Below are 51,874 nucleotides of genomic sequence, written 5' to 3' on the forward strand. Positions count from 1 at the left end.
TGGTGGCGTGTTAGTGTGTGTTGTGCTGGTATGAGTGGATAAGACACAGCAGCGCTGCTGGAGCTTTTAAACATCTCACTGTCACTGCTGGACTGATAATAGTCCACCAACCAAAAATATACCCAGCCAACAGCACCCCGTGGGCAGCGTCCTGTGACCACTGATGAAGATCTCAAAGATGACCAACTCAAACAGCAGCAATAGATGAGTGATCGTCTCTGACTTTACATCTACAAGGTGGACCAACTAGGTAGGAGTGTCTAATAGAGTGGACAGTGAGTGGACACAGTATTTTAAAACTCCAGCAGCGCTGCTGTGTCTGATCCACTCATACCAGCACCACACACTAACACACCACCACCATGTCATTGTAACTGCAGTGCTGAGAATGATCCACCACCCAAATAATACCTGCTCTGTGGTGGTCCTGGGAGAGTCCTGACCATTGAAGAACATCATGAAAGGGGGCTAACAAAGCATGCAGAGAAACAGATGGACTACAGTCAGTAATTGTAGAACAACAAAATGCTTCTTTATGGTAAGTGGAGCTGATAAAATGGACAGTAAGTGTAGAAACAAGGAGGTGGTTTTAATGTTATGGCTGATCTGTGTATGTTGTATGTATGTATTAGTTCATGAGCCAAAACATTCAGACCACCTACCTAATATACTGTCCAAACTGCTCTTGAGCTGCCCAAAAATGGACTCCACAAAACATTTGAAGGAGTCTTGTGGTATATGTACATTGTATGGTGAATCATCCTGCAGTGCATTCTGGTTCATTCTCTTCTGCTGGTAAACGTGTTTGGCCATCTTCATGATCCTGGAGAAAACAGGATTTAACAGACCAGTTGATTTTATTAGTTGCATTTGAAAATGGACAGAAGTTAGCATGGGCACTTTGACTGGCCTGCGAATGTGTAGCCCCATACACGGAATTGTTTGATGTACTGTGTGTGGTGAAGCATTCAATTTATCACCAAGAATAAAATAATCTGTAGTTTGAGTCACAGCAGGTTTTCTGTTGGGTTATACCATGCTAAGCCTGGTACCCACTGTTGGTCAGTACCCACCACGGCTGCATGTAAGCACCCCGTGCTGATTTGGAGACACAACTCTGGTTGTAATGATTTGGTCCTTATTACAGTCTCAGATTTGCTGCATTTAACATGTGAACTACAAGGACATACCATCAGCCCAACAATTAATATATCCATTACTCTCACATGCACCAGTGCTATTAAATAAGCATTGGCATGTATAGTTTTGAGGTGGTCCTACTGTTTTGGCTGATCGATGTCCATATTCTATGTAATATTGGATCCTACTCTAAATCTATGTGCATTAATATGGAGTTGTATATGTGTAGTATTTAAACTGTTGACTTTTATTTGTCATATAAAGCTAATTTAATGTTATAGAGTAAAACAATATCAGAGGTGGTGCAGAGGGAAGCTACATCAGAAGTTATTTTGAAAGAACAGTGTTCAATCTCTCCTGTTCAAGTTCAGGGATTTAACTTAACCAAACCTATTTTTTTAAGTGCACCAAAAATTCTGGAGCTAACCATAAAAGCAAAAACGATTTGTTCTTTTTAGTGCTAATTTAATTTAATTACAACCACTGTTGGAACTGTCCATCTTTACAATTAAGGGGTTTTGATTCATTCCCTTAATGACTCATATCAGGTTTTTTTTAAATCATTTGGCTCATTGCAGTGATGTGTGTCAGAGTGACTGAACTCAATGTATGATTTGGTCACTTATTCCTACCAGACTCTGGATGGTAAAACTTGGTATTAGTATTACAGAAGCAGTGAAGGAATTTCACTTAAACACAAGTTTTCCTTTCATGTCAAAAGCCATTTTTGAAAACCTGAGCTATGTGATTACTGTGACACTGCGGTTTCTGGAGAGCCGGAAAGTCGGCTAGGTCATCTTACTTACACACCAGTGTGTAGAGCTTTTACAGCTTCCCATAATGTTATGTGTAATCAGTAGATGGGATCAGAAATAACACTAGTTCCATAAGGCCACATTAAAAAACATTTTGTATGTTCAACTGGATTAAAAAAAATGTGAATAGACAAACCATCCAAATCTCAAATGGTGCAAATTTTCAAAGCCAAAGAAACATGGCTGTCACTCTAGATTTTTGGACATTTTGTTTAATGAACAGGTTATAGACCAGACTGCCACAGTCCCTGTACTGTGGTTCAGCTGCTAAAGAGGTTCGACAATGAGCCACATTGAGAGTCGTGTCCTTCTGCATTGCCATTTTTAGCCGGCAGAAGGGGCATGGAGGCTCAGATGATTGATGTGTGAGTTTCTCCTTTTTGCCAGCTCCTCTGTCTGGCAAATGTACTTTCTCTGGAATTATAGTACAGTGGACCCTTGACTTATGAATTTAATTGGTTCCGAAGGGCTGTTGTTAAGTCAAAATGTTCCTATTTTTCCCATAAGAAATCATGTAAATAGAATTAATCTGTGCCAGACCTCCCAAACCACACCCTTACCTAACCTTTCTAATGTCTTAAATTATCTTTTTTGTTATAAATAAAAGTATATTTTCCCTTAATCTTAAATTATAGAATAGACATTCCTGTAATAAACAATAATAAACAACAATACACAGTAGTACTGTACTGTACATAAACACACATCACATTTCAGTACAGTACGTGTGCTGTACCATACACATAATACATTGTATCTACCAGAAACAACAACAATCTCATATTTCTCTATTATTTCCTTCTTTATTTCAATAGCGTTGTATTTTGTAGGTGTAATTTCATGAAAGAATAACTTCCTTCTTCTCACTTACTCAATGTCCCCTCTGTCTTATACACAGTGACAGCTGTGGCAGGAGTAATTATACAACATCAAAAAACTGTGCTTTCTCTGCACCTTCTCTGGGGACATTTTAATATAGAATTTTACAAAATACAAAGAAAACACCGGAAAAACACCGTCCGCTGTCCGAATGTTCGCTCACGGTATATATATACAGTGTATCACAAAAGTGAGTACACCCCTCACATTTCTGCAAATATTTTATTATATCTTTTCATGGGACAACACTATAGAAATAAAACTTGGATATAACTTAGAGTAGTCAGTGTACAACTTGTATAGTAGTGTAGATTTACTGTCTTCTGAAAATAACTCAACACACAGCCATTAATGTCTAAATGGCTGGCAACATAAGTGAGTACACCCCACAGTGAACATGTCCAAATTGTGCCCAAAGTGTCAATATTTTGTGTGACCACCATTATTATCCAGCACTGCCTTAACCCTCCTGGGCATGGAATTCACCAGAGCTGCACAGGTTGCTACTGGAATCCTCTTCCACTCCTCCATGATGACATCACGGAGCTGGTGGATGTTAGACACCTTGAACTCCTCCACCTTCCACTTGAGGATGCGCCACAGGTGCTCAATTGGGTTTAGTCCATCACTTTTACCTTCAGCTTCCTCAGCAAGGCAGTTGTCATCTTGGAGGTTGTGTTTGGGGTCGTTATCCTGTTGGAAAACTGCCATGAGGCCCAGTTTTCGAAGGGAGGGGATCATGCTCTGTTTCAGAATGTCACAGTACATGTTGGAATTCATGTTTCCCTCAATGAACTGCAGCTCCCCAGTGCCAGCAACACTCATGCAGCCCAAGACCATGATGCTACCACCACCATGCTTGACTGTAGGCAAGATACAGTTGTCTTGGTACTTCTCACCAGGGCGCCGCCACACATGCTGGACACCATCTGAGCCAAACAAGTTTATCTTGGTCTCGTCAGACCACAGGGCATTCCAGTAATCCATGTTCTTGGACTGCTTGTCTTCAGCAAACTGTTTGCGGGCTTTCTTGTGCGTCAGCTTCCTTCTGGGATGACGACCATGCAGACCGAGTTGATGCAGTGTGCGGCATATGGTCTGAGCACTGACAGGCTGACCTCCCACGTCTTCAACCTCTGCAGCAATGCTGGCAGCACTCATGTGTCTATTTTTTAAAGCCAACCTCTGGATATGACGCCGAACACGTGGACTCAACTTCTTTGGTCGACCCTGGCGAAGCCTGTTCCGAGTGGAACCTGTCCTGGAAAACCGCTGTATGACCTTGGCCACCATGCTGTAGCTCAGTTTCAGGGTGTTAGCAATCTTCTTATAGCCAAGGCCATCTTTGTGGTGAGCAACAATTCTATTTCTCACATCCTCAGAGAGTTCTTTGCCATGAGGTGTCATGTTAAATATCCAGTGGCCAGTATGAGAGAATTGTACCCAAAACACCAAATTTAACAGCCCTGCTCCCCATTTACACCTGGGAACTTGACACATGACACCAGGGAGGGACAACGACACATTTGGGCACAATTTGGACATGTTCACTGTGGGGTGTACTCACTTATGTTGCCAGCTATTTAGACATTAATGGCTGTGTGTTGAGTTATTTTCAGAAGACAGTAAATCTACACTGCTATACAAGCTGTACACTGACTACTCTAAGTTATATCCAAGTTTCATGTCTATAGTGTTGTCCCATGAAAAGATATAATGAAATATTTGCAGAAATGTGAGGGGTGTACTCACTTTTGTGATACACTGTATATATATATAGGGAGAGAGAGAGAGAGAGAGAGAGAGAGAGAGAGAGGAGTCAACTTGTTTGTGACGTCACGTGTTTCGCGAATTTCGGTTCGTAATCTGAAATTTGTTCGTACGTTAAGTTGAAAAAGATTGTTCGTAACCCAAAATGTTCGTATGCTAAACCGTTCGTAACTCAAGGGTCTACTGTACCTGGCTTGCTCCAGTTCGTTTTTCTGCTGGCGTGTGATGCCAGCACACTTTTTGAAACTCACCCAGTGTCAGAGCACTTTCGGGCCTCACTCTTTCCCCTAAGGTGGCGTGGTGTCCGTTTTTCTGGAGCAGATCCCACCCATAAGTCCACGTCATGCCCAGGCTGCGCTAGTTGATGTGGTTGGGGTGCCACTCGTGCATTGTCGTACCCGGCTTGTTTCGAGGGTTTCCTCTTCTTTCCTTTTTTCCGAGAACTTGGTTGTCGCAGACAGCCGGAGTGTCCCATCATATTGTACCAACAAGTTTTAACTTCTGCACTGTCCCTGTTCTATCCACATTCTCCTTTGAGGCTGTGGATGTTTTTGTCTTTAATTTGTTACTTCGTTTCTATTATTTTGGCCATCATATTTTTCTACCTTAGAAGAGCAGGGCTTCACGTCACGCTTTACTCATGAGGCAACCCAGTTACAATATTCACAATATAGTATTTCTAAGGATAAATAGCACATATTATTTAAATAAATTTAAGTTGAGTCACAAAAAACCCTTAAAGCTAGCTATTATTTAAATAATGTGCCATTTTATTATCTGTTGTTTGACAATGACCCTTTTCAATCAGATGCCCAAATAGATACCGATTTCGTAGTAGAATGGCATCACACTGGGTCGACACCAATTATGTGGCTCATTAAGACTTTAGTAGTATAAAAGTTTGCAAACTACAGATAAGTCGTGTTACCTCGGACAGTCACACCAGTGGACATTTGCCATCACAGGGTGACCCAGATTAAGGTCTCAGCGGTACCACTGGCCTGGTCAGGTGCTCAACATGCACAGTTGGGCATTTTTGAAAGAAGAAAGAGACACACTTTTATGCCTCACATGTTCCTCACTGCATGGCAAAGGTCTTTCTAACAACCCACCACTGTCTGTTAGGATGAAGCAGTCGGTGGCTATACCATGCAGGAAGGCATGTGGGCACTGCCATGCTGCGACCCTTTTTGAGCAGTGTGGGTGTCGTGCGTGGGACCAGGCTCATGAGTGCACTGGGGAATTGGACAAGATTAAACTCAGAGAAAATGGAAATACTTTATATTACCCATTACAGTCCAACCAGTTATTTGACAGAATTTTGACCTTTGGTGGCACATTGATGCAAGTGGAATGAGTGAATGCCGCACAGTGATGTGGGTTCTGGAAACCTGGGTTTGATCCTTACCTCTGGCCAGTGTCTGAAAGAAGTTTGGCATGCAGAAGGTGGATTTTCTGCTCTAAGGTGTTTAATAAGACTTAGACGGGGTACCAAAGATAAGCATGAGGCAGAACTTGTGCACTGCATGATGGGAGTTGTAGTTTCAATCAAATGCCTAAACAGGAATAAATGTATGACATTTTGTGGTTTGTTGGTCCGAATTATTCTTAAATGATTTATTTTGATGGAGCCTAAATTTCCTGTTTCTTTAATAATTCTTATGAATTGTCATGGTCAGCAGATGTTCATCCTGTTTGTCCTGGCTGTGGTTAAATCGAACCTGGCCTATTGAGGTTCACATCCAGCAACAAATAAATCAATTTATCAGGAAACTGGCAACCAGACAAATCATAGAGATTCACTAAACAAGGTAAGCTGGCACACCCACCCACACACACACACACACACACACACACACATACACATACACATACACATACACATACACATACACATACACATACACATACACATACAGATACACACTGGCTAGAGCAGAGAGAAAGAGAAGGCGGCATAATGGAAGGCTTCACCAGATTCCTTTGAAATCCAGTAAATTTGACCTTTTATTTCAGATCGGGTTTCGTTAGTCTAATTAACTGCACATGCTGTTCACCTCGCACTGCGCCCGTCCACCATTCTTTTATTATAGAGACTAACGGATCTGATTACATCCAGTGAAACTCTTCATCCGCTTTCAAACTAACTATTCTAATATTACTTTTCCATTTAACAAACCTAGCAGAGCTCCTCTGGGAAAGAAAACCTCGAGAACATGAACACACTCTTGTATCCAAGGCTTATCAGTGAGGTACGGATCTGAGCAGGGGATGGTTAAAGGTCTTGCTCAACAAGCCCCGCAGTGGATCTTTGGACCCCATTCCACCATGGAGCCAGTATCTGATCTGGATCTGTTCTACATTAGTCTGCACAGTGCCTAGTCAGCAACTGAACTTGTGATGTCAGAAGCTGACATTAAGCCACATCTGCACCACAATTGTTTTGTGCCCCAATTATTAATGTATGCTGGTGGCCTATTTGGGACTAGTGATTTTACTGAGGTGACAAACTTTTCCAACAAATATTTAGTCATGGGTTAAAATATATACAGCAACTTTCTATAATGGGGAGAAGTTCTGTAATAGGCACTTAAGTGGCACGGTGGCACCGCCTCACAGCAAGAAAATCCTGGGTTCGATTCCCAGGTGGAGTGGTCCGGGTTCTTTTTGTCTGGAGTTTGCATCTTCTCCCTGTGTCTCTGTGGGTTTCCTCTGGGAGCTCCGGTTTCCTCCCACAGTCCAAAGACTGTGAATTGGAGATACAAGGTGAGGTGAATTGGAGATACAAAATTGTCCATGTTCTGTCATGACTGTAACCAAAGTGTGTAAAACATGACGTTAAAATCCTAATAAATAAATAATGGGCATTCGGATGATGTGCCATTCTTATGCGCTAAAGCTTAAGCACTGCCACCAGCCTGGTCGTGCTCTCAACAGAAACTGCTGGCCATGACTGAGCAAGTGCAACATTAACTCCTAATGTCAGGTTGAGGCATTTGCATGAGTGACGCAAGTTCTTTTATCCTCAGCAAGCAAGGGTGTTGTCACACTTTCAGATATTTTCAGTTCCCCTCTGCAGCTTTCACAAGTGCAAAGCTCATTTAACATGGTGGCATTTTCTTTGTCTATACAAATTGAACTGGTTTAAATGCACCAGTTAAAATGTACACAGAATAGTGTTGTTTTGCCAAGGCTACAAAGAAAACCCAAACTGCCATAAATTAGAAACTGCTGTAACACGGATTTGAGTTTTCAAGTCAAGCAGACAGGGTGTAGGGGCTTCCGTGTGAGAAAGAAGCTCCTGCTCCTGCTTCTTCTTCATCCATGTGATCAGAAACAGACCTTATTGAAGAAGGTTTTTGGGCACGCTTAAAGGGGAATCCTGCTTAAAGGGGAGCATTTAATTTTGGGTATTGTTTAATAAAAGAAAAGGCTGTATGCAATTATTTTGTAAAACCACTGGAAAATATTTAACCACTGGAGTGACTTTGTCTTTATCATGCAATAAAGGAACTGGACTCCCAGGAATCAGTGTCTAAAAAAATAAATGCTAAACATTACTGGACCTTCTTTTATTAATTAAGGAGGCCAAACAATGTAATCATACTTACAATACAATTGATCCATTTATCATTTAAATTCTCTTACTTTACAAAGAGCATTCCAACAATATTTGTTTAGGGTTCCAAAAGACTAAGGATTTCCCTTCTGTGGCAGTTTCACATTAAAGTGTCTACTTCACATCGACCTATCAAAAAGCTGTTTTATTTCATTCATCCTTTTTCCTCGCAGCACCTCTTTCCCTCCCCACGAGACGTGCGTTCCACCCCGTAATCATATTTGTCCATGCATTATTAGGGCCCGAGTCGTGTTTACCATCCTGTACTGATTTGCACTTGATCCACATTAGAGTGAGGCGAGCTGGAGGAATCAGGATGGGGTGAGAATGAAAGCCAATCCTGAGAGGAAAAACACACAGCTTGCTCCCATCAGGCGGAGAAACCGAATCCGAGCTGGTGTGTGTAAGTGTTTACTGCGGGATACAGTTCTCCAGCACTGCACCACCAAACAATGCACCCATTCAGAACCTTCTCACCGGCGTCTGCTCCTCATCCCAACGACAGGAGAGACTCTACTTAATGTAGCTCAGAAGATCAAAAAGTACACTATCAAAAACTGCAATGTGTAATATAATTAACACCTGATTGAATATTAAACTGGTATACAATCATCTCTACATCTTCACCAATGTCATCCTCAATACCAGGATTTGGAGATGTTTCATTCATTACAGTTTTAAGATATTAATAATTTCTACAACTGTTCTTTTACTGTGACTAAATAATTGGAACACTCTTCTTTTATAGGTTCATCATGAGTTTTTTCAAAAATGTAACTTCTGGCTCCAAAATACACAAGCCTGAACTCCAGGGAAGTTAGAGGACAGAATGTTCCAGAAGCTCATCAGGCACTGATGTTTAACAAAAAGGCCTGGCTAGCAATTGACGTTCCAATTCATCTTAGAGATGTTCAATAGGGTTAATGTCAGTTTTGTGCAGGCCACTGGAGTTCCTTCACATCAAACTCATCAAATCATGGTTTGTGGACCTTCTCCAAACTGTTTCTGCAATTTTGGAAGCATCTTGTGTATAACTATGTGTGTAAATATTTTGACCCAGTTTTCTGTCCCAGAAAAAAGAACAGTTGTAGGAATCATAAAAATCAAAAGAGAAAAAGCCCCATTAATAACATTCTGCAGCAGTTTAGCACAGCTAAACAGGAACTGATCAGGAACTGTCTTATTTTAAGTGTTTTGTCTTCATTTACGTTATCTTTGTATAAAGTCATGTTTTAGTTGATGATGTGAAATCATTCAGTGTAATGCATGTAATGTACGAGGGATCTTCAAAAAGTTTTCGCACTTTTATATTTTCGTTGGACTGGAGGAGTAGTAATCGATCGTGTCTGAGAGACTGAGAGAGCTTATAGTTCGGATTTAGCGCCCACTGATTTGCAACTTTTTGGACGCTAAAAGAAGCTTTAAGGGGAAGAAGATTTTCATGTGATGATGATGTGAAAGCAGCGGTGCATCAGTGGCTACGTGCCCAACCAAAAGTCATTTTTTTGCTGATGGCATTGGAAAGTTGGTACGACACTGAGAAAAATGCATCGGAAGGCGACGATGTAGAAAAGTGACGTAATTTGCTTTTGAAATTCTTAATAAATAAAGTTTTAAAAAGTGCGGAAACTTTTTGAAGAACCCTCGCATATAATATAGGCAATCTGAAAGGGGGCAAATACTTTTTAACAGCACTGTATGTAATTATAAAATTATAACACTATTCTTACGAGCTCAGATGAATCAGTCATGAGGCTCTTGGGGGTCCTGACATCCAGGATAAGAATTCTGGTTCCAGATAGCTGTGTGATTTTAACAGTTTGTAAAAGGTACAGCATGGCAGTGCCCATGGGCACAAAGTGAGATCTGAGAATGAAAGGATTGGTGAATTTGTTGTGAAAGAACTGCTTTTAGGAGCAGTGCCTGGTCCTACAAAGATCTAAATATAAGTAAATCCCTGCAGTCATGTTCCAAAACCGATTGGAATGCCTTTCCAAATCATTAGAGGCTCGTGTAGCAGCAAAGGGGCATCAGTGACATATAATAATAGAGCCACAAGTGTGGACCGCACATTTCACACACACACACACACACACACACACACACACACACACACACACACACACACACACACACACACACACACATTTGAGTTTTATAATAACAATGTGAAACTCCATCCACCAGCAGCGCCCGGTAACCAGATCCATGGAAAACGGGGAGGAAACAGGCTCGCGCGTACGGTTACCGAACAAGCCACTCCTACTTTTCCCTCCGTTCGTTCGTGTGTGTGTGTGTGTGTGTGTGTGTGTCCCTCAGTCAGTCGGAGACACGCGCACACACAAACGCGCGCAGACAGAAGATGGCAGAGCGCAGTGGGCAGTGTGCGCCCTGCACGGCGGCACCGGACTCCTCACCGCGCGCTTTACCGGGATTCCTCTCACTCCTGCGGACCTAAACCCCTCCGGACCATCCTCTATACCGACCATACCGTACTCTCCCCCCACTGCGGGGCCCCGCTTGAGGATATTTTGGATTTTTGGGCTGGTTTTCTTGTTGAAGCGCAGCATGGCGGAGACGGAAAAAGAGAGCAGCAGAGCTCCGGAAAACAAGCGGAGCAGGAAACCCGCTCACCCCGTCAAGCGCGAGATCAACACCGACATGAAGGTGGGTTCGGTACCGGGGAGGAGAGCGGGGTTTGGATTGGGCAGGGGGGCGTGCATGGTCCTGATCGTGCTCGTTCTCGTGCATATGCTCGTGCACGCGATGCATGCGCGTGTGTGGTCCCGATGTACACATTGCTTTGGTTGGGGGTGCTCAGTTTTCTAGCTTTGTTCTGTTTTGTAGCGTTATGCTGCACACACACACACACACACACACGTGGGCAGGTTTTGGGGAGCCCATGATAATAGAAATACTGCATGGCACATCTGAGATGGCAATTTATTGGTGTCCATTATTATTATTATTTAAAATTTTTAAGATTAATATAGGGTTTTGCTCCACAATAGTCCTTTATAAGACCTTAATAGGATCAATTTGCATGACTAATCAATCAATCTATCTAATGATTCTACTAAATGATTCAAATGATTCTAGCCTGGTGCAGTTTGTAGCTTTAAAAGCACCATCTGGAATCTTTTTTGTTTTTGTGTTCTATATAAAACGTACTAGCTGGAACTTTTTTTTATTTTGACATAGTGAAAGTGATAAACCATTAAAATCCAAATCCCAATCCAAATCCCAATACCGATCTTTTTAGCTTCAAATGTAAATCACCCTGATTCAGGGTTCCAGCTGTGTAGAACCTCATATCCAAGCAAAGGACTTAGAACCCTCCAGAGAACCTGGATCGGTTCTTTATAGTGGCTAACCAAATGTGTCATATATACAGTATTCTGTTCCTGAAACTGAAACCTGTCCACATGTGTATTTAAGGGTTCCTGCAGGCTCTCAGGGGATTTCTGTCTGTCTGTCTGTCTGTCTGTCTGTCTGTCTGTCTGTATGTATGTATATATAGAGAGATATATCTAGATATAGGTTTATACATATAATCCTCTTATATATATATACTGTATATATGCGGCACCAAATTATTTTTCTGCAACCTTTAACAAAATTCTACCTTGGAGGTTCTTCAAAAGGACAAACCAACGACAAATACAAACGTAGTAACTACAAATGTAAGCTTAACATTCAGTATTTAGTAATGCTATTAGTCTCTGAGAAGCGCAGCACAAGGACAACACACACATGCTTTCACATTTGGTTCACCGGGTGCTCCGGTGAATGCTCCACAACACAAGGATTAGATTAAATCAGATGTTGTGGTGTGTACACATTTAAAGGAAGGGTGTGTTTGTGTGGGATATTGGTCTGGTGCCTTCTGCTTTAGCTCACTGTGTGAAATGGAAAATCCAGCGACCTTACTTCTACCACCACCGACAGGGCCACTTCAGGGCACGGTCCTTCCGAAACACACACCCTCACTCATTCCAGCATATACATGCTGGTCAGACCTTTTCGAAAGCAGTCATGCATCCAGTTGCAGGAATTTAACAGGTCACTCTCTGTGCACTTTTCATTCAGATGAGTTGACCCAGGGCCATTTAAATGTCCCCACTACACCCTCCCCATTACAGCACCCTGCTTACATTTAGGCACCTTTCATTTAGGCACGTGCACCAACGCTTTTGTAAGGCAAAGAACATTAGTTATGCTCTGTTCCAGCTCCAGCTGGAGGCATTAGCCCTCACCATGATAGTACGGATTCCAGGGGTCCCTCTTGTCAATGCGGGACCCTTAGAACCGTCCATACTTTACCTCTTTACACCACACCTGTCTCTACCCATGCACCTTTTGCACAAAACCTCACATGAGTCACAGCCAACTGTTCTGCTGTTTTGTCCCCTTGACCAGTAATTTTCTGGGGTGGGCATCCCCCCACTAGATATTCTCTTTGCCCCATGTACAAAGAAAGCAGAGGCTAATTTTTACTGAAAACACATCATACCCCCTCTATTACCTGCTTGTCAGACAGTGAAGCACTTCCAGTATATCCAGCTATCACTGTAACAGGGAACGGTACAGGAGATCGTCTGTACCAACAGTGATCACACTGTAGCACCTCTTCACTGTGTCTGGGCATCATAGCACACTGAGCCTCTATCCCCCCACTAGATATTCTCTTTGCCCCATGTACAAAGAAAGCAGAGGCTAATTTTTACTGAAAACACATCATACCCCCTCTATTACCTGCTTGTCAGACAGTGAAGCACTTCCAGTATATCCAGCTATCACTGTAACAGGGAACGGTACAGGAGATCGTCTGTACCAACAGTGATCACACTGTAGCACCTCTTCACTGTGTCTGGGCATCATAGCACACTGAGCCTCTATCCGGGAGCCTACATTGTACATTGCATATCTATTAATATTTATAGCACATGACACTTTCATAAGCAGTTTATTACAGTCGTACCTTGTAACTCGATGTACCTTAAACTCGTAAGTAATATACATACTTACCTTAAATACTTTGTTTAACTTTAACATACCTTAAGCTGCTGTAATACTTGACTTTCCCTTTGGAATAAATAAAGTAATCGATCAGTGACTCAATCAATGAATCAATCAATTCATCTATTTATCCATCCATCCATCCATCCATCCTTCTATCTACAAAAGTTATTTCTTTGCTTATTTCTGATTGGCTCTTTGAGTCATATAAAACTGACAGACTGGATCATGCATCTTAGCAGAGCAGACAGGATGCATGCTCCATACTGCATACAGCGGTATCTATTTATTAGAGCAATTTAAACACTTGTATGTGTTTAACTCACATCCACTTAATTTTGGTGATTTATTGCATAATATTTCTTACTTTCACTTTTTGTTGCTAACCTTATAAAGTTTTTTTATTAGCCGTTAGCTAGTGACAGGTGATGTCAGTCAGTCTGCCCTTTAAATATAATTAAAACTCTTTCTGCATTTTTTTTATTTAATAAACTTACATCAGTAAAAAACTGAAAATGCAGCATTTTCTGATGTAAAAAAAAATCAACTGAAATGGCCAGAGCCACATCCGCTAGCTGTTAGCTTTCACATGATTCTGAGGATACACCTATCACAAGTGCAGTCATCTGCTAGCTCTTTCTCTACACTGTCACAGGTTCTTACTCCCTTTAATCACAGAATAAATAGTTATTCTGGCCCATGAGAAGTCAATATTCAGAAGCCTTGAATTGAAGGAGATTGTGAAGATATTTGCCAAAAAAAACAGAAGACTGCCCTTGTAAAATCTTTGATATGAGTTCTTGTTAGTATACAGGCAGTTTTTGGCCACCTGGAAGTTTACTGCCCCCTCAGCGAATGCAGTCTAGAACCAGGGCTGCTTAATATACTGAAATAGTGATCAGAACGTTGCTGGTTCATGTCCCCATTGTTGGCCCTTAACCCTTAGTGGCTTGCATTGTATTTAGTCACAACTGTAAGTCACTTTGGATACAAGTGTCTGCTAAATGCCATAAATGTAAATATAAATATATACTTGAGCCAGAGTTCAAGTTTCACAAGTTCTCTCCATGTCTGTGTGAGGGTCAGCCAGACACTGTGGTTTTCTCCCACCTTCCAAAATGGGCAGAATGTGGGCTGGCTGTTCTTGATTGCCTTGATTGGTTTGAATGAGTGACTGAATTCAATAAGTAAGTGAGACTGGACTAGTGTCCTGTACCCACAGTTAAAATTCCACTGTTTTGGGTCAATGAAACTAATTCGATATCTCTTATGGAGATCATATGGTTCTTATGGAGATCAGTATAGCGCACAGAGAGTCACGCTCTGACCTCCGTTATTCACTGTTCTTATGCAGATGCCATCGATCAGACAGCAGAGGTTGTTATTGCAGCAGTTTTGAACATCCTTCGACATTCCCATCCTCGGACAAGCCAGTCATATCCCCATAGGTGCCCAGCCTGTCGAAAACAGAGTTGGGATGTTAGCTCTGGTGTGCTTGCATGTTTTTTCCACTGTGCCCTTCAATTGCCTCTTGTCAACTTCAAAATTGCAACCACAAGTGTTGCTAGAAATGTTGAGTTCTATGGGCATAAATCTAACTAATGGAATATTACAAAGGAGTAATAAGCGTAATCTAAAAATGTAGCATAGCATAAGTATACTAAACTAATATGTGAGTGTATATATGGCTTACACAGTATTAAAATATGAACTATGTAAGTGTCCATTTGCAGTTTTTCTGGTTATATGGTGCTGGACCATTTTCCGGTCTTGAAGCTCATGTGTACAAAGTCTGCGCCTGTGTACATTAGTGTCTACACAAATTTGTCCAAACGCTTAGTAAAACCCATGTAAATTTTTTCTCCGTTTGTTATGAACACTAAATTCAATGTGACCCTTCATCCAATTTTTGGACAATATGTACAATAGACATTTACATTTCTTAACAGTCGTTCATTAGAAGAACAAGCACATGGGGTGGGAGGAGGGGTGTGTTGCGGGGTTGCAGAAATTTTAAGGGCTTAAAATGGGGTCACTAACAATAAAATTTAGAACCCGACACCTTGTCATCATTAGATCAGTGCTGTGTGGCCTGACTTGCTTGCTTAGATTTAGTTTCTGCAAGAGTTAACATCTGATGAACATTGATGTTGTCAAAATAAGGTGAAGTAACGGTCACGTTTTCTCTTTCTTTATATTCACTTCCTTGCACACGCACCTGCTTCCAGGAGAATTCCTGAACATGTTTCTTCTTTCTGTTGTTTATATATTGATGTTGTTTTGCACCAGCATAAACCCCAAACAAGCTCCAAAATATTTTTTATGAAAGTTAATAGAATAGAACTCTTCAGCCCTAGATTGTTGTCACTAAACATTTCACCTGCTTTTATCACTTTCCTTAAACATCTTGCTTATTTTCTTGCTGTATTCTTCAGTAAGTGCTTTATTCTGGTTCAGGTTATGTTAGGTTAAAGGTTGTTTGGTAATTGCAAGGTATAAGGTGAAAATACACCCTGAATGGGGTGCCAGTCCATCAAAGAACAGAATGCAAACACACTTACTACCTTATTCACACCCAGGGTTTTTGGAACATGGTCTTGTCTTGGCTTCAGGTAGTATGGGACCTGGCAATGTCTTGGCTTTGGTAAGTCTGGGTCTTAGTGTTGTCCCGTTCTTGGTTGGTAAGGATTCTGGAATTGTCTTGGTCAGTGTGGATCTTGATGTTATGGTTGAAGTAATATACTTCTTAATCTAGTCTTGATCTTGGGTGGTATGGATCTTGGCTCTGTCTTGGTGTCAGTTTGTCTTGGTCTTGATGTATTTATCTTTGTTGGGTCGGGGTCTTGAGTTTGTTGATTTTTTTGTCTATCTTTTTTTTGTTGTCTTTTCTTAGTTTTTCTAGGTCTTATTGATTTCTTAGTCTTGTTTGATGTAGATAACAATGATGTAGATAATCAACATTTTGATTGAGGATCTTGATGTTGTCTTGTTCTTAGTTCTTAGTTCTGGGTTTTGGTCTTAGTTTTATTTTTCTTATCTTGGTCTCAGCTGATTAGGGTCCTGGGTGGTTTCAGTATTGTCTCAGTTTATGATGGATCGGGTCTTGATGTAACAGTCTAGGTTGGTCTTGAGCGATTTGGGTCTTGGTGTTGTATTGATTATTGTAAATCTGGGTTTTTATGTGACTTGGACTTGTCTATAGACAAAGATGGTCCTCAGTGGAACTGATGTCCCTACTGGATTTTGATTTATTGATCAGAGAGAGTGGCTGAACACCCTTAATAATAAAAAAAGCACAATTTGTGTGTAGAAAGTTTAGGTATTATTAATAACTGAGCCTAATCAGCAGATGGTCTTTACTTAGTTTGTTTAATTCACCGGCATCTGACTAAAACTTCAGCGTTTTAAAACAAGGTTGTTTCAGCAGGATGGAAACTTATGTGGAATTACTGCTCTGTGTAAACTTCCAGTCTGAGCTACTGTGTAAACACACACATGAAATTAGATGCAGTTTTGCCTTCCAGTTCATGTTGCAAAATGAAAAAGACCCCTTTGAAAAGTTTCACAGTGTCTACATAAATAGAACATGAGTTTAAAGACACTTCTAAATAAATAAACCTGTAAATGAAGCTGTCATATCTTTGACTTTTGTAATTACATAGAAAATAATAGCATTCTTCTGTACGATGACTGGGTAGTCAATTTGGGATAGAAAAGTCTTTGAGTCACTTGACTTTTTGCAAGGTGTTTTGTTTCGGAAGTGATGTTTTGCACTCCATTTCATTTCAGTGTCACCTTGCACACTTTCTGGTTGACCGGTGACCATTCATTCATGCCAGCCAGCTTTAAGTAATTTAAGAGAGACAGGAAAAGTGTTAAAGTTACCCATAATGCCTTTAATGAGCCTGATACCCAGCATAGTCTATTGGAGCATTTAAATGGAAAGGTAAGGCCACTCTGGTTTTAAATAAGCGGTAAATAGAACCACGAATGTATGCAGGAACTTATGCAGTCAGGTACTTAAGGCTGCTGGTACACATGTATAATGCATTTACAACACTGTTATAACACATTCATAACACGCTTCTAAATTAAATATTTTTATTATGAAGTATTACATGACAGGACTGCTAACCTTGTTGAAAAACTTTCTGTTGAAACTCGACACTTTGCTTGCCAGGTTCATTTCCAACTGAAATACTATAAAATATTTATGGATTTTAAATCTCGGCTCTGCCATCCAGCTGAGCTGGGCAGCTGCATGAACAACAATTGGCTGTTGTTCACAGGGTGGAAAAAGCCGGACCGGGTTCCTCATAACTGGTGCAATTACGACCTCTGCTGGCTGATTGATGGCGCCTGCTCAGAGTTGAGGAATAATGCTGATCAGGGTGTGGCTCTTTGTGCACAAAGCTGGTCCGCATGTAAACTCGCCTCGTGCAGGTAAAAAGAGGCAGTCGGTTCTGCACACGTGTCGGAGGGGGCATGTGTCAGTTGCGAAGCTCTTTAGTCAGCAGTAGAGGATTGTATCGGTAGAGGTGAAGCGTAATGCAATCAGGGTAATTGGATACGACTAGATTAGAGTTTGGTTTAGAACAATGATTAGAACACAGACTTCTTAGTCAAATGAAAAATGGTCTGGCCTTTTTTACCTGGATCACTTTGAAAGCCATCATGAATCTTCTGGTAAAACTGGATGGATCTTTAATACTCTACCTGGCAGAATTGATAAAGCTTTGCCAAATTTCTTGGTTTCCTGGCACAGTTTTTACTTCTCAGTACATTGCACATACTCTCAAGATGGTTGAGGTCAGGATTTTGGCAGGACCATTCCAGGAACAAGTTTTATTGCAGCCTGATTAAACCATTCCAAAACCGATATTGACTACCCTGCTGGAACACCCAACTGCTGTCCAAAATTTGCTGGCCCCTGTTATCATGGGCATAAAATGTTAACCAAGCTAACTGAGCTACTGTCAAATCACTTTCACATTACTTCATTCCATGCAGCCCCAGTAAAACATTGTTGTGCCTTACTAAATCACACAGTAAAAGTCAATAAAACGGCCATAATGCTTTCCGATTTATCCTGGACTGCTGATCAGAACTGTAGGTCATGCCAAGGATGTAAATATAATAAAAAATGTAATGACACTCATAGCTATATGTTTAGACTAGCCACTTATGACAGACAATGTCTTATTAAATTAGAAACTGCAAAAGGAAACTAGTTACACAACTCTCACACATTTGTTACCACAATGAACCTCATGTGTATGCCAGAGGGAAACATTTGGATTTGGTTTCAGCAAACGGTGGTGCAAGACTGAATAGATACAGACAGTTTAAAGCACAAATAAAAAAAATGAATATCATTAATAAAACATTCTCATCCATGGCAGAGTAACGACACCCACTGTATTGTTAACAGACTTTTTACCAGATGCACAGTTGTGCCCTTATGACTGACTGGCAAGCAGTGAGGTTCAGAGGTGCCCCTCTCATTTCTGTGTGTGCCTTAGAACAACCAGTAATATAGAAACACCGCTGTAGTGTATCAATATAATAATTCTTAATGTATAAATGAATACATTTTCCAGATCAGCAGATCTACACTGAGCAGTGTTATGGCTTGTCGGTGGTTCAGTAAAGGATCACTCAAGCATATTGAATTACTGACCACACATTTATTATTCCCTGACTGCCTGGGATTCGGATGGGAAAAAACACACAGGAAAGTAGCGAAGCCATGGTAACAAAACAGAACTTTTCTCTCAAAACATCCACGCCATGCAGATCGGATTATTTTGGTGCTCAGCTGAATGTGATCTGAGGGATCAGGTTACCGGAGCAGTGTTTAACAAGGCTCATGTTCACACGATGAAGAGAAACATGGACAAGCAGGTGGCACTGAATGTCCCCCAAAACATTTTGTTTCTTAAATAAAATGATTTAGCAAAGATGGTTTTAGATTATAACCGAACAGTCATAGTTGTTATCCAGTGCGATCTTTACATGACCAGTTACCATGGTGTAGCATGATCTGAAGAGGGTTGTTCATTCTGCAAGTGTGATCAGACCCCGGAGGGGAGGCCGAGATGTCTAACAAACTCTATAAATGGTCAGATGACAACATACTTTTGGCCATATAGTGTACTCATTGTAAAGAAAATAATGTATTCTTATGTTATAGCATAGTTTATAAAGATCAGATGATTCACCCTTAAAGTCCTAAAGATTTTTTCATTAACACTTTCTGTTTTCATTTTAGAGTAAATGTAGATCTGATTAGGGTTAGTAATAAGTTTGTACTGCTGAACCGAGCTCTGCCGTGACAGACCGGAGATAAACACACTCAAAGCAGCCACATTTATATGCAGCCCAATAATCTGTTAATAATCTAACAGCTCAATCAGAATAAAATACGCCCATGTATACACCTCAACAAGAATAAAGAAGTCTGATTGAGGCTCTTTTGAACTATTTTGATTCCATTGAACGAGGTGGGTAATCCTTTAAATAATCTGTTAAATAGAAGAATAATAGCAATGTAAAACAACTGTATCTGATTACATTCCCAGTTGGTAAGTTTAAGTACATTCAAAGAAATGTACTTAAGTGTGCAAAGAAAATGAGAGATGGAGAAAAAGAGGAAGGGAGAAGGATTTACAGAAAAGAGGTATAGCGAAAGAGAGGAATAAGTAATTCAAAGCTACAGATGGATGATCTTGAATAGTAAAAGTATAGTGGACGTTTACAAAATTCAACATGGCAGAGCAAAAAACTCCTGTAGAAGAAACAACGTTTATGCTGTAAACTTTAAAAGACTTAATAAGTCTTAATAATAATAATAATAAGTGAATGTAAAGTTATATTTCATAACTTTAAAACTATTAAAAAGCACACACCAACTGAAAACTCAGGCACTCAGACTGGACTCACATGATGCTGGTTGTCATGGTAACATGCTCACTAAGTGGTACTCTATGCACGTGTGTCATTTTGGATCAGGTTACTTGCAGCATGCATGTAAACAGATTTTTATCATATTGTTGAGTAGTGTACAAATATAGACCCCGGTTTTAATCTAGAATCTGAATGAAATATGGAAATATGTGGAAATAGCCACTGAGTGTAGAAGAACATGTACAGTTACTATAGCTCCCCCTTGCAGCTACACTAAGAATGCAGCTTGTGCTTGTATTGTGGTGTTCAGAATTGCATCCTGACACATTCTGAAATGCGACGACAAGAAAATTGAATGATTTTGTGCATCAACAACAGTTTGTTTACTCGCATTTAGTTTGTTTCTGGTATTTTTGTCATATACGTATGTACAGTATATGCAGACAGTGTGTGTGTGTGTGTGTGTGTGTGTGTGTGCGTGCTTTGGCAATCAGTGCGGTGCTTTTTTCTGTTCCCCTTCTTAGTGCCGGCGTGAATTTGAGACCTGAGCATTATGACTTTCTCCCTTTCATGGATCTGATTTCTCTCTCTCTCTCTCTCTCTCACACACACACACTCAGATGGACAGACATAGATACAGACGTGCACATGCGGATGACAACTTATGCTGGCACTTATGTGAATGTTGCCTTCATTTGGATCTGCTTTTAAGGATGTCTGAATGAAGGAAACACACAGATACCCATTAGGGGAGAGAAAGAGAGCAAGAGAGAAGGAATAGAAAGAAGGATAAATAAAGTGTGTAAGAACAGAATCAGAACAGGAACACAAAAAAACAGAATCAGAGAGAGAGAGTAGGAATAGAGAGAATGACAGAAAGAATGAGATGAAGATGATTGATGTACTTATGAGGTTAGAAAAAAGAGATGAAGAGAACCTGAAATAATTAATATATAAAATAAAAAAAGAAAATGAGGGATATTTACAGGAAAAAAGCTATAGGAAGAGAGAGGAATAAGTAATACAGAGCTATAGATAGATGCTCTTGCATCTCATTAAGCATTTAAAAATGTGGTTGCACTACATTTTTTCCTTTTAATTCATGTTTTTTACATGTTTACCAAGGGTGCCAATAATTCTGGAGCTTTCTTAAAATATACAAAGGTCCGTAGTTGGGCTACCAGCAGCCACCGATACTGCCTTACTGTTCCCTGGAATTCATTTAACAGCCTGTAGAACTTTGTTGCCATTGATGGAACACCAAAGCACTAACTGAGCAAAGATCTTGAAAGAATGAAGGAGGTGGTGGAGACTGTACTCCAAACATGTAACTCCTGAAATTTCAACCCAGATGAACAGCAAGGGTAGATTTTGAAGCCTGGCATCCTAATTAAACCATAAACTGTGGACTGTTTCATCCTAGAGGAGACCATTACCACCAGAATGTGAATGTTCCATCTTATTGATCAGTTGAACAGTTTGAAACATTTTGTATTCATTTTCATTATACTCAGACCATGCTAGCAAAATGCTTTTTAGTGTAGTTGTTAAGTATTTAGTCCTGTACTGTTCTCTTGGTGTATGTCACACATGCAGTTCTGCATATTTTCTCTTGTAATTCTTATATGAGATGTCTTTTTTTGTACTGATTTTCTTCTTCTCTTGACCATGAGCTTTTCGGACATTTTATTCCAAAACCAATTCCATTAGTATTAAGTTGATTCTGCCGTTTTGTGGCTATAAAAGCCTCCACTTTTCTGGAAGAAGCTTTTTGTGAGATTGAAGAGCCAGTCTGTGGAAATTTGTACACATTCAGCCACAATTAACATGCTAATTCATCTCAAAGGTGTTTGACAGTGTTGGGATTAGGGCTCTGTGCAAGCCACTGGAATTCTTCCACACCACCATTGACCTTACTTTAGACACAAATACACAGTCTTACTGGATAAGGAAAGGGCAAAAAGTATGGCTGAAACACTTAAATTCAATAGTTATAGGAGTGTTTATATACTTTTGCTTATGCAGTGTATTTAGAATGTGAAAGAGGTGGAGGAGAAGTGGATTATGGGTTGTGAGGGAAACTTGGCGTTGCTGGTAGGAAATTCTATCATGGTGTACAGTGACCTACTCCAGTTACTGCCCACACTGAGTCCTGTTCTTCCTCCATGCCGCCTCACTCTGAGTTTTGGAACTATAGTTAATACCTCATTAATAAATCTTGTCTAGGTTTTGTTTAAAGTTTATGTGAGGAATTAAACAAACGAATGAAATCTTTCACATTGTTACATTCATCCTTTATTTACATGCTAAATCATTCTCTTTCTGTCTCTCTGTCTAAGAGTTAAATGAACTGCTAGAATGAGACGATATCAAACACATTATGGCTTATATGGTCAAAAGTATGTAGACACCTAAACACGAGGTTGTTGGACACCTCATTCCTAAAGCATTTCAATTAATATAGACTTGCCCCCTCCCCTAGACATTTACACAGGATTTTGGAGTGTGTAGGTAGGAATTTGTGCCAAATTTGGTCAAAATAGCATTTGTAAGGTCCGACACTGATGTTAGATGGGAAGGCCTGGCATGATGGGGAAGGATGGGGAGATGGGTTTGAGGACTCGTGATGGATTGGCGTCCTGTTTGTGGATGTTACTGCATTGTGACTAGTGATTTCAGGGAATTCGGACCCACCACAACAAAGCGGTGATAAAACATGAAAATGAAATTAAATATAGTTTTTGTCATTTTCCACCCTAGCAGATTCGAGGCCAATTTGTCTGCTGCAGTCGACTGGTAGAAGAGCCGAGACTCGAACCTGGCAGTTCAGAATCCTGGCGACTTATCACTCTGTGCCACCTGAGTGCCAGTTTTTGCCATCCTATATATATATATATATTTTTTTTTATTATTATTATTATTTTTTTTTTTATCATTATATTTATTTTTTATGTGATATTATTTTTTTGGGAGGGGGTGTTTTTTTAAATTATTTTATTGCATGTTAATTATTTCTCTTACATCTTCTTGGTTTTGTAGCATGTTATTTAAATTTTATCTGTATTTTGCTTTTTCTACTAGTATTTTACTAGGTGTTTTATTTTATTTAGTTTTTATATAAGTGTTTATTTTTGATTAAATCATAATCTTTTTTATAAAATAATGTTTTTATTTTTGCCTTTAACATCTTTAATATCATAAAATAAATATTAAAATATAGAAATATAAAAATTATGAAAAAAATAAATAAAATATTTTTAGTTTATGCATTTTAAGCTTTTTATTTTAGTTATTTTAAGTTTGTATGTTGGATTTTTTTGTTGCAGTTATACAGAATTTTTTTTATTAACTGTAAAATAAAAACATTGTGGTTCTTTTTCTTCTTACAGTTTTTCATTAGAGAATCAATGACTCTCTACTAGAAGCAACACTTTTTCAGTGTGTCATGATTTTATTTATTTAGTATCAGATTTTCTCCATTAGTTCAGTTTGATCAGATGTTAGAACTCAGTTAGATCAGATGCTAGATTTTCACCTTTTTTAGCCAAAGCTGCAGAAACTCACATTTTTACAGTATGAGCGAAACAGATTTACTGTTCATGAGGTTAAAGAAACATTACTGTCTAGCTCAGGATTCAGAAATGTGGTAAACATGCGGGGATGAAAATCAGCTGTTCCGTTTTAAACAGATTTTATTTTAACATGTTTTATTCTGTATAATGTCACAGACATGTTAAACGTTAAAGGGATTGATAAAAGATAAAAGAATGTAGATAGTGAAAATGATTTATATGCTTTATATGAAGTGTTGTAAATTGAATCTGTATGCATGTCATGATTAGTGACCTGAGGTCCTTATTAATGCGACTTCGCTTCGTTTCAGCCGTAGAGCCCCCTGGTGGAGAGAGACCAATAACATACAAATCCTCCTAGTCTTTTTTTCAATTGTTCTTTGAGTGGAACACTCAAAATTGGATAAATATAATTGCTTTATCTTCTATAATGACAAACACAGTTATACAATTGAAGAAGTATGGGCACCCCTGGCCAAGTTCTATATTTTGTTGATTTTTTTATGTATTTGATTTGTTGTCCCTTGGTTTGTATGCAGCAATATTTATTTATGTATTTATTTATTATGATTTTAAGGTCACGTTTTACACTTAGTTTCCATTCATGACAAGACAGGTAATTACAGGTTACACATGATTCATCAGTTCAAGTTTAATGTCAAACACCAGAGTGTGCAGGTGTTGCACAAACACCATACAGAACAACAAAACAAGCCTGTGGACAGATGGCCAACAAAGCCGGTATTTAAAGATCTCGTCCAGCGGCAGTGAATTAACGCTGATGAGTTATAGTGACTGCCTGATTAAAGGAACTGACATTGTCAGTCATCTGCACCTCTGTGCCCCCTGCCAGCCATAATGGCACTGACATGATCCTGTAACCCATGGCCCCTGTCAATCTCCACAGCAAGTGGTCCAGATATGATACAAAATCAGGAAAATTCAGTTAAGAAATGCAGTGATTTGGACCAATGAACCACAACATCAGAGACTCTCTGGTTGTCAGATACCCGTAGTAATGCCAATGGATTTGAAATGGGATGTCAAACAAGCTTATACACAGAAAATATTCAATATGTTATTTGTAAGGTATTAGTTTATGTATGATTTTCAATGTATTAAAAACAAGGGCTTGTCATGTAGACAGTGAATATTGGATGCTAGGAGCAGATGATTCAGGGACCATATGAAAACTATGTTTATTGCTCTATAACAAAAATAGGTAATAAAACATATTGTTTTAATATTTAGAAAATAATATTACTGCTGCTTTTTGTTTTGCAGAGTTTTGCTGAGAACACCATGAACGAGCTGCTCGGCTGGTACGGTTACGACAAAGTGGAGTTACGAGACTCGGACGATCTGGAGATACGCAATTATCCGGATGGAGAAATCCGCCAACACATCTCTGTACTGAAAGGTGAGACCCATGTGTAACACTCTTCGATCTCGTGAGTCCAGATTATTTACTGTTTATACACACTTCATGACTGGGTTCATAGGTGTGTGATGGAGCAAGAACATCCCTTAACTGTGCCATGATGGCTTTGTGATGCTGGAAGACAGCCTGAATAGGGTAGCAATTTTTTACAAGGCATTACACACAGACAGAGGCATTCACTTACTCACGGCATGCTTCGGTGGAGTCCTAGAGACTCTGAACAGCTTTGTAACCCTTTCCAGACAGTTTCCTTGTGCAATCTGGTGACCTCTGCACCCTCCATCACATGTCCAGCCTACGCCTGCATCTTAACACGATCATCCACTGTAGCGGATTCTTTCAGGGAGTCTCAGCACATACGGAGGACCACACTACTCTCTCTGTATGCCTCCACCACTAACACTGGTGTTTCATTTAAACAGTAGGAGCTGTTGTTGCGGGGACAAGGAGGCGAAAAGCTGTTCATGTTGGTTAGGCACCCGGCCAATGGCCTTGCCGCAACACAAACTCGAGTGGTGGGCTAGAAAATTTGTGCCAGTAAATCTGGTACATTTTCCCCATAGTTGTGTATTAATAAGTAAATAAAATCAATGACTATAATTAAACGTGTATAAAATAATCAATAATTCTGAATGAACCTTGTTTTGGCTCCCCTTAGTCATTTTGCTAAGTTTGGTCCCCTTTGAAGTTTGCACACCCCTGACCAAAGGCAACAGAGCAAAACAATAGTCTTGATCAGTAAGTCTGGTAGTAAGTGCAACAATAAAGAAGCTCAAACAACTTGGCATTGCTTCTGTGTTGTCTCTGTTATATTCCAGCAGTCTGCCATGTTCTTCCAGTTGACGCAGCTTTAGCACATGTTAACGTGTGAACTAGGGGTTGGCGATATGGCCTTTAAATAATATCACGATATTTTGGGATATTTTTGCAATAACGATATTCACTAGCGATATATAAGAACACTTTTTTAAAAAGTTTATTTTAAAAACACTTTTGTTTTGCAGACAGTCAGGAAATCTAAGTAGGGCTAGGCGATATGGCAAAAAAAACCTCATATCTCGATATGCTTTTGAGAAGTGGCTATATACGATACGATACGATATAATGTAAACTTAAAGTACAATGGCAGGCCACTACCCGTATTTTACCTTATAATGTTTATAAGTTATCTTAAAAACACAAAGCACTGTAGTTCTGATACATTCTGACTAATTACAGTGTTTTTTGTATTATTACAGGCTGTATTTGTATTCATATTGACAACATTTATATTAAACAAACCAGCAGAATCTCAATCACATTTATACTGTCCGTTTTACTTCAAATTAATGAGCATCAAAAATATCCCGATTAATATTTGATCATGCTTTGCTATCATTGCAAAATGAATATCTGTCAATTATACCGCAACCAATGAAGAGAGAGCTTGAAATTCCACCCAGAATCTGAATTCGAAGCTCTGATTGGTTTATACATCCCAATGTGAATCTCTTGAACCGGAGTTGTTTTGCCCACAGAGTGAGCAAAACGAATGAATCTCTACCATAGATAAGAGCACAGTTTTCTAATTCGATTCCAATGAATAATTTGTCTGAAAAGAGTCGTTTCTGACTCATTGACTCAGTGATTCAGTTTCCATGCTCATACACGAAGGAAAGCGTTCCGCTTAGCGCTTTTGTGTTTTAAACGTTCTCAGATGGTAACCTGTGTATTCTATGTTCGTTCACTGACAGTTTTTGGCCTCACATCATTCTCGGACTCACGCAGTGACCGACACTCCTCGTACTCACGCGGGTGCTTTCGCTTTAGGTGCTGAAATAAAGTTGATGTGTTGCCACCTTTTGTCGTTACAGTATTTTTGCACGTTTTGTCCGACCTTCTGTATCCGAAAAACTTCCACACTAGTGATGTAGCTCGGCTTTTAGGGACTAGTTCGTCCTCAGTGCTAACTCCGGTACTACTCTCTGTCCATTATTTCACTGTTACGCGCTTGAGAGCGAGTGACGAGCGTTTACTAACAATATCGCGATATGGCAAAAATCATATCGAATTTACAACTATACCGGTATTATCATGAACAATATTATATCGCCCACCCCTAGTGTGAACCCTCTCTAACAGTTTAAACAAATCAGACATAATAAATAAGGAAGTTAATCTGCCCCACATACTCCCCTCCAGATTGACAAAAAGAAAAGATTTAGCTGTTAAACTGTGCCTTGCCATGAGGCTCCTAGCAACATCTCGCTAATGCTAATCGCTTGCCCAGAGGCTGCCATTGTTAGCCAATGAGGCTGGAAGTGGCGAGATTAGCGGAGACACAATCAGTTTAATTAGCTCGTTTATTTAGACTTAAACCTCATCAGATGTAATACACAGTTAGCATGGCTAATGAGCTTCTGGAAACCTGCCATGTGTTTAGGCTGTTTTTTTTGCTAGTTTTGTAGGTCGTTTGGTGTGAAACGTGAATGTGGGTGTTATTCTGGAGGATTTGGGAGCAGCATCCTGGTGAGAGAGCCGTAATTAGCAAACATTGTGTCTGTTTATTTAATGCTTTGTATTTTATTTAAAAGGCAGTGAATGCTCCTTAGTATAAAGAATTTAACAGTTTAGTTTTAATAGTGAATCATTCACATACGTAATATACTTGCTAATGGAGACAAGGGCTCTGTGTGCAACCACCAATAACAAATTGTAGTAATTCATTTTACTTAACCAGCTACTATTAAACTAATTAGTGGAGTATATAATGATGTAGTTTAAATTCTGAAATCTTTTTTTTACCTGTGACAAATGCAAGCTAGTTTATTAGCAGCTATAAGCAGTTATTAGCTAGCTGGAATGTTTGCTGTGTGTTCACATTACCTACAGTACATAAAACGTACATGATCAGCCTTAAATTTAAAACCACCGCCTAACAAGCTGTCAAAACAACTCTGACCTTCCGAGACCTGGATTCCACAAGACATCTGAAGGAGTCCTGTGGTACCTGGTACCAGGACATTACCAGCAGGTCCTTCAACTTCTGTATGTTGAGGGAAAATTGTCCTACGGTGCGTCCTGGTACCATGTCTTCATATTGTCCAACTGCCTAACAAGAGCTTAGCAAGAAACAGTGAAGGAGGCGTGGCCTTTGTATCTGTCAGTCTTAGTGAAGGAGGCATGACCTTTGTGCCTGTCAGTTCTAGAGAAGTGGGTGTGGCCTTTGTGCCTGTCACTCCCAGAGAAGGAGGCGTGGCCTTTGTGCCTGTCAACCCAGTGAAGGAGGCGTGACCTTTGTGCCTGTCAGTTCTAGTGAAGGAGGTGTGACCTTTGTACCCATCAGTCCCAGTAAAGGAGGCGTGGCCTTTGTGCCTGTCAGCCCAGTGAAGGAGGCGTGACCTTTGTGCCTGTCAGTTCTAGTGAAGGAGGTGTGACCTTTGTACCCATCAGTCCCAGTAAAGGAGGCGTGGCCTTTGTGCCTGTCAGTTCCAGTGAAGGAGGCGTGGCCTTTGTGCCTGTCAGTTCCAGTGAAGGAGGCGTGGCCATTGTACCTGTCAGTTCTAGTGAAGGAGGCATGGCCTGACCTGTCAGTTCCAGTGAAGGAGGCGTTGTCTTTGTACCTGTCAGTCCCAGTGAAGGAGGCATGGCCTGACCTGTCAGTTTCAGTAAAGGAGGCGTGGCCTTTGTACCTGTCAGTTCTAGTGAAGGAGGCATGGCCTGACCTGTCAGTTCCAGTGAAGGAGGCGTTGTCTTTGTACCCGTCAGTGCCAGTGAAGTAGGTATGCCCCCGGTAAACCATGTTTTTCCCTCTTTTGTAGAAAATTCTTTGCCAAAAGCCTCGTTGCCCGAGAGCAGTGCTTCTCCACCTCACGCTAACAGCTCTGCTTCAACCCCAACATCACGCAACAGCGTTGCCACGGAGACACCTGCGCACCACAACTCCTCCTCTTCCTCCACAACAGTTGCCAAGGAGCAAGGGGGCCTGCCAATCATCGTACCCTTGATCCCACCCCCACTCATCAAACCACCAGCAGGTAAGCACACACACACACACACACTGCCTTGAATTTGTAACCGTAAAATCTAATAAATTAATGAATGAAATACAGTCATTTTAATTAAAAAATAGAAACAGTAATGGAACTGACCTTGAGGTACTTTACATAAGGCATTTATTTGCATCAGGAGACTCGAATTACACAACAGAAAAAAAACAAAAAAACGTCTGTGCCAAGCTGTGTGGGTCAACCCTCCTAAAGCCCCCTTTTTGCCAATTTAATTAATCAAAGATGTAGTATATTTTTGAAAGTCAAATAAAAGAAATAAATCTATAAATTGGGAAAATTAAATAAAAAATTAGTAAACATGCTTTAAAAAAACGCTGGCCGGGCACTAAGTTGGCACAACGGTAAAACACGCTAGCACACCAGAGCTTACTAAAGCTGTAACTTATCAAGAAAATTGGGCGGCATGGTGGCTAAGTGGGTAGCACTGTCGCCTCACAGCAAGAAGGTCCTGGGTTCGATCCCCAGGTAGGGTGGTACGGGTCCTTTCTGTGTGGAGTTTGCATGTTCTCCTTGTGTCTGCGTGGGTTTACTACGGGTGCTCCAGTTTCCTCCCACAGTTCAAAGATATGCAAGTGAGGTGAATTGGAGACACTAAATTGTCCATGACTGTGTTTGATATTAAACTTGTGAACTGATGAAACTTGTGTAATGAGTAACTACCGTTCCTGTCATGAATGTAACCAAAGTGTAAAACATGACGTTAAATCCTAATAAACAAACAAACATATTTAGAAAATTAAGCCTGGTACCTTCTAGAAAAAAGTTCCCACAAACTGGTGAAAATGGTCAAATAAAGAGCAAAAAAATGAAGATATTAGACCCTGGTATTAAAACAAATCAAGAGTGTTGCAGGTACTGGTTTTATGCTAGATTATGCTCTATATATGGTTTCTGTATTTGACAAAGTCCACAAATGACTTTGGTGAAATAAGTAGGCGCAAAATGGGCTTTAAGGGGTTTGACTCACACAGCTTGGCAAGCCATGGCAAGTAAGGCAGCATAGCAGAGTTATGTAAAAATAGAATGCATTTATTTGCAATATAAAATGAGGTTTACATGATTACTGTGGGGAGTTTTGGCAAAATGTAGGATTGGACGTGATGTGAGTTGTGCAACCAAGTCAGGGCACAGATGTTTTGTGTCTGTGTAAACACAACAGTGCAATTATGACGCCCTTCTCTAAACGAGTCCAGAGTTGATCCTGGTTACAGAGCTTAGTAATTAAACCAGGAGTAAAACCAAGCTAACATACTAAGAGAATCCTCCATCAAGCGCCCAGAGAACAAACAGGCACTGCTCTGTTGCTTATAAGGACTAAGTGAGAGGAAGGGATACTGAAACATAGTCTCTCACACACCTGTGCAGAATGTTAGTAATCATCTGAAGTCTTCAGGATTGATGGAATTACTACTGTGACCTACAGGTCCACCACCAGTCCTAACATCATAGTGTGTGTGCATTGGTGTACATGCGTACAGTGTCACTTCTGCATGTCCTTATAGTTGTGTGTGTGTGTGTGTGGACGCCCTCCAAGTCTGAAACAGATGGTGTGAACTTGCTAATTACCATGGCAACATTGCCCCAAACTCCGCCCACTTGCCGCTCTGGCCCTTATGAATAATGCATGAGCTGCTGGTACCTTAGTCTCTCTGTCACACACACCCACATTTGAAGTGCAGGTATGTGGCTTTTGTGCCAGAAGAGACACCACATGCATGTAATTACCCACAACCATGCGCCCCATTGAACAGGTGACAGGGAGATGAGGGGATCTGGGGCAGAACTCGTGTTTGTGTGTTTTTTGTTGGGAGAAACAGTGTTTACATGTACAGAATGATATGATACCAGCAAAAGATTAGATTTAGATAATAATCAGATTTTAGATTATAGACTTTTACAGTCTATGCACTTTTTGATCTCTGGGGTGGCACCGTGGCCTCCGCCTGCAAGCAGGCTGGATGTAGTGGCAGTCCTTCACAGGGCATCACACCTAGGAACAATGTATATAAATCAGACTGTGTTTCTGTGTGTGTGCTTGCAATCAGCCTTCCAATTTATCCTAAAGATGTTTACTAAGATCACCTGCAGGCCACTGGAAGGCAAAGGCAAATTAATCAAACCATGTCTTTATATATACCACTTTGTGCACAGGGGCACAGTCATGCTGGAACAGAAAGAGCCCATCCTCAAACTGACCTGAATTGTTTAGTACCACGTATCTACTGCCACTGTTTGTCTATGGAGATTACAGAGCTGCTTGCTCGATTTTATGCACCAGTTTTGTGGCCACTGCCACAAACTCAGACACATGTTTTGGTATAGTCATTTTTGGACTAATTATAATGCAGTCAAACTGAAACAGGATCATCAGCAGAACTAAAGAGCTGAACAGCCACTAGTACACACATTACACGTACCAATAAATATACAGCAGGCCTTCATGGATCTGGTTTGAAAAGACAATAATATAAGAACCCTTTACAAATGCAGGTCAAATTTAGCACGTTGTGTTTTAGGGTTTATTAATCTTATGTAAAAATTAAACTTTAAAATAGATTAAAATTAGTTATTTTTTTAGTTGTTTTCAAAAATTAAAGTTGCTGAAAATGTTTTAAGGATTTGTACCTGACTGGAGTAAAAACATTACTGCACTGCAGTTAAGTAACAAAAGCATTTGTGGTTATTATATCGCACCCCCCAACCACACCACCACCACACACACACCAAGTCTGCTAGCTCTGCCACCCAGGCTTGTGATTTATCCGGCCCTTAATTCGGCCCCTCAGGACAGACCCTGGCCCCAGCGCAGGATGAAGTGTTTATTAAAGACGGATGTATAAATGAATCTGAATCTGTCTTCTCTCTGTTTCTGTCTTGGTGTGTGTTAGAAGAGGATGTATGTAACGTTCAGATCGTGTGTGCATGGTGTCAGAAGGTGGGTTTAAAGCGTTACTCTCTCAGCATGGGCTCCGAACTCAAGAGCTTCTGCAGCGAGAAGTGTTTCGCCGCCTGCCGCCGCGCCTACTTCAAACGCAACAAGGTAAGCTCCTTGCTTCTGGCGCCACTTCCTGTGTCCTGCACTAACCCTCCGGCACGTGCACATGCACGACTGGCACTGACTGTTCCTGTCTTTAATCTGAGCTGGAGATGCGTATGGAGTTTAGCTTTGAGTCTGCAGTGTTTCCTTCTTCCCTTCGTGCCTGTGTGTGTTAGAAATGACATCTGTTTAGATCTGCACACTGTCTGGTTATAACAGTACTCTATCTCTCTCTCTCACACACACATTCAACTGACCACTTTTCACTTCAGTTAAAGGAGTAAATCTGCTTACAGTCATGGTTGTTTCCTTGGTTTAGTAAATGTAAATTCCAACTTTGGACTAAGGGCTAGCCCACCATCGCTTTCAAATCCAAATCCCAGCCAGTGCAATTTACCTGGCTGGGTGTTCAAACTGTGCCTGAGGGAGGGAGGTTAAGTGGGCTTTGTTGCCACTGTACTACTGTGATAGACAGACAGACACTATATTAATCCTATGGAAATTTAAGGGATTAAATGAATTTGCTCTCTGGTTAAGCCGCCTGCACTAGTGATCGGTTCATTTTATGATACATGATACAGCCCTCTGTGAGACTTTTTTTGGGATGGGAGGAAAGGAGGGTAGGCGTTATTAGTATCAGCTCTCCTCGACCAGCATGGGAAGGGTACAGGCAGCAAAAGAATTGCAGTAGGGAAATTAGGCAATGATCTTCAACAACTCCAACAAATGGAGCTCCTAAAAACAGCTAAACATTAATAAATAGACATTGGAATAAAACACACATCTACAAATGAGATGACATGTGGGCTAGAGCTAGAACAGCATGAAAAATAGTTATTGGATAGGTCTAGCTTGTTGTTCAACTGGTCTCCCAGTGTGGCCAGCTAGAACCAACCCGATTTGCATACAAAACCATCAAATACCACCTAAAACCTGGCAGGGTATCTGGTGTGTAAACCTAAAGTAAGAGGAGAAGTTTGTGTTTGAACTTTTACCCAAAGCAATTATAAACTGAAGGGGTGTGTCAGTAGATCTCTGCATGGGCTGGAAGTTGAACCCACAACCTCTTGGTCCCTATAGGGCAGACCCTACACCATTCGACAGCTTTTCTCTTGGTGGGAATTCCAATCAGTGACAGCATTCCTTCCAAAACCGTTTGTCTACCTCAACACTCAACACTCCGAATCAGAAAAGAATTTCAGAAAGAATCGAACCCGATCTGCAGAAGAACCGTTATTCGTTTATGAGGGCTCGAATTCCCGCCCCTTGCCTCATGAGTAAGAGCCTTTAATCAGTGCTGTTAAAAGATGTTGAATGAGAGCTGCGATATCGGTTACTCCGAAAGCATTTCACAGACATTCTATACCCTCTCAGTGCCCCCTTCGCCTTCGCTTCTGATTACACTGGTGGGGAAAAAGTGTCTCACTTTCTAAAACTGAGAGCCTGAATATTGAAAGTGTAGGATGAAGAACATGTCTGCTGATGTCATTAGTTTAACCAATCAGATTGATCTGATCGTACAGAGCATGTGGAATTCCATAGACATTGATTACGTAGAGCTATCTCAGTCTGAATTTAGGAATAAAATTGAATTCTTGCGACCTGTAGAGAAGTTAAATGCTTGCTGCCTGACTGGCATTACACCTTGCATGCTGTAAGCCTTCAAATTGGCGCAACATCGACATTTGAAGTGAGACACTCATCTGTGAATACCAACCTAATACCTGGTTCCCTTTGTGAGTCCCAGAAACCTTAACCCAAGAAGAGTACAATGTTTATAAGGTGCTATGATACTGCTTTTATCTGACTTAAGCTTTATTTGCAACTGTGGTGCCAGTTCATGTTCTAATCCCGACCTGTGGTCATTAACTGTGGGTAATAACAGAAATAATAATGTCACAAGTACAAGCGAGGAATTCAGGTTATTTTGGCCAGGTAGCTGGGCTTACTCTTCATGATATGATAAAGAAGTTGGTCATTCAAAAACTTTTAAGAGCCTTTGCTGCTGTAAATCAAGAGATGCCAGTTATAGAGGTTTGGTTTCAGGCATGCCCTAATAGACAAAGACCACTGGGCAGTCCGAGGACCCATTGGAAGGATTATGTGTCGCAGCTAGCTCTGTAATGCCTGGGAATTCCCCAGGAGGAGCTGAAATCTTTAGCCTGGCATAGAGAATCTGGGCTTCTCAAAATCAATTCTTGCTTTGGAACCAGGTATTCGGACCGAGCATAAAAATGACCCCAGACTGGATTTGGACATGACGGTGATGACCGAATATTAATGTTTGAGGAACTTACCAACGTGTGAGTGTTGTTGGTGGGTCAGTCATATTTAAATGTACTGATTTTATACCAAGAGGATCTTCTTTTGTAAGACTAGTTTGACTGTGTGCAGTGATACCCATTTTTCAGAAGTTTCTAATTCATTGGAGACCTTGTTCTGGTGGTTCTTGGACATCAGTTTGAGGTTCCCCTTCTGAAAGAGACGAAAAGACTCCTGTTCCATGTATTTTTATTGGGTGTGATCAAACTATCAAATTGGCCAGTCGTAACTCAGTGGTTAAGGCAAACTGCCACCGTTGAGTCCCTGAGCAAGGCCCTTCCTTATTGTCAGTTGCTTACATTGTATTCAATGACTGTAAGTCACTCTGAATAAAAGCATCTGCTAAATGTCATAAATGTAAAATGACAAAAAAGAGTCTGGGGTGGCACAGTGGTTCAATACCTGAGTTTAAGTTTGACGTTTCTGAGTCGCGGCTGAGAAAGGAAAGGTCAGATGGGCATTCACATCCTGTCTGGCCAATGTGGCTTCATACATGCAAGTCGCATCAAGTGTGTAAGTGGGTGGGTGCTGGTCTGCAGTGCTTATCGGTCAGTGAGGGCATGACGTGGTGGGCAGAGGTCGCCCAAGTGAACAAGTAAATTAAGCATAAGGGAATTGGGCGCAAAGTAAAAACTGTAAACCCTTTGACCCTGACTGCATTGAGGTAGACGAGTCTACACTGTTCCCGAAAAATAATAAAAATACAAAAGTGTGAGTGTTACCCGTCAGCAATTAAACCCAGCCTGTCTTGGGTCTTGTTGCCATGGCGTTGGGACTCACTGTGAAAGGTGATTATTTCATAGCTACCAGCCAAAAAGTGCACACACACACACACACACCGAAATCAAACACGTCACTGAGTGAGACATTTGACAAATATGGTTCCAAATTACAGACGCCACTGGATAGAGCACCAGCTACACAGTCACACATCCATCATGGTGTTTAATATAATTTTTATTAGTTTACTTTACTTACTGCTTTTTCTGATTAGGGTGGCAGTGGACCAAGTGAAATGTGAACACACTGCTCACAGGATAGGAATACCTTATAGACAGGGTGACAATGAGACACTGATTCAGACACTGAGAGAACATGCAGGTGAGAGCAGAACCCATGTGCCCAGGACCCATGTAGCGGTGCGGCACCCACTCTACCAGCTGCACCAACAGCCCCCTCCACAACATGAATGAAAGACTGAAACTCACAGAAAGACTAATGAGCAGACAGAAGAACAGGCGTTTTAAAGGTGTGTGTGAGTGTGTGTGTCGATCCATGTCCTTGAAGAGGCACATGTTAGCTGACAAGTTTACTCAAACACACACACACACACAAACACAAACACACCATGTCAGAACTGTACACCTGTACGGGCCCTGGTGCCCAGATGGAGGTTGGCAAAGCTACAGCTGAACTTCCCCAAGGGACTCACACACATACACAGATTGTGCTGTACAGTGTGGTAGCATGAAGCTGCTAACGAGGTGTTCATGGTTCAGACTGGCATGGTGTGTCAGCACAGTGGAAGAATACTCAAGTTGGTAGTGTGAAGAAGGTCGGCCTGCTCAGTGTAGGTGTGTGTGTGTGAGATGATTTTGGCTGCATGTTTGATTCCACCACATGTTATGAAAACAGCAGTGATTCCCAGTGTGTGTGTGTGTGTGTGTGTGCCCACATCCTCATTAGCACTATATGTAAATGAGTTGGCACAGGTCCAAGGGGTCACAGCCACAGCCAGGTGCAAAATAAGAACATGCTGTGTGTTTACGACAAAAAGTTAGGATACAAATGCATGGTAATTTTTTTACTGTGAGAACATTTTCTTGGTAACCAATCCAAGTGTTTTTTCTTTTAATAAAAAAGGAAATAAACACTTTTTTTAACAGTGGAGAAAGAGAAAATGCAGTTGAAAAAACTTAGAAAAAGAAAGCAGTCCTGTTTGTGCTTACATTGTGTACTTACACACACAAACGTGATGTGACTGATAATAAATTGTAAATGATCCCAGATATTTATGTGTGCAGTGCTAAAGTCAAATACTAAAGTAATGTGCGTTATGTTGTTCTTTGTAAGCGTTGGTTATCGAGCACATTTCAAAAATATTCTTTTTGTTTAGGTTTCATTTACACAATGACTTTATACAACACACGCATGCACACACACACACACACACAGCTTGTGTTTCTGTGCATGCCTCTGCTTTAACTCACTCCATCCATGCATCCCATCTCACTATATTTCCCTCAGTTCTCTGCTTTGTGTGTAGTGTGTGTGCGTGTATACTGTATAAAAGGGTGTGTATGTACAAGTGTGTCTTGTTTGTAATCACGTGTGAATATAAACTGTAAATAAGTTTGAGTATATAAATCGATCAGCCATAACATTAAAACCACCTCCTTGTTTCTACACTCACTGTCCATTTTATCAGCTCCACTTACCATATAGAAGCACTTTGTAGTTCTACAATTACTGACTGTAGTCTAGGGTTAGGGTTGTCTACATACTTTGTTAGCCCCCTTTCACCCTGTTCTTCAATGGTCAGGACTCTCCCAGAAACACAACAGGTGGATCATTCTCAGCACTGCAGTGACACTGACATGGTGCTGGTATGAGTGGATAAGACACAGCAATGCTGATAGAGTTTTAAACACCTCTCTGTCACTGCTGGACTGAGAATAGTCCACCAACCAAAAATATCCAACCAACAGCACCCTGTGGGCAGCATCCTGTGACCAATAATGAAGGTCTAGAAGATGACCAACTCAAACAGCAGCAACAGATGAGTAATCGTCTCTGACTTTACATCTACAAGGTGGACCAACTAGGTAGGAGTGTCTAATAGAGTGGACAGTGAGTGGACATGGTATTTAAAAACTCCAGCAGCACTGCTGTGTCTGATCCACTCATGCCAGCACAACACACACTAACACACCACCACCATGTCAGTGTCACTGCAGTGCTGAGAGTGATCCAACACCTAAATAATACCTGCTCTGTAGTGGTCCTGTGGACTACAGTCAGTAATTGTAGAACTACAAAGTGCTTCTATATTGTAAGCGGAGCTGATAAAATAGACAGTGAGTGTAGAAACAAGGAGGTGGTTTTAATGTTATGACTGATCAGTGTATACACACACATATATATACATACATACATACACAGTATATGTGTGTATGATACAGTGGATAAAACGTCTACACACCCCTGTTAATATGCCAGTTTTTTGTGATTTTTATTTATTTATTTATTTTTACCTTTGATGTAAACCTATAATCTGTGCAACTAAATTAAAAAACTGCAATCATTTTGAGGGGAAAATTTAAAATTAAAAAGTAAAATAATGTGGTTGTGTAAATGTTCACATCCCCTTATAATCAAAGGTGTTGTGTTCAGAATGAACCAATCACATTAAAAAATGTTACAGTAGTCAGTGACACCTGCCATCAGTTAAAGTGACTCCTCAAAAGCCACGGTCTGTAAAAAGCTTACAACACATCAATGCAATCTAATTTTTGGTGTATGGTCAAGGTGGATGGAATTATAAAAGCTGAGGATGAAGAGGAATTTCGTCTTTCAGCATGACAATGACCCAAAGCATACGTACCTTCACATCCACAAAAGAATGGCTTCACCAGAAGATCACCAGAAGTTTTGTAATGGTCCAGATGTGAATTCAACTGAAAATCCATTGGGTGGCCTCAAGAAGGCTGTGCACAGAAGAATTCTGACTGATTTGGAGCACTTTTGCATAAAAGAGTGGGCAAAGAATACTAAGTCAAGATGTGCCATCTTGAAGGACTCCTACCCACAAAGACTGTATACTGTCATCAAATCAAAAGATGCTTTACCAAATTATTAGTTTAAGGGTGTGCATATTTATGCAACCACATTATTGTACATTTATTTATATTTTTCCCCCTAAAAGACTTCTGTGTGCTTTCAGTTGAATTGTACAGATTAAAGGTCACATTAAAGGACTCTTGGACTTATTTTTATCCAAGAAAGAGGACTGTGTATACTTATGTCTACTGTATACACAGTGTTTATTATATATATATATATATATACACACACAGAAGAACCTCAATTTAACAGACTAAAAAACGAGCACTGGTCCGTAAACGGCGATTGTCAGAAATGGCAAGGTTTTTTCCAGGGAGTGCAAAAATATACGAAAACACAGCACTAAGGTCCACAAAAGTGCTAAACATGCACATATGATCAACAATTAAATGAACATCATAAATAGATATGTTAATATGTAATGTAAAACCTGTAAATTAAAATACATACTCCTAAAGTTTTTATCACACTGTTTTTTTACACCATATTTCTCACATACGAAAGCCACGAAAACACTGCTTTCCACTTTCCTAATAAATCCTAACTTTTCAGCAATACCTAGATGCACCCTCTTTCGCTTACCACTTCCCTTGTCTTTGGAATCCATAACTAAGCACTAGAACTTGCAAAATTAGGCATAAAACACTAAGCGAGAACTAAGCGAGCCTCCTGACAAAACAAAGCCTATCACAACAGGTAAACAGAGAGATGTGCGCCGGCTAGTGGACAATTACTGAACTACTGGTCTTGGTACACTACTTGCGGAAATTTAAAACAATTGAACCAGACATTTGGTTTTCGAAATTATTGTCTGTTAAATTCGAAATCCGTTAAATGAAGGTCGGTTAAATCGAGGTTCCTCTGTATACACTCATATACAGTGTTTGTATGCATTTGTGTATGTGTATATACTGTATGAGTGTATGTGTGTGTTGTGTCCATGTGTATAAGGGTGGTTGTGTCTTTTCTGTAGGCCAGAGAGGAGGAGGCCTCAATGCAGCACAGCACAGAAACGTCCAGACTTGTCCTCAAGACACACAGCGATGCGCTTGTAAGACATTTACCATCACCAGTGTGGACTGTAATAGATAGGAAGTAGACTGGAGGTGTGATTTTGCCCCCAAGTGTGCGTTTGTATTCGTCTGCTGTTCCATTAGCTGCAGTGTTGTTAAATACCCAGTTCAATCTGTCATTATCATTAGAAAATGACCTAATTGGAATTATTAGAATTAGGTAACCCTGATTCCACACTATGTTATATCATTATTGTCCATCAGGGCCTAATCCTTATCACCAGGATTAAAATGATCTCCAGTTTGAGCCACTGTTGGTCCTTATCAGACTCCATAGCCTTCATGTCCTCTGTTATTAATAAATCTTTGCCGTCCAACAACCTGTCAGCGATTTGTTCCTCGTCCCTCTTCTGACCACTGTTAATGGGTACTCACCATGGCTGCTTTGCTGTTTGGGAGATACTGTACTTCAACATAGTCACCTGATCCCAACAATATGGTCCTTATCAATGTCCCTTATGTCTTTATGCACATCTGATGTGCTGCATTTAACTCTACAATACGCTAAAATACGAGGAACTACCATCAGCCCAACATCTAACAGATCCCTCATCCTCACGTGCACCAAAGCTACAGAACAGAAAATCACCATGCACACTTCTAGGGGTCCTAAACTTTTGGCTCATTGGTGTATAATGGGATAGAGAATGTTGGTAATATCTCCCAACCATAATGCAATACAATTTTAATACATTCTACCTATGATGACGCAGGACAGAGCAATAAAACAGTATGGGAATGATCCAGGGCTGACTTAAGCCTTCTGGTGGCCTTCTTGAACCTAGCTGATGTTCGCATGTAAAGCCCCGTAGCATGTACATACAGTCTTTATTCAGTCTGAGGTAATTAGATTAGTAGTTTCACCAGTAGTGTACATTAATGTCCATTTATTTCTGTTTTAATTAACTTTACTCATAAAATCAAATGTTAATGACTTAGCTGCATACACCACATTTGCAAACAAGTTAATGATGTATTTCAAATTGAGGCTAACCTAAAGCAACAAGAAAAGCTGTGTAAAAGACATGAATGAATTACCGTTCAACCACAAACTCACTGCTTAGTTTTGGCAAAATCACACCTCGGTTACCAAATGATTCATACATTCCATTTATTCATGTTTTATTTCAACATTGTCCTTTGGCATTAATGCATTGCACCAGTGTGTGTATGTGTGTGTGCGTGTAATACTAACAGTAAATCGGTCAGGGTCAGGGGTAAAAGGGACACTAGGGACAAGTAAAAGAATAAAGTGGAGGAATTTGTGTTCAAGGTAATTACATATAGAGAAACAGAACAGGTACGCACATGGTCACAATAAGTAATTATATATAGAACACAAGAGCAATAAAAAAGAGAAAGAGTAAAAAAGATAGAGAGAGAGACAAAGAAAAACAGATGATAGAAATAGAGTAATAGAAAAATAATAATAATAAAAAAACGATATGAATCCGTCTATTTCTGCAGTTTTCTGTCTTCCTCCCAAAGTAGTTATATCCAGTTTCCCAGTTGTATCTCCTCTATTGCTGCAGACCCCAACACTGTCTGAGGAGGGCCGTACCTAACACACACAGCTGCCAACCTGGCAGTTGCCAACCTCCTTAGGAGTACAGAGAGTCGCACACTGCTCCCCATTATAGACCACAAGTGCAGCAGTAATGAGGATTCCCTTCGATCATCTTTTCCAGCACACACAGCCAACAGCCAATAACATCTGTGCCCTTTTTAGTATTTTTAACTAAATAAAAAATGCTGAAGAACAGGTGGGTTTCTTCAGTGTATTAATTATCTGGTTTCAAGGCTCTAGGAAATAAGTGAGACATCAGAAATCAGAGGTGGCACAAGGTGACTACATTTTATTTTAATACAACATCTCAGTTTTGCATTTAAAGCAATGCCCCCCCCCCCCCCCCCTTCCCATACACACAAACTGCACCCATAAATGAAGCAGAATCATAAAATTAGGATACAAGAAAGAAAGAGAAAGTGTTTCAGAGAGAGATGGATTGATGGTGTAAGAGGTAAGAGGGCAGTACGAAATACTCCATTAGTGTAATGTTCAGTGAAATGTCCTGCTCCATGCACTGACTCGTTAAGTGCTCTCCATCTGTTCTAAAATCAACGCTCGTCTATAATTCAGCATCAACACATTCGCCAGTGTCCAACCCAACATTCCAAACATGTTGCACAAAATATCGACTTTTTGGCCTCAGTATTTTAGACGAGTAGCATCAGGGTGACGTCCATGCACAAGGTCTAATGGCCTGACGACTCTAGACAGGCTACTGTTTTTGGGCGCCTATTTACACCTGCATTTTTTTTATGAAAGTCCATGCATAAACCTTTTCCAATCAGCTTAATTCTGAATGACTATGATAATTTTATGGAAACTGCAAAAAAAAACAATATTGTGTACCAAACACACCCTAATTTATACACTTCAGAGACCCCAGCTAGGTTAAAGGCAATAAATTAAAGGCATTGTTTTTAGTTTCTGGCTCTTTTACACACACACCTTTACAAAGTCTGGTTATTTTGGTTAATTTATTTTACCCACACATCAATATGGTCTCTGGGACTCCAAAGAACAGAGCAGTATAGTCAATGTCAACAGAACACAAAAGTTGAAATAAAGCTGGACACTCACATGGCACACTAGTTTAATATCCTAGCCCACCCTTGTGGACAGATCGGACCCCAGAGTTCAAGTCAGCCTGCTCTCCTTCATATGTGGTACAGCTTTCTATAAGAACCCACTGATGGCAGCATACAGACATGATTGGATATGTCTGATTCTGGCCGATGCCCTGCAATGGATCTGCGTCCTGTAATGGATCTGCGTCCTGTCCAGTTACTGCTCTGCGCTCTGTGATTCCACACAGGATAAAGTGGCAGAAAATTAAGTGAAAAATAAATTGCTCTTTAATAAGTTTATGCTCTGCTTGGTGAAACAGTAAAGAACACACTTCCTTTTTCTGGATTTTTATCTTTTCACATTTTTGATTGACGAATACAGTTTTGGTCTAATATTGAGATATTGTCAAAGGTTTTCAAGCCTGCCACTTAGCAAGTGTGTTTTCTGTTGATGATCATGCAAAAATGCTTAATCTTCATGGTAAGATCTAATATGCTCCCAGCTTCACAGTGAACCAAGTGCAAGACACATCATGTGAAAGCAGCCCAGTCTAGTCCCGTCTAGGCCTGTCTGTTGTGCAAGTGTGAGAGTGACACAGTGTATGTGTGGTGATTAATCTGTCCATTACGTCCTCTGAGACTCGACTTGTTGGGTAATCAGCTCACTAGGCCTACGGCAAATCTGTAGCTCTGCAATTCACCTGTCAGTACTTTTGAGTGAGCACTTTTGATGAGGACAGTCAGACTGTGCTTTAGAAACACACACACACAGAACTTACTTTCAGACGTGTACTTGTCATTTCCGGTAGGCGTCATCCTGCACACTAATCCAGACAGCTACACACTGAGACGATTGGTCCTTGAAGGAAAAAACCTTTTAGTTGGGTTTGACCCTGTGGCACTGCCTCAGGTGACTGACTGACAAGCACACTTCTCAGTGTGTGTACACAGTATGAAGTCTTCTAGTGGATGCTTGGTGTACGGAGGAACAGATAAGCAGTAAAAAACACACAGAAGATAATATGTATCTTACAACAAAGGCCACGTGTTATTGGTGGCATCTTGGTGCCACTTCTTCTGCCCAAGTTTCCTTTATGTACATGCCAGTAGGTGTTTTGTGGGTTGACAGCTTTAAAATGGCACTAGGTGTGACTACTGTTTAGAAGGTTGACGATTCAAGCTTCATGATCTTCAAGCTGACACTGTTGGGCCCATAAGCAAGGCCCTTAGTCCTCAGTTGCTTGGATAAAAGCATCTGGCAAATGCTTAAATATGGGTTAAAAGTGGAAAAGTGTCTCATATTTCCACAGTGACCCGTCCCCTGACCAGAATTAGGAGGCTACACGACTGAATGAAACTTAACCGCGTTTTTAACAAACAATCGATGTGTATAGTAGTACGCGCTATGACACCATCTCATTGATTTTCAGAGAACCTTTCATCCTGATTGTGGATTTGGTGGGTCTATAAATGTATTCCAGAAACAGTGGGTGCAAGGCTGGGATACACCCCGGACCAGGTGCATCCATCATTGGGTAAAACACCATTTCTTACACATAGGGGCACTGAACAGATGTTTAGGATTGTATCTAGGATCAAGGCAAAGATGGGGTGCATTGACTGGAGGCAAGAATTAAATCCAGGTCTCCAGCATCCTGGGGCAGTTAACCACCAACACTATCTGCCATGCTTTTGTGGTGCCATGACTCCAAGTCCCTTAGTAACTTTAAAGTACATTTTGAAGAAAGACATCTTTTGAAGCTCAAGTAGCCTTGCTAATGTTCCTTTGTGTGTTTTTGTTTATTCCAGGTGTGTGATTGGTGCAAGCACATCCGCCACACTAAGGAGTACCTGGATTTCGGCTCAGGTGAGAGGCGACTCCAGTTTTGCAGCGCCAAATGTTTAAACCAATACAAAATGGACATCTTTTACAAAGAGACCCAAGCGGCCCTGCCTGGTGGACTCATTAACCCTGTGTATCCAGCCGGAGAAGGGAAAATTGAAGCCAACACCGGGGTGCAACTCCTGACCCCTGAATCCTGGAATGCTCCTTCAAGTGAAATCAGACCTCGCAAGGCACCATCACCAGGAGGTGCTATGTCTGGAGCTGGACACTCCGGATCAGCATCTGTTTCTCCTTCAGATTTCAGTGCCGCAGGTTCAGCATCATCATCGTCATCTTCAACAAAAATCCCAACACCAAGGCCACACGACAGTCCAACGTTACCCCCACCACCGCCTCCTCCTCCACCCCTTGCACCAGGAATCCACCCTCCAATGGGTGTGGTGCCAAATGGAAGTCCTCCAATGGTGATGACCCCTCGTGGTCCGATGCCTTTCCCCTACTTTATGGAGCATCAAATGATGCAGCAAATCCGCCCTCCATTTCTGCGTCCTCAAGGCCCCAACAGTCCGCTTCCAAATCCCATGATTCCTGGAATCGGGCCACCTCCTCCCCCTCGGACACTGGGTCCCCCATCGAGTCCTATGCATCGACCTATGCTTTCACCCCATGTCCACCATTCTTCCACTCCTACTTTACCGGGTAACCCTCACGGAATGATGCCCCATCATCCAGGTGCCCACATTCCTGGATTCCCCTTTCCCCCAGTTAATGTCATGCCAACTGGGCCCATTCCAATGCCACCCATGATGAACTTTGGCATGCCATCACTGGCACCCTTAGTGCCCCCTCCCATGCTCTTAGTGCCGTATCCCGTAATTGTGCCATTACCAGTGCCGATACCCATCCCTGTCCCCATCCCAATCAGTCCAAAGGCATCAGGTGACCGATCAGGGAATGCTGATGGAATGCTACCCGGGGATGTTTCCGGGGAGCACAGTGACTCACAGGACTCATCCTTTTCTCCCAGTTCATCGAGAGGAGAGGGAGCTCTTAAGCAGAGTTCTTCAAGCTCAGACGTGGTTTCTCCAGGCATTTCCAGCCAGTTGGAACGACACAATATGAGCTTAATAAAAACAGAAAAGCCAGAAAACAAAAGTTCTGGTTCATCATGTTTGGAATCTCCAAAAAAAGCACCAGCAAATGGAATAATTGACTTAACAACAAACCGACTATCACGGCAGCAGGTGGTGATCAAAAGGGCTGTGCCATGTGTGCAGGTAAAGCTCGAGCCTGACTTGACTTCACCAACCGGGCTTGCCATCCCAAGATTGGGCGAATGCAATGTTAATGAAAGAGACTCTGGCAGCACGAGGTCAACAGAGGACACGCAAAGAAACAGAGACAAAGTAATAGATGTTAAAAGCCCAATGAACATCACTCTACCCTGTGTTGACCCTTCCTTTTGTAGTGCCACACCTCTACTGTCTCAACCAATCACGTGCAGCCTTTCTGTTCCGTCGTCCAGCATCTCCATAACAAAAGCAGAACCAGGATCTGCTACACCCTGTAACGTGATTGTCAATGGTAGCTCCAACATGCAGCCTACAATCAAGACACCCCCTCCAGAACAACGGCCCCTGTTAGAACCGAGTCGCAGGACAGCCCTACTTTGTGACGAGCCTGCAGAGGGAGAGGACCTGAAGGAAAACACCTGCTCAGCTATTGACTCAGCTAGGACTTTATCTGAGCAGGCTGCTGCACCTGTACGTACCGGAGAAGAAAAACCCCAAGAGGAAGAGGATGTAGCATCCGGAGCAGATCATGCCTATGCCCTGCCCCTCATGCCTAAACCGGGCTGCGTCATTCAGCCCGTGCCAAAACCAGCAGAGAAGACGACGGCCATTTTGCCATGTGGCTTGGAAGCTCCCTTAACAGGGGCAGGAGCGGCAGATCTGGAGCCGCCGTTAAAAAGGAGGTGTTTACGCATTCGCAACCAGAACAAGTGAAGAGTAAAAGAAGATGCAGGTCAGTCAGTCTTAAAGCATTGAGCATATACACTGATAAGCCATAACATTAAAACCACCATATGGTTTCTACACACACTGTCCATTTTATCAGCTCCATCTACCATATAGAAGCACTTTGTAGTTCTACAATTACTGACTGTAGTCCATCTGTTTCTCTACATACCTTTTTAGCCTGATTTTACTCTGTTCTTCAATGGTCAGGACCATCACAGAGCAGGTATTATTTACAGTGTATCACAAAAGTGAGTACACCCCTCACATTTCTGCAAATATTTAATTATATCTTTTCATGGAACAACACTATAGACATGAAACTTGGATATAACTTAGAGTAGTCAGTGTACAGCTTGTATAGCAGTGTAGATTTACTGTCTTCTGAAAATAACTCAACACACAGCCATTAATGTCTAAATAGCTGGCAACATAAGTGAGTACACCCCACAGTGAACATGTCCAAATTGTGCCCAAATGTGTCGTTGTCTCTCCCTGGTGTCATGTGTCAAGGTCCCAGGTGTAAATGGGGAGCAGGGCTGTTAAATTTGGTGTTTTGGGTACAATTCTCTCATACTGGCCACTGGATATTCAACATGGCACCTCATGGCAAAGAACTTTCTGAGGATGTGAGAAATAGAATTGTTGCTCTCCACAAAGATGGCCTGGGCTATAAGAAGATTGCTAACACCCTGAAACTGAGCTACAGCATGGTGGCCAAGGTCATACAGCGGTTTTCCAGGACAGGTTCCACTCGGAACAGGCTTTGCCAGGGTCGACCAAAGAAGTTGAGTCCACGTGTTCGGCGTCATATCCAGAGGTTGGCTTTAAAAAATAGACACATGAGTGCTGCCAGCATTGCTGCAGAGGTTGAAGACGTGGGAGGTCAGCCTGTCAGTGCTCAGACCATACGCCGCACACTGCATCAACTCGGTCTGCATGGTCGTCATCCCAGAAGGAAGCTGACGCACAAGAAAGCCCGCAAACAGTTTGCTGAAGACAAGCAGTCCAAGAACATGGATTACTGGAATGCCCTGTGGTCTGACGAGACCAAGATAAACTTGTTTGGCTCAGATGGTGTCCAGCATGTGTGGCGGCGCCCTGGTGAGAAGTACCAAGACAACTGTATCTTGCCTACAGTCAAGCATGGTGGTGGTAGCATCATGGTCTTGGGCTGCATGAGTGTTGCTGGCACTGGGGAGCTGCAGTTCATTGAGGGAAACATGAATTCCAACATGTACTGTGACATTCTGAAACAGAGCATGATCCCCTCCATTCGAAAACTGGGCCTCATGGCAGTTTTCCAACAGGATAACGACCCCAAACACAACCTCCAAGATGACAACTGCCTTGCTGAGGAAGCTGAAGGTAAAGGTGATGGACTAAACCCAATTGAGCACCTGTGGCGCATCCTCAAGTGGAAGGTGGAGGAGTTCAAGGTGTCTAACATCCACCAGCTCCGTGATGTCATCATGGAGGAGTGGAAGAGGATTCCAGTAGCAACCTGTGCAGCTCTGGTGAATTCCATGCCCAGGAGGGTTAAGGCAGTGCTGGATAATAATGGTGGTCACACAAAATATTGACACTTTGGGCACAATTTGGACATGTTCACTGTGGGGTGTACTCACTTATGTTGCCAGCCATTTAGACATTAATGGCTGTGTGTTGAGTTATTTTCAGAAGACAGTAAATCTACACTACTATACAAGTTGTACACTGACTACTCTAAGTTATATCCAAGTTTTATTTCTATAGTGTTGTCCCATGAAAAGATATAATAAAATATTAGCAGAAATGTGAGGGGTGTACTCACTTTTGTGATACACTGTAGGTGGTGGATGATACTCAGCACTGCAGTGACACTGACATGGTGGTGTTGTGTTAGTGTGTGTTGTGCTGGTATGAGTGGATCAGACACAGCAGCACTGCTGGGGTTTTGAAATACCGTGTCCACTCACTGTCCACTCTATTAGACACTCCTACCTAGTTGGTCCACCTTGTAGATGTAAAGGTAGAGACGATTGCTCATCTATTGCTGCTGTTTGAGTTGGTCTCTAGACCCTCTAGACCTTCATCAGTGGTCACAGTACACTGCCTATGGGGCGCTGTTGGATGGATGTTTTTGGTTGGTGGACTAGTCTCAGTCCAGCAGTGACAGTGAGGTGTTTAAAAACTCCATCAGCGCTGCTGTGTCTTATCCACTCATACCAGCACAACACACACTAACACACCACCACCATGTCAGTGTCACTGCAGTGCTGAGAATGATCCACCACCCAAATAATACCTACTCTGTAGTGGTCCTGTGGGGGTCCTGACCATTGAAGAACAGCATGAAAGGGGGCTAACAAAGCATGCAGAAAAACAGATGGACTACAGTCAGTAATTGTAGAACTACAAAGTGCTTCTATATGGTAAGTGGAGCTGATAAAATGGACAGTCAGTTTAGAAACAAGGCTGTAGGTTGGAGGGGAGTTAGGTGTCAAATGAAACAGACCTTGAAGATTTTGCATTACGTAAGTATGTTCTTCCAACAGGTGGGATTTCTTTGGGTACCCTGGTTTTCTCCCACCTTTTAAAGACAATAGTTGCTAATCGATGAACTGGGTACTCTAGATTACACATCCTTATGTATGAGTGTGAATGAGTGAGTGTTTGAAGCCCTGTGATGGACTGGAAGCTTGCACTGTCCAGGGATCCCCTAGTGTTTTTTAGGATAGGCTTCAGGCCCTCTGATCAGAATGGTTTCAGTTCTAGCCAAAGCACTGGATGTTTATTTCCAGAATTCAGTCTGCCACCTTGAAGACTGGGGTGCGGTTCCCAGCCTTGAACATGAAACAGCAGTTATAAAGGCATTGATGACTCAATGATTAAACCTATGTTTAGACCAGCAGCAATTTTTCATCTCGTCGCCAGAATTGCTGATCGCTCATCGCCTAGTGTTCACACCGGAAGCAAGCATTTTGTTGCCATGGTTTAACTGAGCAAAAAAAAAAAAAAAAAAGGGAGATAATGCAGGTACCACACCTCTTAATGCTCAGTTCTTATTGGTAATCTCTTCGCTCCTACTTTGCTCAACTGTTTCACGTTGCCCTTTCCACCCACTTGGCATTGCCAATGTCCACTCTGCTTCCTGGTGCTGTAAATTGCTAGCTATAATTTAAAAATGAATGACAGTCGGTCACTTGTCAACTGTCGTGTTGCTTTGCTGCGGTTCAAACGTAGGGTATTAGATGATACTATTGATCCGAGGGTTAAAGCTTCAAATTCAAGCTTAATCAAGCTGTCACTGTTGGGTATTTAGCAGGACCCTTTACTTTTTGTTCCAAACTCTGTACTGTAGCACTGTGGGATGGATATTCAGTGAATCTCCTCTATTTTTGAACTGAAGAACATAAATCTTAACCTTTCCTGTTCTGGTTTCTCTCCTTCTCTCTGCTAGATGCATTTATCTCACCAGAACAAGAGGACAGCACTGTAGCAGAGACCATCAGTTCATCAATCAACATGTTGGCAATCTTCTTCTCACCTTCATAAACTATCTACACTACCCCACACAACCAGTCACACATGCAAATACATGTGGTTTCCACTTACTCCCTCAAAAGGGTTATGTTCCCACGAATCCCTGGACAACATTTTTGGACTTTCCCTCTCCTGATTGTAAAGAGTCATTTAATGTCAAGTCAGGTCCTCTACCAGGTTTGTAATCTTTAAGGAGGTGTCTCCCCCTACAGGACTGGTGTAGCGCCGCAGTGCTGAGGACTGTAATGTACATAAATATCTGTAAACAGGCCAAAACATGGATGATTCAGCCAAAATAGCAATCATCAAAGGTCCACTGGACTGCCAAGCAAATCTGCAAGTAATAGACAGGTTTGGCTCCTGAAAGGGCCTAGAAGTGGACCGTAAACATGGTCTCAAACATAAAGCCTGTTGTGCCCACAAATGATAGTGTTTCGTTTTAGTGTTTTGACAAATCAGGTGGCAGAAGGAGAGCTGGAGCTCTGGGTTGCCAATGGAGCCACATGTTAGATTGACTGAGTGCCAAGAAAATGAATAAAGGAGGTCAGTATGACATCTCAGTGTTTGTCTTTTTCCGTGTGTACCTTGGCACCACCAACAAGATACGGAAGTCCTTTACCATGCCTCTACTGGCAACTACAGGAAAACTACAATACAAAGTCTAAAATATTTTAAAAAGATACTGAAGAACAGGAGTAATGCATAGTCTGATGCTTTGCTGGAATGTAAAGGAAAGAGAAAAAATAGGGATTGCAGCTGGAATGGAGATGTGAATTTCTGAACCATATGTGATCCTTGTCAGTGTTGGTTGTATTTGAAGGGCAAGATGTGCAATGAAAACTTCAATCACTTTCACTTGAAGCATGGATCACAGGGTAGATCGACTCTTAAAATGTCTAGCCATAAATCATCTAAAGTACAAATGCCAACATACCAAACATTATTTTACACTACAGGTATATAGTAATGAAATGAAACCTGCAAGTTTGGTCAATCCTTGTTAAAGGTCTATTCAGTCAGTATTATATTTAGGAGTGAGATTCAAGAAGTTTGTCACATAAAACCAAATTAGAACAAAACAAAATTAGAATTGACCAGAATATAAAAATAAAGCAGTTAATCCTGCAGTGTGATTGAAGCCCAAGTGTCATAACAACCACATACACATTGCTTGACAAGTTGGCTCAAATCTGACCCCCCCACAGATCTGATTTATTTTATTTGTGGTCGCTAAAATCTGATGTGTTTAATCTGATTGATACTGATGTGACTTAGCAACAATCCAAGTTCCCAAACAGCATTGGGGTTGTAATTACTCAAAATGTTCAGTGCCACATTGGTAAAACACACAGCAACATGGGTCCTGGGGACCTAGGTTTAAACCCTACCAACAGTATTTGTCTGGAGTTGGGCAGTTTCATATGGCAGGTACTCCAGATTCCTCTCACCTGCCAAAAGATGCAGAAGATGGATTGGCCAATTTAAATTGCCTCTTGTAAGTGAATATGCTAGTGTATAATGCTCTGTGATTGATGAAGGAACAGAATTATGTTTTCATTTTTGTTGTTTTGATTTGGGATTTGGGCCACGTGCAGTACGGTGTGAAAGTTTCCACAGTTGTGGAAAGACTGGAACGAATCCACACACACACACACCTTCTTACACTTTAACTAACTAACTAACTTTAAAATGACAAAACACTAGTGTGTGTGACCTTGCTGTTGTATATGGAGTGTTGCAGACTGGACAGATATAGCTCTGAAACCGAACCCTGCTGTAGTGCCTGTGGTTTCATACAGACAAGACAATGACACCAGCAAAAGTGTGTGTGTGTTGGCAGACAGCAGTGTGCTGTAAAACCTGGATACAAATCCAGAATAAATAAGGATTTGCTGCACTGCGGGCTATTGCCAGTTCCAAACAAACCAAAATGTGTTATTTTTTGTTCACATCATAATCTTTGGAGCGATTTACACAGCCAAAAAAGTAAAAAATTGTGTAAGAATTAAAGGTTTTGTCATTTGTGCCACAAAAAACAGAAGTACATTTATTCAGAAGCCATGAAAAGTTCAGCCAGTGCAAACATTATTATTATAATGAGACTAAACATCAGATTCAAGTTTCAGGCACGTGAACATGAAAGCAGCACGAAGTAGTGAGATAATAATAAACAATTAAAACAAACCCTGACATTAAATGTTGATTTTGTTTATCAAATGAACTTATACACTAGTACACTGCGTTCAAGTAGGAAAACAAGAAGTTGAAAAACCCAATTTTAAAAAATCAGGCAGTAGGAAAATCCAAATTTTTAATGGAAACTAATGAATCTGACAGCACCCCCTCAACCTGTTCTTGCTTGCTAA

At 41.1% G+C, this 51,874-nt stretch overlaps 1 protein-coding gene across 2 annotated transcripts; it reads left to right on the plus strand.

Annotated features, from left to right (window-relative positions):
- Positions 1 to 10,595: 10,595 nt before the first annotated feature.
- On the plus strand, positions 10,596 to 50,068 carry sobpa (sine oculis binding protein homolog (Drosophila) a). Of its 2 annotated transcripts, XM_062995703.1 has the most exons (7): positions 10,596 to 10,890; positions 25,005 to 25,140; positions 28,962 to 29,177; positions 32,099 to 32,250; positions 39,386 to 39,463; positions 43,929 to 45,990; positions 49,426 to 50,068. In XM_062995703.1, the coding sequence occupies exons 1-6, from the start codon at positions 10,792 to 10,794 to the stop codon at positions 45,969 to 45,971; spliced, it is 2,724 nt and encodes a 907-aa protein (XP_062851773.1). In that variant the 5' UTR covers positions 10,596 to 10,791; the 3' UTR covers positions 45,972 to 45,990; positions 49,426 to 50,068. The 2 variants fall into 2 exon arrangements, with proteins under 2 accessions (XP_062851773.1, XP_062851774.1); XM_062995704.1 differs by lacking the exons at positions 10,596 to 10,890; positions 25,005 to 25,140 and adding an exon at positions 27,600 to 27,669.
- Positions 50,069 to 51,874: the final 1,806 nt, after the last annotated feature.

Source organism: Trichomycterus rosablanca, chromosome 5, assembly GCF_030014385.1.
Source record: "Trichomycterus rosablanca isolate fTriRos1 chromosome 5, fTriRos1.hap1, whole genome shotgun sequence".
NCBI lineage: Eukaryota > Metazoa > Chordata > Actinopteri > Siluriformes > Trichomycteridae > Trichomycterus > Trichomycterus rosablanca.

Coding starts and splice junctions, on each gene's coding strand:
- sobpa (XM_062995703.1), top strand. CDS start 10,792: ATGGCGGAGACGGAAAAAGAGAGCAGCAGAGCTCCGGAAAACAAGCGG. Junction 10,891..25,004: donor AGATCAACACCGACATGAAG/GTGGGTTCGGTA, acceptor TTTGTTTTGCAG/AGTTTTGCTGAGAACACCAT. Junction 32,251..39,385: donor CCTACTTCAAACGCAACAAG/GTAAGCTCCTTG, acceptor TCTTTTCTGTAG/GCCAGAGAGGAGGAGGCCTC.